Below are 72089 nucleotides of genomic sequence, written 5' to 3'. Positions count from 1 at the left end.
CCTATTGAGCGGGCGAGCATAGGGCAGAGATACATTCAAGAAAAGACGACAATCAATAAACCACATGTGCACTACTGACAATATAAAAGTCTTTAATTATAAATAATATGAACAACCATGGTGAAACATGTGGTACAGATATGTTGGTTATGGATCCACAGATATCATGCACTCCCCGTGCATGATATCTACTGTACATCGATGCAGTCGGGTTGATACCACAACACAGGGCCAGAATTAACACCTCTGAGGGTCCCTGGCCCCTGGGCACTGAATCTGGAAGGGCCCCCCTACACATGCACGTGCACATCTTTGTGTGTGTACGCAAACTTTGGGCCATTCTGGGGCAGTTTTATGCTGTTTATTGGCCTATTCCCGGCCGCATATTCCGCCCCAGAGTGACAGGCAGTAACAAGCACATTATTTTCATTTGACCCACATAGTAAGCAAATGGGCATCCGCAGCAAATGGTGTTTTTAGCTTGTTGTGTCGAGCTACTGATGCTAGTATGCATGCAGAATGAAAACACCTCTCCACCTGACCTCACACAGCCCAATGGGCCCACCCACCTTGAACAGCCAATCTAGTGCATTGTTGCTTCTTTACACACAATTGCACAATTTTCAGCTGCATTCTCAGCAACAATAAAACAAAATTTTTGTATTCGTGGGTGGTTGTTTAAGACACCATTTATTTCATTCTGAGTAGTGATGGGGACAATTTTTGTGGAGCTAAACAATAATAATAATATTATTTTTAGGGCCCCCTGGTGCCCAAGGACCCCTGGGCACGTGCCCAAAGTGCCCATATGGTAGATCTGGCCCTGCCACAACTGTTACTGTTCAGAATTCAAGTAATAAGTATCAAGTATAAAAATATCTACAAGCTCAAAGCATGCCGCAATGGACGGGTTTTGAGCTTAGATCAGCTATTTTTGCTACTTTTGTGACATTGTAACATGACAAAGTATAGGGCAAGATAAGAGGTTGATACCTGACAGTGACAGAGAGAGAGAGACAGAGACAGAGAGAGAGAGAGAGAGAGAGAGAGAGAGAGAATATAAAAAGGTGAAACATGGTAATATAAAAAGTAATCACAATCACAACATCATACGTAGTTGGTGGGAGCAATCATGTACAACAATCAACAGCATAAAAAAAGACATATCTTCAGTGTGTACCATTACATTATGAACCCTCGTCTGCTTTCTCTCTTTCCAGTGAGTAGAAGTAGCTACAGGTTGTGGCCTCCTGGTGGCGCTATAATAAGCCAATGTGAAATGGGTGCCATTTCTTCTTACGCCTTGGATGGCTATTGGATGATTTGAGGCATTTTGTTCCAAAAATGGGTTTAGCAAAAATCCACCCGTTCGTGGCGCTATAACAGGCCAATTTGAAAAGGGTGGGATATATTCCTCAGCCTAGTAGGAAAGTCTGTGAAAGATTTCATGTAAATTGCATGCTGCGTTCATGATTTGAGGCTTTTTGTTCAAAACGGGCCAATCCTGCACATTTTGAAAGCCAATGTTAGCCAATTAGGATGGAATATGAAATATCGGAACGATCCGGTTTGAACTATAGAGCTAGGCTGTAATGATTTGCGGGATTTTTGGACAATATGGAGGAGTATCAAAAAAATTGTTTTACAAAGGTCGGGCTCCTGGTGGTGCTGTAACAGGCCGTTCTGGGAAATTTGGAGCAGAGGTTCATCGTTGGCATATAGGGGAGTGCAAAGTTTGGCATCGACTGGGTTAACGGTGCCAGAGATTAGCTGTACACAGATGGACAAACACACGGACACACGGACGGAGTGCAAAACATACTCTCTCCCCATCCCTTCGGCCTGGTGGAGACAATAAAGGAAATAAAACTACTCTCAATCACTTCAACCCTCAATCATTCCTAGCCAAGAATGCTCAACTGTAGAGGGCAGGGGCCTTCAGCGTTTCCCAGGTCAAGGACCCCTTATTAGCTGAGAGAGAGATGAAGTAGACCCATATACTGTACATAATGGATTCATGTTAAATATATTTTTCAGACATTTAACGACCGAAACCCCCAGTACTTTGTAAACTTGACCTTTAGCTCTGTACTTGGTCCTTTAGCTCGGTACTTTTTTCCCTGTACAACCTCTTCCCCCGGAAATAGCCGATCAAGTTCAAATTGTACATTGTACACATTAGATCTGCTATTTGTTGGTGAATGTTCTCAGAATAGGGATGCTATAGAGTTCAAATGGTTAATGTAAGAATTTAAAAAAATTAGGACCCCCTTGGGTCCCCGACCCCCTGTTGAAGACCTCTGCTCTGGGGCTTATATTATGTCCAGTTCTTAACACAAATCTGATTTGTGGCCTGTCCAGATTGGAATGAGAAAGGATTCATCTCATTCTCAAGTCTGAACAGCAGAAACAAGAAAACCAATGGAAAGTGAATTGGATTTTGTGAATTGGATTGAACCACCTCAAATGTGATTTCTAAAGACACGCCTCGGTCTAGACACTCGGACGCTGCTGAAACCAATTTTATACAAGCTCACAAGATCACACAAGCCTAGACAGACTACTACAAGCTCCTACACAGTGAGACGTGTAGTCGAGCGCTTGTAAATTGTCGATTTTCGACAAGGGGAAACTGAGATTGGTATACTGCTCACAGTCACAGTCACACGTTTGACTCTGAGCATGACTCATCGCGCCTAAAGCAGTATACAGTAGGTTGACGACATCTGAATAGTGAATACATATCCTCTCTGTCGGGTGGAAACCTCATATGTCCTTTCAGGTCACTTCACGCCGCATTTCGAGCTTGTAGATCTGCTACTTGTGATGCTTTTGTGTGACACTGTAGTATGATAAAGCAAAAAAACACAAAAGTAAAAATATGAGGGACATGGTGGTGCAGTTGGTAGCGCTGTCCGCTCACAGCTAGAAGGTCCCGGGTTTGATTCCCGCAGGTGACGCTGTGGGCGATGGGGCGTGTTCTCTCCTCATACCCTATAGGTGGGGTTGGCGAAAGGGCCTTTCTGTGTGGAGTTTGCATGTTCTCCCCGTGTCCCCTAGGGTAGGTACGCTCACAAAAAAACATGCAGTAATCCTGGCCTCTATACTGCCTCCCCCTGGTCACCTGGGGCTCGTGATGGAGAAGAAAGGAACTGGTTGCAATTCCACACGTGCCGCTACACCTGTCAGATGATAAGGAAGGAAGCATGAGCTCAGTATATGTCAATGCTATTGAACACCCTTTACGTCTGTGTAACTCCATTGGATCCTCAAACTACGATATCTGACAAACCAGCTAACTCCACCCATTTTCTTTCTTTTTTTTATGAATCGGTGCTATTGAACACCCTTAACGTCTGTCACAAACAGACGTCAAAATATGAAACCAAAAAGGGTTAGCTGGTAACGGACGGATGGACGGACACACGCACGCACACACACGGACGGAATGACGGACGGACGGACGGACGGATGGACGGACGGACGGACGGACGGACGGACGGACGGATGGAGTGCAAAACATACTCTCTCCCCATGCCTTGGGCCTGGTGGAGACAATGACCTGCATATTGTGAGCTAATGGCACACAGCTGCATATTGTGAGCTAATGGCACACAGCGGAATAAAAACGTCTGGGTTTCCGAGGCTACTGTGAAGCTGACTGAAGAGCATCCAGTGAATCTCAAGTGAGTTGGCCGACTTCCACCGTCCTCTGGGACTCTGCCCAGGGAGGGCAGTGGGATGGCCTACTTCCACCGTCCTCTGGGACTCTGCCCAGGGAGGGCAGTGGGATGGCCTACTTCCACCGTCCTCTGGGATTCTGCCCAGGGAGGGCAGTGGGATGGCCTACTTCCACCGTCCTCTGGGACTCTGCCCAGGGAGGGCAGTGGGATGGCCTACTTCCACCGTCCTCTGGGACTCTGCCCAGGGAGGGCAGTGGGATGGCCTACTTCCACCGTCCTCTGGGATTCTGCCCAGGGAGGGCAGTGGGATGGCCTACTTCCACCGTCCTCTGGGACTCTGGCCAGGGAGGGCAGTGGGATGGCCTACTTCCACCGTCCTCTGGGATTCTGCCCAGGGAGGGCAGTGGGATGGCCTACTTCCACCGTCCTCTGGGATTCTGGCCAGGGAGGGCAGTGGGATGCTGTATACATTCATTAGAGAGAGAGCTGTCAAGTGCCCTGGCTGACGAATGACCTTGGCCTCTAATGCACCCCCCCCCCCCCCCCCCTTCTTGCAATAAACCACATTAAAAGCACTGGTTCTCCAACATCCACGCATGCGTGTGGACACGCCCACACGCATGCACATACATGTGTTTTGTTATTAGTTTTTTTTTTCAAGATTTTGCAAAATAGTACAAATTTAAAATAGGGTAGAAGTAGTTAAACTGGTTGTGATGCTATATTAACTAATTTCGTTGTGGACCCCTTCAAGGAGCCCTTTGGGTCAACCCAGAGCCATCTAATAGAATAGTTGCGATATTGGGGGGGGGGGGGCAGAAAACAGCCCGGCCACGTGGTTCATGTGCTCGCGCGAGCCCATAGACTGCAATGCATTCCGCAAACTTCCGGTTGTCCCTATTTGAAGCCTTCAAATAGGGACAAACCAATAGAAGTCTCTGAGCTGTATTTTGCGTGTCTTAAGTACCAGGTCTTATTCCCTAACTTGAGTAAACTAAAGACCTGGAGGCGTGGTCAGAATAGCCAAATGGCATTGATCACGCCTCCCGGTCTTTAGTTTACTCAAGTTAGGGAATAAGACCTGGTACTTAAGACACGCAAAATACAGCCCTATATGTAGAAGAGCCGCCATGGGACTGGCCCCATGAAGTGAACGGAGCTCTGGGTCAACCCAACCCCCCGCCCCCCACTGTCCGTCCGTCCGTCCATCCTGTCCTGTAGGAATCAATGGGTTTTTGGTGTGCAAGAGGTCATTTTGCTTATAACATACCTGTGACTGTACTCACTGATTACAGAATATAGAGTCAGACCATAGCAGCTCTCATGATGCGTGACATTAATGACATTAATTAACGCAATAATATTAAACAAGATTAACGGACATCATGATGAAGGGTTCGTAATGATGTTAATTCAGTTCTGGAGTGCAGTGCACAGAGCCATGGCTACAATAATATTTGTTTGTATCTGAGCGTCTTCATGGAAAAAATTAAATAAAATCCCCCACTGAGAGAGAAAGAGACAGACAGACAGACAGACAGACAGACGGAGGTCTTTCAACTCAAGTGTCATGAGTCTTCTGCTGCACGCAGAAGGCATTACGTAACCTTTCTGGGGCACATCTTGACTGACAACACCTTGCTTTGGCTGGTGCGCAGACAGATACAGCAGGGTGTCTAGAGGGGAGAGAGGGAGAGTGGCAGGAGGGGGGGGGGGGGGGGGGTGGGTCAGACTTAAGCAACAACAACAGCTTGCAATGTTCTTTTCTGCTGTTTTCGAAGCACAGAGTCCCTGATTCAAAAGCGCCTGTCAACAATATCTTGGGATTGGAATTGTCTGTCTATTTGGTACGTGTGAATGAGGCCTCAATAAACTGGTGTGACTAATAACAATTGAGCAGTTGAGATGAATAACAGTCTAAGTCCATCATTTATTCTGACCCCTCCCCGAAAAGGCCTACTGTAGGTGTCCTGACCCCTTATCCATAATTTATATACATTATGAATAATAATGTGGACTGAGCCACAAAAAACCCCATAAAAAAATAAAAAAAGATTGTGGACTGTTATTTGTCTCGACAACTGCTCACTTATTGCACTGCAGGGGCTGTTGGTTTGGATGCCATGTCCCAAACAGCCTTCCCGTGTCTCCTCCACCTGAGAGAGAAAAAGAGAAGAAATCTCTGGCGCTTCTTCGACCCAACAACTCTGATGGCCGTCGTCACAACTCCCACAGTCACCACTGTAGTCCCACGGTGCAGGGTGAGAGAGTGTACACTCTGATATATACCCTTCTTTGCAATGTGAATAGTGATGATGGATTCATGTATACTCCCTGCTTCGTGCCACTATATTTCATCCCACCAGGCTGCTTGCGAAATGTGTGGCTGTGCCACCCACGTCACCCCGAGCCCCGGGGCGCAGTCTCCAGAGCCCCAGCTAGCTGTTATGTCCCCCATCCTGTAACTGCACACATCGATGACAGATGGTGGAGAAAAGCCTGAGACCTTTAATATCCTGTGTGGCTGTGGATCGCGGTGAGCACATCCCCTCTGATCTGAGTAAGCGTGGCTCGAGATGAGTGAAGATGCCGGAATTCTGCCAAGAAAAAGACAGTGAGACATGTCATGCAGTGTTAATTTCGTCTGCTAAAAATATGGCGAAATCTTTTGATGATATGATATGATATAATTATGATGATGATAAAAACTATGACTGACATTTTTGTCAACAACTAAAAACCTAGACGGAAATGTTAGGGAGGGACTAGTGCAGAAAAGATCAAGACAAGTCATTTTATGCTAGTGTCACGCTCACGCTACAAAATGTACAAGCTCACAATGCTCCGTATACTCTTTGTATGCTCCTGCAGGAGCATACAAAGAGTTGAACACCACCAGTAGTCATGGTATTTCTTACTACGAAGAAATGTTAACAAGTTAAGGTTATAAAACACATTTCGGTTCAGTCTGTGTCACCAGACTTAGCTCTTGTTCAGCAGCCAACCCATTTATACCTGGTGTAACCTATACGTTGTTTTACCTTTACCCCAACATTTTTACTAGTAGCAGTAGTTTTGAAGATTATATTGTTTTGAAGAAAACGCAAAATGGTCGAAAATCGTGTCCAGCCAGGCAGAGACAATTTAGATAAATCTGTATTGATTGTAAATTCAGGGACACTTACCCATTGTTAATTTTTGCCTTTCCATGTCTGCTAATCTGCAAAAGGAGGAAAAAGGAATGTGGTTGCAGTTACAGAATATTTAGTTAATTATTTGTTGTGATCTCAGCATTATAATGTATTTTGTTCTCAACTGCGAACTGCCATGAAATGTCTCCAGTGGTATACATAACGGCAGTTAGTTCCACACGTGCAGTGCCCGGTGTTGAGTCGGTCGGACCCACGGTTGTCCAGAACCGCCCAAAAAGGTCTCTGCCAAGGCTCTGGACAGGGCCCCTGCCCAGGGTCCATATATGGAGCTATAGCCTGTTTTGACCTCACAACACTCCATATTTGGGCATGGCTGACAGAGAACTCCATATATAGGAATAAAGGGACACATACAGAAATCTGACATCATTCTGACATAAAAGGGACACAGACATAATATCTGGGTGGTGCATGCATTTCCAACTTGCATCATTCCAAGTAGGCCAGTGCCCAACGGGCACCGCCGTAGAGGACCCACGGGCACCTCTCTAGTAATAGCTAATATGAGTAAATGAAAAAGTTCAGTCAGATAACTCACAAATAGATTTAACAAATATGTATTATAGAATGAGAATACAAGTGTGCATATATTTTATGTTGGCGTTCGGCTCTGGTGGATTTTTGTCCCTGCTCGGCACAATTAAACACCACCATTAAACATTAAGAGCACAATTACACCCCCCATGGGGAACAATTACAAACAATTAGCCGATCCCACTGGTGGTGCTGGGGAGGCGGTGGGAGCAAACAAACAGTCCAGGGACAAAATAATGACAGCAGGAGGAGGATAGCAGGAAGAACAGAGACTGATGTGTCTGTGAGCTTAAATAACCCGGGTTAGCTGACTGCCTGGTCAGCGTATGGTGTATGAATCATGAGTAGTACCATGAAATACGCTTCCTAATGCGTCCATGAGCATTGTGTGAACCTGAAGCCCCTCGAGTATACCTGACTGAACTAACTCTGCAAACTCAGAATAGTGCTGTCATTATTACAATTACACGAACAGACTAGAACGTCGGAGCACAGATCTCTGCCAGGCAATGCCTACAGTACATCATGACATGACATGACATCAATGTTGAATAGCTATACGATGAATTACAGACCTTTAAGTGTGGATTTGGACTGACTAGTAGCCACTGTGGACATGTCTACTGGGAGACCCACATACACCCCGCCATAGTTCCTGAGAAGAGATTAGAATAGAATATTATAAGTTTCCCTAAAAACAACAAAAGTGTCCCTTAAGCCAGTTGATACTTACCATTTGTATCTGGAACCCCAATCTACACTATAACATATTCTGCGCATTATTTCCCTGAATATTAACTACAAATAAAGGTAAGAAAGCCTTCTATCATGGAATTCTCCTTTAACTCTGAGGGCCATATATCCTGCACTCAGTGCAAGTTGGCGCAAAAACACAGCATCATTGCTTTGGTGGTTTCTAACCGCTGCAGTGGTCATTTTCACACTCAGCATGTAGTACTTTCACCCATCTATGGGCCCATTTGTCTTAAAATCAGTTGTGGTTTGGCGTGTAGCCATCTTGGATTCTTAAATTTTTCCTTTTAAGGACCCCCAAATTGATAGGTATTTAGACAATCTGAAAATGTTTTGTGCCAGGGACCAGTAGACAAGTAGAGAAATATATTTCCTTATTTATTTTTTCATATTTTGTACAAGCTTGCAGTGAGGCACAAATTTGTGACATGCAGTGAGCTTTAAGTGTACATGTAGCAAAGCCCTCCACCTGCAGTTCCTGACATCATTAATATCACATTATTACTCATGTAGGTGGTCACATGCTTTTCAATTCGACAATAAAGCCTCTCCGACCAAAACACAGCCATCATTTGGAGATGAAAGATAACCCCTAACATTTTATCCGCCGTCTATCCAAATCGCAGTTGGACACGCTACCCGAGGTGCAGCTTTAAAACTGCAAGGTACTACCATGCGCCATAGATCCTCCAGATAGGGCCCTGTGAGAGTGTACAAAACAACACAATGTTTTCCACTGTGGGTCCATTTGTTTCCGTTTTGTACTCTACAACAACTAAATAAAACCAAACCATTTAGTTCCCAACTACAGTGTCAATCGTTCAGCTGTGAATGCCTTAGTTGGAACCCCCCCTCTCCTGGGCCATCACATTGAGTATAGTATACCAGTGAACTCCAAGTTCAGCCAGACAGATTTTGACGAGATAGATTAAATAGATTACAATTATTTATTAAAATAAATATTTTATATGAACTTAATTAGTTATTTATTACTGTAGTCTACTTAATTAGTCTATTAAGTCTGAAGTTGTACTGGCATCGGTCTAGGGACCAATTTCCTCCTGCTAATGTCCTCTGCAGCATCTCATCATTCCATTAGGTAGCTGCTGAACATTGGTGAACATTGGTGCCTTGAGACAAGTATGCCACCACAACAGCGTTAACAATAATAGATGGATAACTGATCTCATAATATAAGGCAGTGGTTCTCAAAGAGGGGTCTTCGGTGGGTTCCAGGGGGTCCAACATTAGTTAATACAGCATCACACAATAACACAATACATTTTCAGATGGGGTGTGCATGGCCAAATATTATATTAATTTGGGCGTCCTTGGCACAACAAGTTTGAGAACTACTGACGTAAGGCTGCCAAGTCGGATAAGGCAAAAATCAAGCAGCGCAGCAGGTGCCCTGAGCCTTTGATTAGACAGCGGTCTGTTATTGAGCTCAGCTGTCTTTATTCAGAAATAAACACACGGTCACTGAATTCAGTGATTGACCAATCATAATCATGTAGCCAAAGAGCCAATAGCTAGTATAGCATCAGTGATCTCACTTATTCCAGTAAGCAGTGTATTACGATCCAAAAAACATATTATTTAGTTTAGTTTTTTTTAGTTTAGTTTTGTTTTTGAGTGGTGCCTAACCGCTCCAATAAACAGCTATCGTATGTCTACTTGAGTACAGAAAGCTGCAATACCACTGGGTGACCTAAAGTGGCACCGTCGCACCGCACTCAGTTCACACATTGGTGTGATTTTGTTTAGGAGCCCTACAAGATTTATTGTAGCCTATAATGAGAATTTTATACAAATTCTTATGAGAATTGTACACAAAACACCTAGATGGTGCAGTGCGAGTGAAGTGTTTGGGGCGGCAAGAGTTACTTTTAAAGCTGTCCTTGGGATCTAATGCATTGATTCATGTGTTGTTTGAATTAATCTGTGAATAGCATTATTGTAATGTAAATTACTAGAGCTGCACTATAGATAGTCCTCTAGCCTCAGTCAGGACACAAAGCCTGGATTTATAACTATCCCAAATGACCTGTCTAAGACGTTCCATTGGACTTGATGTTTCTTGTAATTGATTTTAGATTTTTATATTGATCAGAATAAAGACATTCATTCATTCATTCTTTCATTCATTCATTCGTTAAACTCCCTGTCGGTGAATTATCTCCCGGCAATGACCACCTAGCCATTATCCCGCTTATTACATGGCTCAAATTAATAAATTGACCCAAAACACAACAAACAAAGTATTCCTTAAAGGACCTATAACATCAAATTCAACTTTTTGTGGCTCCCATGTGTGTTTTCTATCCCCACAAATAACCAATTTTGAACAATCAGGCCTTCATGTCATATGGGTGTTTTAATGGAAATTGCTCTCAGGAACAGCTCGGCTGATTTTGGCCTCATCGTGATGTCATCAATGTCACCCTACTTTGTATAATTCCTCCTTCTTCAGTCTTCAGTTCCAAATTTGCATTTCCACTTTGTTTACAATGTCCACCATTGTTGATTTTCCAGGCTAGCATGGAATGGAAACAAGCCTATGGTTTTATCTAGCATCAGTATTATAATGACTCAAATATTAAATAATCTGCATATCAGCACCCCCACCACCTCAGGACATTGTGTACTGCAGCTAAAACTGCTTTCAAAGTCCAGAAAGAAATGACAAGGCCTGGTTATATCAGAGTGGTGATTGAGGCTCAAACCATTAGAAATAACTTTGAGGGACATAGACCATATGATTATTAAATATTAAAAGCCGTTTTAAAATGCATGTTATTTGCGCTTTAAGTGTCGCACACTCTCGCTGCATGCGTCTGCCCAGCTGCAGGGCTGGAGCACTGTCGTAAAACAAGGAAGTGAGTTGATCAAATAGAATCCATTTTCGGGTACTGCGGTACTTGCTCTAATCTTTTCAAAAACGATTTTGAGAGCAATGTTTAGCTGTAAATGACATTGTGTGTGTGTTTACATGGCTGTCATGTTGGAAACAGCAGTAAATCAAGCGTCTGCAGCCAGGTGCTCCGAGGGTTTGATTAGGAGTCTGTTATAGAGCAGAGTGGTCATTATCCAGAAATAACAGACCGATGAATTCAGCGATTGACCAATCAGAATCAAGCATTTAACCAAGCCATGTAATAAAGTGTTATATACCTTCTTTTTTCATCGTCTGGCGAGGGCTCTTCTGTCCTGATGGAGACAAAATCACAGGTCAGATTAGCCTTTAATGACCACAAACCATGCTGTAGGCTACACACATTTAGAACAACTCAAAATATCTCAATTTCAAGCCAAGCTATCTTGAGAATCTGTTCTTGTCTGCAAGCAGTAGAATCAATAAACCTATTGTGTTGTTTCATCATCAAATGCTTTTTCTGAATGAAAGTGGAGCAAATTATGAAAGAAGTATTACTGCTGTGACTGGTAATTGCATTGCAACATTTGTGAATAGGTTACAAGGTTACAAGGTTTTTCTTTTCAAAGATTATTATTTGTTTCTAGTTGCAGTGAGAAAGAGACATGGCAAGCCGTAATCAAGGAGGCTAAGCACGCTCGTGAGTCCTCCTACTGACTGCTGGATGTCTGTTAAACACACACACACACGGGTGTTTTCAGCCCTCAGCTGTAAGAAATACAAGGGGTTGGGCCATGCAGCAGCAAGCCCAACCCAGTAGTCACTTTGAGTAACACCACACAAAGCCACGGGGGAAATGTACTGTACTGTATGTTGGACATTACTATTACTAACCCTACCCCAAACCTAACCCTAACCACAAGCACGACGCCATGTATGTCGGAAACCTTTTTTTTTTTTTTTTTTTAAGTTTGCGGTGGACAAAAAATTATGGCATGAGCAGGATGAAAGTCTATTGCCTAACGAGCCATGCTACGAGCTGGCTACTGGAATGCATTTCCAGAGTCTACTATGCTAACACACCCAACTCATGTAAAAGAAAAGAAAAAAACCCGCCCAGTAGGGGAGGGGTAACAAAAGCCATGCCCAGTATTTCTTGAAGGAATAGCTGAGGGCTGATTTCACCCAACACCTTATGAAGGTTGAAGGATAATATATATAGAACCGTCCAGTTCTTCTGACAAGAACATTTATCGTCTCTGTCGGGTGGAAACCTCATAATGTCCAAAACCGTTGCTTTTCCAGGATTCAAATTCAAAAGCATCAGACATCAGTAGCAGATCTACAAGCTTGAAACATTTTCATCGTGCCGCGTTACAAGCGTGCGGATCTGGTACTTATGATGCGTTTGTGTGACACTGTAGTATGAAAAAATAACAAACAGCGTCACCATCAAATCATGGACAATTTGGGCTTTTTTTCTGACCACTCTGAGAGTACATTACAAGAGCTGCAGACTGACATGTAACACTTACACTTCTTTGGAGGCCTCCGCTGGTCCTGCAGATGCAATAAAAAATAAAATGGAGAAAAAGGATCAATATTTAACCCAAACTTATTTATTTATTTGTGTATTTATAGTATTGGCGAGATTCTAAACATAAAGTTAGGTAATGCATTCTGGGGAGACATTTCAAGGATCTTTCTTGTTAAAAAGCATTTTGTTGTGTAATTACGTTGAGTATTATGTTACAGTGAAATCGAGAAACCAGTCAAATCCCATAATGTCCGTCCTCTCGCACATGGACAACAAGCAGCTGAAGGACAAATATACATGTATGCTGTTTGTGGACTACAGCTCAGACTTCAACACCATTGTCCCAGCGAAACTTGACACAAAGCTTGACACAAAACTTGTGCAAATAAATACAAAACCTCCACGACACTATAGGTCGTGAGAATGGGCAGGCTGGGCAGCATCACATCTGACCCCCTGACCCTCAACACTGGAACACCCCAGGGATGCGTGCTGAGCCCTCTCCTCTACTCCCTGTACACGTATGACTGCACAGCCAAACATGACTCCAACACCATCATAATGTACACGGACGACACGGCAGTGATAGGCCGAATCGTCGACAACGACGAATCTGACTACGTAGACGAGATCAACATACAGTACTGGCACTCTGGTATCAGGAGAACAACCTCTCCCTCAATGTCGTCAAGACCAAGGAGCATGGCATGAGTCTGCCATCAGGACACTGAGCAAGGCATGAGTCAGTGTCTCTGATGTCATCGACAATGGGCTCACTTCCTTCCTGGACTATAATTCCCGTAATGCTTTGGTGCACTGCTCCTCCTTGTGGATAGGGGGGGGGGCTGTCTTACTGAGACCACATCAGAGATACTGCATGGGCTCACTGCTAAAATCTAAAATATCTAAAACCACATATTACACACATATAAAGACCAGGAAAGTGTTGTAAATCTTCTAAACGTCATTAACATATATTTGTTTTGCAAAAAGGGTGAAGTTTCCCTTTAAGAGTATTGATCGGGGACTTTCCCTCATTAACAAAAGTGGTGTAGTCTTAGCAGGTTTATCAAGACAACTTTTATTGGGTTCACTGAAATATGCACCTCGCACTTTTACACAGTGCACTTTATATATGAATGTGTTCTCAAGAGTTGGTCAGCAAATGATAACAGTTTCTATGTGATTCATTCGGCCACTGGTCACAATAGCATGTACTGTAATGCACACTGTCAAAAAACGGCGTGAGACGCATTGCACCTTTGACCCATTTAGGCCTGACGTCAACATTAAAAAAAGTCTTCTAAATCCTGACAGTTTTCAGAAATACCTATGTTTCGGTATCAGTGGTGCTCAATATTTCATGCCAAGGACCCCAAAAATGATATGTAATTGGCCCCCAACCCCCATCTGAAAATATGTTATTCCAGGAACTCCCTCAGAAGCAAAAATTTGAGTAAAAATGGGTTAACCCAACCTCTTATCTAACAGCTCCCTGTCTGCTCTTTCAGAACCCGCCACGGACAGAAATCAATGAAGCAAACCATAATGGCTGCCATTAAAGCACCACTGTAAGTGCTCCTTTAATTGCGGTGAGGCGACTGCAAAGAAGCAGAATAAGTCTGCTGGCTTTGCGCCTGCCAGTGAGTTGGATGAGGTGTGTGCGTGTGTGCGTGCGGGGAGGGTCTTATAGAGAGCACTCTGTCGATCCATGTCTGCGATATTTCAATGGGTTTCTTCCTTCTAGTGATCTGGTCCCTAATATCACTGAGTCTGCAGTGTAAGGCTGGGTTTAAATCAATAACCCCATTATTTCAAACGTTTGCCTCGATTGCGACTTTGAAGAAAAAAACATATTGTTGCCTTTTTGTCTTTTTTCATAAATGAATGCCCTAGACTTGAGTATACGACAGAGGCACACAAAACCATCAAAAGTAGCAGATCTTCAAGCTCGAAACCCGTCGATACTTGAACGTACAATAGTCATTGAATTTGAATCCTGAAAAATACCAGTTTTGGACATATGAGGTTTCCACCATGAGAAAGATAATTACAGTAGGCCTATGCAGTGATATTGTGACAGGCCTAGCCTAGGACTAGTGATGTGAATCTTCACTGGCCTCACAATTCGATTATGATTCATCTGTTGATTACAATTGATTCTGTCTCAATTTGTCTAAGCAGTTAGTTACATGAATTCCTGTTTTATGTAGAAAGCAGTTTAATGTGCATACGTATATTCATCCTTCAAACATCAATGTCGTAACGTTAAATTGTAACCAAAATGAATAAAATAGTGTAGGCTTAACAGTGTTAATCTACCTGAGCAGTGTTCATTATTTATGACTGGCGCTGCTAGGGTTGCCAATCGGCAACCATCCCTTGAAATATGGAATCATCCCTTATTTGTAAACTAAAAGACTACATTATCTTATTGAACAGATAATAATAACATTCCTGGGGGTCTGGATGTTCCAGGGACCCCCTGGGGACCCCCACACAGTAACTCTGTAATTTCTCGACCGTTTCGGATGCGGGGCGGCTTGGCGGAACCAGGCTAGCACCCTGGGCGCGTTCCTGTGGGTATGGAAGCTCCGGGGACCCCCCCACACGGAGTTGCACACTCACTTCTTGTACGGGTGTGATTTTTCTGGGCATCCCTTAAATTGTAGGTAGTTGGCAAGTTTTTGTATAGTTTCGTAAAATGGCCCAATTGGACCATTATACTGTAGGTCCATTTCAACCCATTTACAACCATTACAAGCCACTTTTGGACCGTACCACTAGTAGTATACTCTGTTTCTCATAATATTTGTATGTCCATGGCAAAAATTGAATTTTGACAAAAAGGTCCACCACAAGCTGGCATGGCAATGAACCCTGTCCTACATACTCTGCCCAGTAGTGCTATAGCGTAGTACAGTTTATGCATAGAGAAGAACTGGATTGAATAATATGTGATTGTCTCTGGAAGATGATACGGTGAAAGAATGATTACACACAAGAATGAACTTTGCACAAGAAATAGTTGTGTGTCTGCTGACATGACACGGGGCCTATTCAGGAAGCCTCAGCACACTGGGGCCTGATATTCAGAAAGCCTTAGAAAAGCCTCACAAAAGCTTACATTCATATCCAAGGGTGCACATGTGGGGGCACAACAGTATCGATATGGAATGTCCATTAGTCTATAAAATGCAAGGACACAGCCAGTTGAATTAACATGACATACACTTTGGTAGAGGTGGTGGAATATAGAGATATTTGACTTAAGAAAAATTAACAATACCACAATATATAAATTCTCCTGTTACAAGTAAAAGACCTGTGTTCAATTTAATGTTACTTGAGTAAATAAAGTACAAAAGTATTGGCATCAAAATATATAGTACCAAAAGTAAAAGTACTAAATTGGTTGAAAATAACAGCTGTGAGCTTGTAGACTATAGGCATAAATAGGGCTAAAGTGGTTAATGTATGCTATAGTATACTTTACACCACTGGGTAGAGGTATATAAATGTAGTTGCTCCATTAATTGGTAATTGAAAAGTATCCCACTAACATGGTGAAACAATACAACTAAAACTAAAGCCATATCAGGTTTTTGTTTTGTTCGATTGTGTTCTGAAAGAATGAGCTTAAAGTTCAAGGCAAGGTAACAATATGCCACCTAGAGAAAAGTATTCGCACACCTAGAGTATATAGAGGCTTAGGAGCAGGTGCGTAGGCAAATCAATGATAAAATAGAAAAATACGTCCGCACACTGTGGATCTGCTTGCAGACAATACCGTAAAGTTGCCTTCAAAATAAATGTATTCTCTTGTACTGAGCAGATCCACAGTGTGTGGACGTATTTTTCTATCTATATATATTTTTCTATTTCTATCTACTTTTCTTTAATTGTAACTCTATTATTAACTCTTACGGTATTTTTTTACTCATATTATTGCGACCGAAGGTCGCAGTTTATTCTGAAAACCTGCATATCCTGTCAGTCGGTCGGTCGAATGGTCGGTCACGTCTCCATATATGGTCACGCCTCGTGACATTATGCCTCCATATATGGTCACGTCTCGTGATACGTCACGCCACCATATATGGCAGTCTCCATATATGAAGATCACAACACTGACCTCATCAAACCCTGGATAGCCATACATGGATAACTTAAGACTGCAGGATCATAACCTATCCTGTATCTATACTGTATGGAGCCGGCAAGCGACTCTACATCTGACCTCAAACCTCAAACCCTTAGATCTCCATATATGGAGCTGACCTGTTCTGACATTCCATAATGTTGATCTGACCCCCCATGCCAAAGCGCCAGCTCTCTACCAGCATTCTTCAAAGCTTCCTTGACTAGGCTGAGGAATATATCCCACCCTTTTTCACATTGGCCTGTTATAGCGCCACTAACAGGTGTTTTTTATGTCAGTAGTACGGGCATGTCGCTGCAGTTTGTAGGGGAAGTAGGAGGTGTGGGAGATGTGGGGTGGAAAGCTGCAAGGAGGAATGCAGAGAGAAACGGGAACCAGCAAAGTGTCTACATTGTAGAGGTGAACATTATGTAGGGTCGTAACAGTGTCCCAGGAAAGTGAAGGAGATCCAAGTGAGTAAGATCAGAGCAGGAAAGAAGCTGTCATACGCTGAAGCGGTAAAGCGAGTGGAGGGGAGCAATGCAAGGATGGCCTCACAACAGGCTGAACAGGAACCTCTGAGGGGGAAAGTGAATGGAGCTGAGAGGGGTATATCTGTATGGACAAGAAAAGGTTTCTGGCATTTATTGCCATGGTGATTAATTTTGTGGCGGAGATAAACGGCAATGATGTTGGATGCAGGGAGAAGGTTTCTGGATGTGATGGATGTTTAGTGAGAGAGGGATTCACACCTGCTCCGACTCCGGAGTCTAGGAGGCCCATAACAGAGCGGACAAATGTTGTGCAGACACTAAAGTGCTAGGCAGCTGGGACATACTGTAATGCTGTTTATGGATCATGCATTCACAGTGACATACGTATAGGAAAATGTGTAAAGAGCAGCCGGTGTCCTTTCCTGTCGAGCCTCAGGTGACACCACTGATGATATACGAGAGTCGTGACTCATCGACTGACAGACAATCATGAGAATATGTTGATTTCTCTGAAATCCATTGGAAAATGTGAGTGTGTATGGGGGTCTCAAATAGAAACAATAGAGCACGCACATGCACTAACTAAACGCCAGGTGCTGGGCTGAGGTAAATATAATAGAAAATAAAGTAAGGTCCGCACACTGGACTGGACTGAGCTCGTCTGATGAAGAGCCGTGAGGAGTCCAAACGTCATGTCCCTTGTGGTGAGAGAATACAACCTTAAGCTTTTGGAGCTCAGTCCAGTGTGCGGTCCTTATACCTTCTTTTCTTTTGTGTATGGGGGTCTGTCACCCAGAAATGAGGACAGCTCCCATCCCTCTCTTAGAAAGAAAACCACACCTGTGTGAACTGAGTGGCTGTTCTAAACAGACATAGCGGTTCGTACTCTAAACAGACATTTCGTACATACATACATACCCATGCGGCCGTCATTGGGGCGGTTAGGGCCATAGAGCTATAATAGAACGGATTGAGGAGCGATTCACTTCAATGGAAGTTGCTCAGTGGCGTTTTGAAGGACCTGGAAGAACGACAAAGTCTTCCGGGTAGTACCCCTCGAGCGTTGATATGATTGGTTGGCTCCTATCATAGTACCCCTCGCACTGTTCTTGTGGTACCTCTGCGTCACGTCCTACGTCACAAATTCATTCATAAATTTAACCTGGGCCCAACCCGCCTGCAGTACCAGGTTTTGACCAGTAGGGAGACAACTTCAATGCTGCCCAGCCATGCTCAACGCTATGGATGCAAAATGGGTTGGATGTCATTTGCAGGACGATGAAACCAGTGGACAGTGGAGGAAACACGGGGTCGCTTACGTGTCCCACTGGCTGTCCGTGATTATGTTAAACGAGCGAGTACCTGGCTGGCACTTGTAAATCTTTCCCCCTAAGACGGTATGTCACAGAGGAAAACTATCATTTTGCATTTTAGGACAGACTGAAAATGACTTTATACTTGAATACATTTGAACCCCAGGATATCTGAAGGGAACATTCGCCAAACCTAACCGACCTACAAGCTCACAATTCGTGTCACAATGCGTCTAGTTCTGTTTTTGGTGAAGACAGTTGGTGTAGAGGGAAAAGAACTATACAGTGTCCGTCTAGCGGGTCTAAGTGATTAAACTGAAGTGATGTTGCTCAATTCCAAATATGATCAAAATATTCAAAGGGCTTGCGTCACTGCACCCTAGGGTGACACACACGGCACACACTTTAAGAAACACTGTCTAGTCTGTATAGTGATGGAGACACAACAATTTCATCTTGCTTTGTTTTTTTACACACTGATTCAATCTGATCTGTCGTGAAATTAAAGATCAGATTGAATCAGTGTGAAAGAAAACAAAGCAAAGAATCTATTTCCTTCGCCGTGTAAGATCCTTTGGTGCTAGACGGATTCTTCTTTTGTTTTTCACTTCTGTTATTATGAGTGTTCTTCAGTACTGTAGTAGTAGTACCACCTGGTATGGATGTTTGTCTGTAGCCTTAAAGTCACAACTGCTACAACAACTAAACATTTGTTCAAAGATTGTTGGACAACCACTTCAGAGGCTCTATACATCCACGTATGATAACAGCATCCGAAGGTTAGCAAGGAATATCACCTCTAATACTAGCCATGTTTTGCATGGAGAGTATAGGTTGCTGCCTTCAGGAAGGAGATGTGTTCCAGCATACAATAAGGTCAGACTGAAGAGGTCTTTTGTCCATCAGTCGACTCTGAGGCTTGATCAGGATTTTGGCCAGGACTAGACTGAGCTGTGGACATTGCTCTCTGCACTTATGTTTCTATATATGTAACTGTATTTTCTGGTTTTGTCCTGTGTTATGTCAAATGTGTGTGTATACTGTATGTGTTGCATACAATACAAGGCTGCTGGGTCGCAAAACAAATTCCAGTGCAAACTGACAATAAAGTACTATATCTTCTTTTTGCTTTTAGCAATTACTCACATGGCATTGGCTTCTGCCGCAAAACCAATTTATACAAGCTACGAAATCCACAAGTTATATAGAGGTCAGGCTATAGTACACACTGTTGCTTTAATGTACAGTGTAGTGACGGAGACGTTCTTCACAGTAGCACTAACTAACCTATATAGGTCATAGCTGCTGCCGTACCAGCCTTTTACTTGTAACAGAGTATTACATTGCAGTATTAATACTTAAAAAAGAGTACTTTTTCCACCACTGTAACTCTGTGTGAACAGCTGTTGTTGATTACATAAGGAAAAGCAAGGTGATCTTGACTGAGAGAGAGAGAGAGATGAAGCAGGGACCCCCTGTGCACATATTGGATAAAAGAGATAAATGTTTTTCATAGATTTCATAGAGAGATCCATACACTTGATGTTTTCATAGATTTCATAGAGAGATCCATACACTTGATGGACAGCACTGTCATCAGTGTACAGTATGGGTGTATTCATGTTGATGTGTATTTCCAGACATTTAACCACTCTTTTTGCCGAAAATAGCAGATCTAAAAGCACTTTGCGGGCTTGTCGATCTGCTATAGTTCTCTTCAGAATAGGGTTGCTAGGGTTTAAGTGGATTTGATGGACTCCCTGTAGTAACTCTGAGGTCCCCTATGAGTCCCGGAGGCCCTGTTGAAGACCCCCTGCTCTAGGCTTTATGGATGAAAACACCACCTGGAGCACCACTTACAGTATAATACTATAGAACTACAGCCACTTACTGTATACTACTAACACTACAGCCAGCAAAGACCAAGACAGACCAACATCAATGAAAGTCCTGTTTGACTGTTTGAACCCACAGGGTGTATATATGTGTGTGTGTGTGTGTGTGTGTGTGTGTGTGTGTGTGTGTGTGTGTGTGTGTGTGTGTGTGTGTGTGTGTGTGTGTGTGTGTGTGTGTGTGTGTGTGTGTGTGTGTGTGTGTGTGTGTGTGTGTGTGTGTGTGTGTGTGTGTGTGTGTGTGTGTGTGTGTGTGTGTGTGTAAAATATAGCTCACGGCATGAATCACATGCTGCAGTAGTAAGTTGTCCCTCTCTAGACTGTTCTCTGTATAGTCCCTTCCTTATGGTTGTCCCTCTCTAAACTGTTCTCTGTATAGTCCCTTCCTTATGGTTGTCCCTCTCTAGACTGTTCTCTGTATAGTCCCTTCCTTATGGTTGTCCCTCTCTAGACTGTTCTCTGTATAGTCCCTTCCTTATGGAAGATCCATCCTTTTTACAGTATATTTGATTATATTCAAAGATCAGAAGATTGTTGAAGAACATTTTGAAAATGGTGAAAGGATCGGTTATTTTCGCTATTTCCGCAATAAATTCAAGGCTATGGCTATTTAGAGGGGGCCCCGTGGAAACCATGGAAACCGCAACAGGTCCACTTAAAGTATACTTAGTTGCACACTACCACCGTAGCTGTGCGGATACGGCACAACGGACAAAGCAGGCCAATAAATGTTCCCCGTTTGGATTTTTTTTGTTGAGAAAACCAGTCATTCCTGCGGTCCACCATGTTGTCTCCTATAGCTACTAGAGCAGTTCTAAGGACCCTTAGCTGAGAGAGATGAAGCAGGGACATGGATTCATGTTAATGTGTATTTTCAGACATTTAACTTAAAACTCTCAATACTTTGTAAACTTGAACCTTTAGCTCAGTATTTGGTCTGCCTTTTTCCCTGTACACCAAACCTCCGAAAATAGCCAATCATGCAAGCTGCTAAACTTGTAGGTCATAGCAGAGCTCTCTTGTAGAACTGCTACCTTTGGCTCTGTACTTGGTCTGCTGTTTTTACCCTGTACACAAACATGTTCGGCGGAAATAGCCGATCTACAGGTCACAACGGGTCACAGGCGCGTTGTGAGCCTGTAGATCTGCAATTTTCTGCAAATTTTCCCTGAATAGGGTTCAAGTGGCTAGAGTCAAACTGTGGTCCACCATGTTTTCTCCTATAGACGAATCCACACAGGGGTGCCCTGGGCGCAGCCATTACTGTAGCTAATCAGCACTGCATGATTAGCCAACATGTGCGTAGCCAGGTGTAGCTAATGAGTGCTAATTACACCTCAGTAATGGCTGGGTCCCATCTGCCTTCAAGTCAGCCAGGGTAACACCACTCCTCAAGAAACCAACTCTTGACCCCTCAGATGTCAAGAACTACAGACCGGTATCATTACCTTCCTTTCTCTAACCAACTCTCTCTCCATCTCTCACAGAACAACCTGCTGGATCCCAACCAAGTCAGGATTAAAAAAGGCCCACTCCACGGAAACTGCACTCCTCGCAGTCACAGAAGCACTACATGCTGCCCAGGCTGCTTCCCACTCCTCGCAGTCACAGAAGCACTGCATGCTGCCCAGGCTGCTTCCCACTCTGCAGTCCTGATTCAGTCACAGAAGCACTACATGCTGCCCAGGCTGCTTCCCACTCTGCAGTCACAGAAGCACTACATGCTGCCCAGGCTGCTTCCCACTCTGCAGTCCTGATTCACTACATGCTGCCCAGGCTGCTTCCCACTCTGCAGTCCTGATTCTTCTAATCTAGACCTATCGGAGGCATTTGACTCCTAGCTCCTAGCTGATCTAGGCATCGGCGGGATGGTGCTGAAGTGGTTCTCCTCCTACCTCACTGACTGGACCTACCAGGTTTCTTGGAAAGGTTTGCTATCACCCTCCCATAACCTCCAAACTGGGTTCCCACAGGGATCTGTACTTGGTACCCTCCTTTTCTCACTGTACACTAAGTACCTTGGCACTATCATCTCTGCTCACAATATATCCTATCACTGCTATATCACTGACACACAACTGTTTCTATCCTTCCCTCCCTCTGCCACCCAGTTGGAAGAGCGCATCACTGCATGGCTGGCTGACATCTCACAGTGGACGTCTTCCAACCACCTCAAGCTGAACCCAGACAAGACTGAGCTTCTCTTCTTCCCAGCTAAGTCCTGCCCTATGCGGGAGCTAACTATTTACGTAGACATCGCCCTGGTAACGTCTGTCCCAACAGCCAGGAACCTTGGTGTTGTCCTGGACAGTCAGGCCCCCCCCATATCTTGCAAGTATGATCGAACCCTACAAACACTCAGATCAGCCAACGCAGGGAAGCTGGAAGTACCTTCACTAAAAACGCCGGGACAATGCTCCCCACATCCCAAACTCTTCTCCCTTCTGGCTCCAAAACGATATGGTATGCACTTCCCATTACAATCAGAACTGCAGCCTCACTCCCAATCTCCCGCCGTAGTCTGAAAAACCCCCTTTTCAGACTCCATCGTGGCCCGTAGTACTTGCCCTAGCCCCTTAGATAGCACTTACGTAGACTTAGATAGCATTTTATACAGACTAGCATGTTACGTAGACAGCACTAGAATTGCATTTTATGTAGTCATAGCACTTTAGTAGGCCTATATATGAATAGTAATAGTATAGTGTGTATAGTTTAGTTTCATTATATAGATATTAACTGTTATGTTCTTAGCTTACGCATGTTTCATGATAGTCTGCTAAATGCCTAAATTGTTTATTGTCCTGCCAGGGAAAGATGGCCGCGTGAGAACAGCCGTGGTGGTGCAGATAGACAACCGCACCTATACGCCATCCGTAGCACGACTAAATAAACTCCCAGCTTTGCCTGCCGATGCCGCCGTCGGCCTGCTGAGGCCGCCGTCGAGAGAGAAGAGATCAAGAAGACTGGGGAGGATAAACCACGCCGCAAAACTCGTTGCCGTGAGTAGCACAGTTAGTGAACTCAAGCGTTTACTGGGGGGGAGTGTTGCCACGACAACGGGGGAGTGACATCGCCACGACTATAAAGCCTGAGTTGGAGAGGGCAGAAATCAGATCAGAAGATAGTAAGTAGGTCATTTATAACGGATATAACTACTAACCCTACTACCTCCATCCAACTTTCAAGATACCTCAACCCACAGTATTTCGGCTTCGTAATCAAGACTCCTAGATGTCTTTATTACAGTACACATGCATTAGTACACACACACACACACACACACACACACACGCACACACACACACGCGCACGCGCACACACACACACACACACACACACACACACACACACACACACACACACACACGTGCGCACACACGTGCACAAACAGTATGGAGAACAAGCCACAGGCCAGGGAACTGCTGCGTGCAGAAAATAAATTTGCACTGATCTTCTTCGAGCTACACACACCCGATCACATACTGTACATGAGACAGATGAAATATACATAACATAACTGATACACACACACGCGCGCACACACACACGCACACACACACACACACACACACACACACACACACACACACACACACACACACACACACACACACACACACACACACACACACACACACACACACAGACAGATGTTGGGCAGCACTCACCCCCTCCTGAGGTGCTGGTGGCTGAGGAATTCCCACAACCCATGTTGCAGGACACAGTTGGCCAAGCCAACGTCGGTCCAGGCACAACGCCCACGCTTAGCGGGAAGAGCAAGAAGACAGCAGGAAGGAGAAGGAATGCCTAAACATTAATCACATAAAGAGGGACAGAGGGAGAGTACAGGGGGGAGCTGATAACACGATAAAAGAGAGGGAGAAATGGAAAGGAGGGAGGAGGGTGGGAAAGAAGAAAGGAAGGAAGAGATGAGAAGAGAAGAGGAATGTCTTTTTTCTTTTACACTGAGATCTCCCTGGTCTGCGTCCTCCTCAGCTGTCTGTCTGTCCCCTCTGCAGTGGAGAGTTGAGAGAGAAGTGAAAGCATGGAGAGAGAGAGAGAGAGAGAGAGAGGTATACACACACTGCAAGAGAGAGTGAGAGAGGGAGCTGGGCAAGCGAGAGAGAGAGAGGAAGAGATGCTCTGCCCTCACATGATTTGCTCTTTTCCTCCACCCTGACATGGTTGCCTAGGAAACCGGGGGAAAGGAGGAGGGTGGGGTGGAACATAGCCAATGGGGCGCCTCCACTTTGTTTTTACATGGGTGGAGGGGGGTAGACAGGAAAAAATGATATGAATTTAGGCATATAATTTTTTTTCATAATGCATTATTCATCAATGTGTGTGTGTGCCTGTGCGTGTGTCTGTGTGACACGCTGCGGGGAAAGGAGATCACGGAATGGGCTTTACATGCTAATCATCCCCTGTTACGATATGCATGCACATGGGGAGGGAGACACAGCCGGGCTCATGTGAGCTCGGTTCGGAAGCTCTCTCTCTCTTGACAGCCCTTACAGGGAGAAGCCACCGAATGTTGAACAAACAGTCTTTTCATTAGACCTTGCAGGGTCAGGCTTAGGTCAGCTTTCAGACCTCCCAATATTATCGAGTCCCCTTTCCAATACATGTCATGTGAGTTCCGTTTGGAGCTGTGTTACACTAAACACTCTGATAAAGTGAAACAAACGCTTGTTTTCCCACTTTGAAGGGTATAGCAGCATGGCAACAACATTGATTGTAGGAATACAGTTCAGTCAGACAACTCAAGAAGGATGTATATATATTTATTGAATATAGATGAGCAATGCAGTATATTTATTATGGTTTGGCGATGTATTGGATCTGCTTTTTAGGTACTCAGATCAAGCGCATCAGTCCCGGCCATGGGACTCCGAAATCCCCCGTACCTAAACAGTAGATCCAAATACTTATAGAGCCTATACTTTGTCGTAAGCCTAATGAGTACATTAATTAGGCATTTCACACACACACACACACACACACACACACACACACACACACACACACACAGCCCTGAAACATGACTGTCGCTCGCCTCGTGAAGTAGTGAAAGTTTAAGTTGTGATTTATTTAGCCTATTTGTATTCATTTCAACATGAGAGGAGATAAACATACAAATTATCAGTACAGGACAGGTGGAACGATGTTATAACTTAAAGCCTGACACATGGCGCTCTGCCAACCTCATCCTTCTCTCTCTCTAGCAATTGTTATCTATTTGACCATGCATTTAATATACCCTGTTGTATTTGTTGACTTTGGCTCGTGCATTTTACTCTGATATTGCACTTTGTAAGTCACCCTTGCCTCTGCCCCCCTGACAGAGCCAAGCCAGGAGGCTTGGCACGCACGCACGCACACACGCACACACACACACACACACACACACACACACACACACACACACACACACACACACACACACACACACACACACACACACACACACACACACACAGTCATCCCACGGCACGTAGTACTCACACACACACATCGGTGTCCTGTGTGCATTTCTACATTAATTCCAGTAACGTTGATTATTCTAATGACCTTGTGAATGTGGTTTATTTCACTTTAATGGCTGTTATTATTCCCTAAGTGTTACGATAAACACGAGAGCAGTGATCAAAATCAAAGGGCTCTAATTGAGGACATCAGTGAAATGGAGGGATTTAGATGTTAGGTAACACATCACCACCTGACCACTCAAGTTATCTGTCTGAACTACAGTGGCAGTCTTTATTAGATTACATTCCAGGGGCTGAATAACTCAATTCTTGCTCTCATTACATTTATGCTTTATTTAAAAAAATTCAGTGTGCTTTTATTTAAAACTAGTAAAAATAGTTAAGTTAAAGTTAAGCTAGGTACATTTACTCAAGAATTGTATTTTGAGGTATTTTTACTTTACTAGAGTATTTCCAATTTTCTGTATTTTACTCCATTACATTTCAGAGGCATACAGCTTGTAGATTTTCTTTTTTCTTTTACTTGTGACAGAGTATATCTATATTGCAGTATTGATACTTGTAGACCTACTTAAGTAAAAAAGCGAGAGTACTTTTTCCACCACTGAAAAGAACCTTCTTTCATCTTCTTTTCATTCTTTTCAGTGAGCATTCTGTGTAACACTGAGTATGTGACATTGAAAACCATACACGGCACCATACAAAAATAACACCATTCCATTCACCCTCAGTTCAAACATTTGCTCCTCCGTCAAAAACCTTGGCTTCACCTTCGACAGTACCTTCACACTCAATAAACACATTAGTTCCGTATTTTCATGAAAAGCAGCTTTTTTCAATTACGACTGTTGGTCAAGGTCAAACCATATCAAACCGTCAGAGGAGTCTACAGGGCTCGTATTCGGGGAAGCCTTATAGCCTAAGGATCTGTATTTCTTCTTAGGAGCTGGGGAGGGAGCAGAGCTGCGGCCATGTTTGAGTCTAAAGCCTGTCTCTAGATACCTCCTTTCTTATGCTTTCTTATATTCTTAATGATGTACTAACATGACGTGTGGGCCTTGCACACACTTATACGCCCACATAGTAATGCAGCAAGTTAACCCCTTGAGTATAGTATGCGCCTTTGAGCACGGCATGAACCCCCTCGAGCATATCTGACTGAACTAACTCCGCAAGCTATACGTCTCATTTACGGGAGTTGGGGACCTGCTAGTCTGGTCTGAGGGGCCACTTGTTGTAGGGAATTGCAGAGGCACCACATTAAGCTGACGGCCCACTGCCTAAGCATGGCAGCATGAGTCCATTGGTGTATCAATTCAATGCGCACGAGGCCCTGATTCGGACCGTCACGCCGAGGCTCTAATACTTTATCTCTGATTCGGTTGGAGAGCTCAACATCTCGAGGTGACAATTCGTCTGGCCAGGGAGAGGTGGCTGCGTTAGGGGTCCCCCCGTTTGGTCGTGCCTTGTACTGTAAGTTGTAGACTTACGGATGTTGGCCGATGTGAATTAATTCCTCTTTTCTTTGGAGGGGGGCTCTTTGGGCTTTCCATGTTTGATGGATTCTTTGGCACCGAGCGCAAGTCTGAGACTGGCCATGGCAATTGGACTGTCGTTTTGTTTGGAGTTTAGTAAGGGAGGTCCTGTCACTGCACCTTGCATCCCCCCCTGCATGGCTAATGCAGTTCGTGATGGAGGCGATTTAGGCCTTCCCATTGTACGGAACGTTGATGTCTTCAACTCCTGCACGTCAGCTTCTTCGGCTGAGCTTATGTGAGCTATAACAGAGTGCCCCATAGTGTCTATTGAGGGCTGTTGAAGTGGGGACAGGCTCTGCATGGCTATCATGCTTTAATCATGTATACAATGCACAAATGGTTTGCTTATCTGCCCCACTATTTTGAGCACCAACTAGGTCATTCAGGGTCACACCGTCTTCGACACATCTTTATCTTTTCATGTCTAAAACTACTCCAACTCTGTGCACTTTCCTGACAAAAAAGTCTATTCACATTTTACCCATTGTTAGTTACCGTACAATGGCTGCCAATTCCCTTTAGAATAGATTTTAAAAGGTTCATCTCTAAACTACCGGTACTCCAACTCTGTGCACTTGCCTGACAAAAAATTCTATTCACATTTTACCCATTGTTAGTTACCGTACATTTACAATGGCTGCCAATTCCCTTTAGAATAAAAATACCAGTGTTTCTCATTACATAGACTACAAAGGCTATAGGTTGTGTCTTCATCATCATTTCTGATTTGCTCTCCCACAATGTGCAAACGTATATTCACCTTGATCTACAGCAGCAATGTCTAAAAGCTTTTCTCCCATTGTAGGTATTGAGTTGACAATCTATAGGGCGCAGCTGCACTAATAACTTTGGGGCAGGCCCGTCTAGAGTTTAAATGGACATGTATCGGTCAAAAGGGAGACATCGAAGAGGAAGGATGGATGGGGAAGGATCAACATGTGGAATAATAATAATATTAATAATAATAAACTTTATTTGTATAGCACCTTTCATACATAAATGTAGCGCAAAGTGCTTCACAGGGCAAAAATAGAATACAATAAAACATAAGTAGTTAAAATGATAAAACAATGGCAAAGAACAAAATTGAATATAAGAACATAAAATAAATAAAAACAAATAAAAACAAATAAAATAATAATAAAAACACCACATGCAGCAAATCAGTCAGGGCAGGGTGGGAACGTGCAAATTAAAACTCAATTAAAAGCAATGTTGTAGAAGTGGGAATGTCAGAACAGGTCAGCTCCATGCGCCAGCAGGTGGCACTCATTATGTTAACAAGTACACTTTTCACAGTCAGTTTGCACACTTCAGACACAGGCAGACAGACAGATACATATTAGTTACCAATTGTGACCGGGGCTTATTGGATTTTTTTCCGTTTTCATGTCATATGAAAGCAGGGCCTATTGTTTGTTCAGTTTGACCTACCAGTTTTGGAGATATGGCGTATAGAGTAATGTCTGGCACAGTTGGCACGGTGGCACAGTTGGTAGTGCTGTCGCCTCACAGCTAGAAGGTCCTGGGTTCGATTCCCGCTCGGGATGCTGTGGGTGCTGGCGGTGTGTTTCCTCCTCTGCATCATCAGTGCCCATACCCGAGGCGGGGTTGGCGAAAGGGCCTTTCTTTGTGGAGTTTGCATGTTCTCCTGTGTCCCCTAGGGTAGGTACCCTCACAAAAAACATGCAGTAATGCTGGTCTCTAAACTGCCTCCCCCTGGACAGCAACATGGATAAACATGCCTGATGGAGGGGAAAGGAACTGGTTGGAATAACGTGTTCCTTCCACGGGCTACGTCCAACCAGGGAAACCAGGGACTTGAACAACCAGTTCAAGTCCGTTGCTCTCCCCATGTCCCCATATGGGACTACGTTGGCGGAGGTTGTGTAGAGCCCAGGATCACATTAGATAATTTACACAGGGGTGAAAAATGGGTTACAAAATCGTGGGATAAAAATAAATAGAAGAAAACAGCGAGTTGAGAAAACAGGCTTGAAAGTTCTGTACGTGACTCTAACATTCCACCTTCAGTCAGATATACTCGAGGGGCTCATTCAGTGTTATGCAAGACCCACATGTCATTCGCTGACGTGGCAATCAGCTGACCAATCGGGCGGGGTTTAAGCTCACCTAGGTCTGGAGTCTTCCTGTGTTCCATCCTCTGCATATGCATTCCTGGTGTTTCTCTCTTTACAGAAAAACATCCAAATTGTGTTAAGAGCAATAGTTTTTTAAATGCACATACCGGTACTGTACATTTGTGTACGTGTGTATGTGTTATATACCTCCAAATAGTGACTATATAGGTTTTAGAATAAACTATCTGCTCTGCGTGTGTGTGTGTGTGTGTGTGTGTGTGTGTGTGTGTGTGTGTGTGTGTAAAAATAAAAACTATAATGATGATGCATGATGACGTCAATCAGCTGGTTCCAGTATATTGGGTTATTTATTGCTGGCTCCCCCCCTATCCCCCCCTATCCCCGCCTTTCCCCCCCTATCCCCGCCTTTCCCCCCCTATCCCCGCCTTTCCCCCCCTATCCCCCCTATCCCCCCCTATCCCCGCCTTTCCCCCCCTATCCCCCCTATCCCCGCCTTTCCCCCCCTATCCCCCCTACCCCCCCCTATCCCCGCCTTTCCCCACCTCTCCCTGCTGTTACTCCCCATTTCCTGTCAGTATTATTATACTGTATTAAGCATGGAACAAGGATTTCAGGAGACACTTTCTCTACAACCAAAGAAAGGACATACATGTTTTGAGAAATGGACTGGAGAGATTGGTTTTATTTGTAGTCCAAAGTGCAGCAGTAGGAAAGAACTCAGTTGACTTGTAACATGGTAAATTGTGTGGCGTCACAACCATTCCTGTGTGATCCCAAATAATGCTCCACTGTACCACACACTGTAACACTACATGCTTGATAAAACACACGGACGCACGCACGCACACACACGCACACACATGAATAATAATAATGATCACCAGACTCCTATTACTCCAATATGGGTCGTTGTGTCAACACAGATGGTATGGGGATGATGGGGATCATACAGTGATGAAAAGGAGAGAACATGAGATTGCAAACAGTGAAATGGTGATAAGCTTACTTGACATTTTGGAGAGGCCACGAAACCACGGTGGCCATGGTGACTTTTAAGGCTGCGGTTCCCAAACTGGGGGTAGGGACCCACAGGAGGGTCCCCACATGATTTTGGGCGGTCCCCACATGACAGTGAAGTGTCATTTTTTAATACAAAACAATATATACCATTTAATTAAGACTCTTCAGCTCAGTATTGCATTTAGTATGGCGGTGTGGCTCTGCTCATGTGATATCCCAGATTATCTGTGCACCAAGACACACCTCTGATAGCATATCACATTTGATATCTCAGATTATCTGCGCACTGAGACACAGCTCTGATATCAACAACAAACCTTTCAATGCATAATGATTCCATATACCACATAGATATATCACATATCACATGATCATAACACAATCCATAAAACACATTATAGTCACAGATACCCATAACAGAACTAGATACCAAATAGTACAATCCATTAAATCACATTTATAATCACAGAATCACTCATTACAGAACTAATGCTACAGGGATGAGGCCGGGAATGTGGAGGGAATTTGAACGCTGACATCTGAACAACCACAGAGTCAGCTTGGCATGTATTATGCACAGAGTAGTGACTGCTTAAAAGGACCGCTTAAGGACCACTTGATTGAATGTGGGCTATGAATGAGTTAGCTGGCAGCGTATGAGAGTGAAAGGGAGTTGACATGAAATTGCACACTGCGTTCATGATTTGAGGCTTTTTGTTTCAAAAGGGTCAATCCTGCAAACTTTGAAAGCCAATGTTAGCCAATCAGGATGGAATATGAAATAGATCCATCTTGAACATATGACTGTAGAGATAGTGTGTAACGATTTGCGGGATTTTTGAACAGAATCTGGAGGAGTAATGTCAAAAAATGTGTTTTTCAAAAGTTGGCCTCCTTTCCCTGGTGGCTTTGTTTTGCATGAAATCCTGCCTTTAACTGCATATTTTTCCCAGAGGGTGGGTGTAAAAATGACTCAATAATCATGGCATTACAATGTATATGCTACAATTATGACAAAGGAAATCACCAGGGGGGAGAGTTGACAAGAAGTGTTTCGGTGGGCTATATAGATCTGCTCTAACAAGTGTGTCCCTTAGGTTCTTGGCCCTCTTGTGGGCGAACACATACATGACCTATACTGGGATCACTAGACAGGATGTACCAATGTTTCTCTATACATTGCCCTATATCTTGCGCCACCCCTTACCCCTTATCCCTAAACTTATTTGTCATTTTTTTAAATAATAATAGCCGATCTACAAGCTAACAATATGCCGATGTAAGATGGAGCCCTGTGTCTAATATCTCTTGAGAGTGGCGAGAAAGTAGTTGCATGCACAAACAATCCTGTCGGACACTTTAGAAACCGGTGGTTTAGGAGTTCACAACTTTTTCCTATCTATCTTGCTCTCTGTAGAGCCTCTTTGAGCATGCTTGCACTGTACCCTTTAGCAGCAAACCTGGAGCACAACTCAGCCGCCTGTTCTTCAAATGCACTATTAGAACTACATATCCTTTTGATTCTCACTAATTGGTTATACGGCAAGCCCTTTTTGATGATTGCTGGAAAAGTCCAGAAAACTGTTACGCTCTGTTTCTTTCCTATAAACTCTAGTCTCTAAATAATCAGACTTATTTACAACAACATCTAAACATTAAATTCTAGTAACTGTTCTTGAGAGCCACTGAAAATACAGTTCACATGGTTGATAAACCTGAACCAACATCTTAACAGAGTATAGAAAAAGGATTATTATTGTAAACAAAATCTTCTTCAAACTTCCCCATAAACAGATTTGCATAATTTGCATGACTTCCCATGCCGTTGGGCCGGTGGGGCCAGAAAAGGGCTCCTTTGGGGACCTTCATTGGCCAGTGATTTCGTTAAATTTAGGTAAAAAAGATGATAAAAACACGAAATAACACAAAATGTTCGTGCGCACCGGCCCAAGGCTCTTGTGGTGGTTAATCCGTCCCTGCCCTTGACACTGAAGATAATACGAAGATGTGAAACTAACTCTTTAATATGTATATCAATAAACTGTGAAATAGTATCTTTACAAAGATCAGACGATGCATTTTCCTCTTGCACCTCTATATTAGAGTGTAATCTTTTTTTATTCATCACGGACAGTTTACTAGTCTTTATATAATCCTGTTGAATCAGGATTATATAAAGACCTCTGACTTCCGTGTCTCAATGAACTATCGCTGCGCTGGATTACTGTATCAAAAGTAATCAACAAACTACATACAAATTGGTCAAACATTGGCCAAATTGTCAAATAATATTTCCTATAGGCAACATTTTTGAAAATAGCTGATATTTAAGCTCACAACGCCTGGCAACGCAATGTGTTGTGAGCTTGTAGATCTGTTTTTTCTTCACAATATTTATCTAAAGAACCGACTCCGAGTCGAACTATAAATGTAATGCCTCAACAATTCCAAGTACTTGTCAGGATGGCGGGGTCCCCAGTTAAAATATGATTATTTTGGGGGTCTCCAGTTAAAATATTGTTATTTTGGGGGGTTCCCAGTTCAAATATGATTGTTTTGGTGGGGTTCCCAGTTCAAATGTGATTATTTTGGGGGGTTCCCAGTTCAAATATGATTATTTTTCGGCCTGAAAATGTTCAGAACCACTGATCTAAGGTAGTGATTATTTTTAATTTTTAATTTTTAAGGAACTAGAGTTTGATATGCACATTAGCCCCATGAACCCCCTTTGCTATATGTATTTTTAAATCTCTGGCACCCCAATGGCACCTACTGTAATCTGGAGTGTTGTGGGTGTTCTGCTTTGTTGCTTTCTCAAACTAAAGAAAAAATTAGAAAAGAGCAAAGGATCACCAGAAGGCTATTACTAATAAACTAATATGTCAGTGTATCTACATCTAATAAGTATATCTATATATTCACAGCATATTATATACTACTACACACCAGCAGCATATCAGAAGGTGCCAGTCTAGTGTTTTAAGGTGCAACAAAAAAAAGATGATTAAATACAATATTATCATGTCAGCATATTGTGCAGTGAGTGAATTGACCGGGGACCCTGAGGATTCCTCGACAGGGTCAAATGCATGCTTACAGGTGGTGGGTAACTCGCAGTGTCAATGGGGGTCCTTGGAATTAAATGTTCTCATAGAACCACTGATCTACTATAGGGTACTTCGTTTGTTCTGCACAATCTGCAGTCTCTGCGAGAAGTCAGTAGTAATTAGCAGGGTGGGTTTATATGTGTGATTTTCAGAAAGTCAGGAGTAAAGCAAGTGCATTTCAAATGTACTGCAGTGGTGCAAAGTAAATAAGTACGTGTACTCAAGTAGGCTGGTTTCAGTATTTATTTATGATGTATTTTCTCTATTATTAAGGTGGGCGTGGGTCGCGAGACATGGCCAGAGCATTTTCAGGGGTCCCCTACAGCAGGGGCTTCCAACCTTTTTATACCAAGTACCACCACAGAAAATATCTGGCACTACAAGTACCATCATAATAACTGATGTTAAAATACAGGAGCGTAGAGACCTGCCCCATCTACGCAATCTATCTGTTATTAACCCAGGAAGAAAATGTAATTATTTGATTAATCAATTGATTATCTGACTACTGATAATAGTTGTAATGGGATTAATCGGTTCTCAAATCTTCTATAATTGGCTAGGTATGCTGTCATGCTCATTTCAGAAGAAAATGCAATTTATTCTTTGAATTGTTTTGTTTTTGTTCCATTCCTAAGCCAATTTGACTGCTGCTCTGACGCACAACTGTTTTTTTTCAACATTCTGTTTATTAGATTTTAAAGTTTTCTTTTTTTTTAAACAAATGCAGAACCAACAACTACAAAAAAACAACAACACACATAAGGTACTCACAAGAAGAAGAAAAAATACAATCAGTAGGCCTATACAGAGATAACAGAGATCCAACGTGAATGTGAGGGAGGGTATGTTTCTTTTCCAGTGGATCAGAATAAGCCGTCTTGCCAGAAAAGAGTCACAAAAGCGACAAGGTCTGATTGATATTTAGGCAGTGAGATGGTTTCAGGAAGAACACCAAGGAAATAATAAGGGATGGACCTATGGGCAACTGTAATACAAACTGATAATGTGATTAATATGTTCTCAAATCTTCTATTAATATAAATAAATATTTCATTCCACTTTTGTCTTTTTTCTCCTTTTTTGGGCGTCTCGTCTGAGTACCACCAGAGAGGGGCTCAAGTACCACTAGTGGTACTAGTAGCCTACCAGTGGCTGGGAACCTCTGCCCTACAGAACTTGACTGTGGATCATAAAAATATGTGGATTGGCCCTGGCATTGTGGTGTAGTATCACCTGCAATTCGTCCTAGACCCGGATGAGGGCACTGTTGTCCCTGAAATAACTCTGTGACATGTCATGTACACATTCATAATGATACGCCAGGCAGGCTACGTAACGCACGTTTTTAATGATTTCCAAATAATAATAATAATAATAATAATAATAATAATAATAGCTGATTAGGTGGCTTCAGTGTTAGTGTTCCATCCATAACTCTAAGTCTATTGTTCAATTACAACAACTGACCTGATTGATCAGCTATGGATCAGACTGACTGACCAGTGACCACTACTAGCTGCGGTCGCTGGAACTGCAGTGGGAGGAAGGGAAGCACGAAGCACCGCCTACGTGTCCCCTACGGATCTCTGGGAAACAGAGTCCACACAGTGTCTGAATAATTCAAGCCCCCGGCCGGGTTTCCTTTCCCTTCTTCTCTCTCTCTCTCCTCTCCGCTGCTGACACAAGATGCCGGCTGTTCATCACAAATTGCTTTTAGAGGACGCTTTACAGGACAGTCCTCAGGTAGGACGTTATGTGCTTAACAACACGGGGAAGAAGACATGATTTTGTGTGAAAAGCAGTAAGCTAGCACTGCAATCAACTCCTGCTGCTCCGTAAGCGCTAGTCGATGACAGCAGCTTTCATTGTTATTATTATTATGCGTGCCGACGTTTGGTGACGAGTCGCGGCCTGTTTTAGTGACAAACATTGTTATTGTTGGTGTTATTTGCGTGTCGCTGGAGAATGGAAAGGGCTTCCCTCTTCTTCCCTGCACCGATGATTAAACAGGGCGGAGGGCGCATCCATCCCAATGATCCCATTGCCATGTCTGTCTGATCATCCATCCGCATTTATATACTCCCTGGTAGGACGGTGTCGCTCGCCAAAAAGAACTGATCAGAGCTAATTTGTTCCCTGTTTTTGGCAAGTAGCCTGGTAGCAATGAGTGAATCGACTGTAAAACACGACTGTGTCGGTTCGTAATCGCAGCCATTCTGACTGTCGTAAACCTATTGATCTGTCTGAGGCGTCTTTGATGACTTTCCCTGGCCCAGACCTTTCTGGACCCAAAGTGGGCCTGCTGCATTGGCTTCACAAGTTCGCGGCTGTGTGTGTGTGGGACTGGGAGGGCGTTTCAGTGCTATTGCTGCTGTCATCCATTCCATTGAAACATAGCCAGCAGGCAGCAGCAGCAGCAACAGAGTATACTGAATTCTGCTACAGATTGTGAATTGAGAGCATAGAGGCCCACTAAATTGTGATATTATTGCTAATTTGCCATTATGATGTTTTTGTTTAATTTATTTGTATTTCATTGAATGTGCTGTTGTTGCATCAGATACTTGCTGGATAAAGGGCCATGCTGATACTAATGCATCAGGAATGCATCTTCTATGATGATGACTAGAATTTCGGACCTTCTGCCCGCTCATCCTAGCGCCACGCGTTGCAAATGGGAAGAAGGCAATAGTGGGGGGGCGATACTAAGGCAACCAATGATGTTTGCATAAACCCAGTTGCTTGGAAAGTGTAAACTTGGCAACCTGGCTGAGTGGCCCTATTTTTTGTTTTGCTTCTTTTTATTTCCGTATAAAAGCAAGCATGGCAAGTGGCAATGTTTCTATATACAGTACAAAGTTTCTTGGATGTCGCAAATGTGGCAACCTAGCAGGAATAGTGTACTGTACTATACTGTAGTCCTGTACTGTACTCCGCTGTACTGTACTGTACTCCTCTGTACTGTACTGTACTGTACTGTACTGTACTGTACTGTACTGTACTGTGCTCCACTGTACCGTACTGTACCGGACCGGACTGTACTCCACTGTACTGTACTTTAGTGGACTGTACTCAGTCTGACAAAAGTAATATTGGAGGAGGGGGTGGAAGTCGAAGCGGTCAAGTCATACAAGTTCCTGGGTGTGGAGCTTGACTATAAGCTGGACTGGTCAGTCAACACAAAATGTATAAGAAGGGTCAGAGTAGGATGTATTTTCTGGGGACACTGGCCTCTTTTAACATCTGCGGGAAGCTCCTGCAGATGTTTTATCAGTCAGTGGTCTCCAGCGTTCTTTTCTAAGCTGTGGTGTGTTGGGGAGGGAACGCCAGACAGAGGGACACAGCCAGACTAGACAGACTGATTAAGCGAGCAGACAAGGTGACAGGGACCACGCCTGACTCTGTGGCGGTGATGGCAGAGAAGAGGTCTCTGGCCAAGAAACTAGCCATCCTGGACGATGTTATTCACCCACTGCACACAGCACTTTATTCTCAGAAGAGCAAATTCAGTAACAGGTTTTTATCCCAGACATGCAGCACAGATAAATATATTACTATATTTGTACAGTAAATATGGCAGTTGTGGGGAAGCGATAGTGCATATGGATTCGGGCGGCGTGCAGGAGTTTTTGTGCATGGAGAGATGTGTGCTAACGGAGTGGTTTGGTAGGAGAAGGCGAGCGGATAGACGGCCGTGTGCTTGTGTACCCCCTTTCCATTAGGGTAGAAGGATGTCACTCACCTAGACGACAGGGTTCCATTAGGGTAGAAGGATGTCACTGACCTAGACGACAATAGACAAGTTGAACTTGCAACAACGAAGAAAGAGACCTCCTGACTTCACTTGCAGGCAACTAAAATAGGCCAGACTGTTCTGACTGGTTGTAGCCACAAGCAACTCTTAGGACCTATTTTAGCTTTGTGTGTCTCTGTGTCCGAGCATGAAAACCTGGCATCCCTATTTTGGGCATGCCATTACAGTCTAACATAAAATTAAATTAAAAAGTCAATTAAAGAAGAATCAAGATCAACAAGCTTCACATTGTCTGAGTTTGTAGATCGGCCATTGTCTGTATTAGTGTACTACAAAGTAGTAGCTCAGTGATTCTCAAACCTTTTCAAGTCAAGGACTCCTTGAGTATGTTCTGGTGGCCAGAAATACCTGGTGGTTTCGACAATTCCGAGGTCGCTGGATTTGTGAGTCTGACCGTTCTCAGGTTGCCGGATTTGTGTGTTTGTTGTTATGATTTGTCACAACTCGAGTTGGCTTTGTACGACGCTTATAAGGTCCCTTAAATAAATACGTTTTGAAATGTCTATGGAAAAAATGCATTGGGAATTATTTCCAGGGCCATCATCATGCGGGACTGCGACGCTCTATAGGTCTTTACTCTTTAAGTATTTCACTGTAAAGTACAACACACACACACACACACACACACACACACACACACAGCTGATCTTTACATAAGTGGAACAAACACTGGAGGCATGTTTTGTGCATTCTCTCCTTCACAGTAGAGGCTCTCTTGGACACAACAGTATACACTAGGTTGTTTGTTACTAGATACAAGTGGACTATGTTCTGCTTAGTTTGTGCCATTTGTTGCATAACCCAAATCTGAACAGAACCTATATTCCAGTAATCCCTCTGGTCATTCTTCTAAATCGAGCCTCAGATTTACAGCTTTTCAACAAGTCTGCATGTCTTACTTATTTGGTTTGAAAATGACTTTACTTTCTGTCTGCAAATACATGCAAAGTGTTTATGGAATAAGGCCACTGGGTGTGTCTTCATTGTTATCTGCCTACCTACATACCTATTTGCCACACCTGTCAACTCAAGAGAAAGCTTTTGTGTTTTTGTTTGTGTATCTGGCACTCCTGATCACATCATTCTTTCCTCCCAAAACATTGTGTTAATAATGTCTTTAAATGTCCAGCAGTCTCTTTTACCAATTACTCTTTTGATTAATTGAATAATTGAGAAGCCCATTTTATGATCTAGTAGTTTGATTAACCACATAAAGCCCTACCTGTATTATGTAAATGTTCATACAGTTGTCTTGCAAAATAGCAGATGTGACACGTATGAGTTTGTAGATAACTTGGTAATCGATTAATCAATTATTAGTTTGATTAACCTGTTGCACCGAACCCCCAGTCTCTGCGGTGATGGGCAGGTACCACTAGCGCCTGAGGGCCCACCACCTTTATACTTCATTTAATGTCATTGATTAACAAGGTGTTTGTATTGTTCCACAGACTCGCTCTCTGCTTAGCGTGTTTGAGGAGGATGCCGGGACCCTTACAGACTACACTAACCAGCTGCTGCAGTCCATGCAGAGGGTGTTTGGTGCTCAGGTACCACACGCACACGCACACACACACACACACACACACACACACACACACACACACACACACACACCGTATCTGCCGAGTCTCACATTTGAATTATTTTATTTGGTCCACACTTTAAAAGGAAAATGCATAAGGACACAAACAGTATGGGTGCAGTAATGTTACAATCACAAGCCTATGACACGTGTTTGGAATCATGATACAGCATGCAAGAATGTCACTCAGCAGCGTCTCTGATAGCCATATTCGTTCACACGGCGGTGCTCAGGACTAGGCTTAGTCTCATATGGTGGTAAGACAGTACAACAGGGACAGTACAACACCTCGCAAGTCCATCTTATGGATACTCCAAGCTGTCGAGTGTTCGATACGCTCCCACAAACGCTCCCACGCTGTGGACATGTCCCAGGCTGGTCCATCAGAGAGAAAGCAGTCTCACACCGCCGCCCGGTGACAACAAGCGGCGTCCGCTTGCCGTAGGGAAGTTGCCGACTCACCGGGTCTCTCCCGGTGACGCTGCACCCTCCACACTCCACAGCCGCTCTCATGGGCCTGGAAGTTCACACACCGCTGCCCCGATGGCGGACCGACACACCGCGGGGAAGTCACCGGGTCCACTGCCTCTCCTCCCGGCACCTGTTGTTCACGGGAGGGACCAACAGGCAGCGTGGTCGCCGGTAGTAGACTACGTGGCTGGGTACATCTTGACGCGGTATCCTGACACACAGCCACCGCCACAGGAGTTGCAAAAAGTTCCAAAAGCTGTACCCACTACATTAACGATCGTAGTTAGAACGGGTGCGGTTGTTAGATGTTAAAGAACAACTTGCAGAGTTGGCGTCCACCGGCGTTTCCACCGTGCCGCCATTGCTGCGCGTGCACACACACACACACACACACACACACACACCGTATCTGCCGAGTCACCGTTTTGGCAGAAATTGAGTAATTAGCATAATGAATCACTAAAAACTGGAAATTGGCTATAATTATGATACATAATTGTGCTTAATGTGTTGTTTCGACATATTTTTTACGTGCTGAATCTATTTCTGCTGTTTGCTGTCACCGTTTTGTCAGAAATTGAGTAATTAGCATAATTAATCACTCAAAACTCGCTGGCTGGCTGGCTAATTGGCTATAATTCTGATAAATTATTTTACTTAATAGGGGTTTATCACATATTATGTGACCATACCATTAATATCCTATATAAGACAAGATTTCCACATTTTCATTATGCTTTATGTAGCATGTGACATGTCAAACTGAGATGTTTTCATGATTCTGAATCCATTTCAAGCATTAGTTTTGCACAAAAAACATTATTTGGGCTAAAAACGGCCATAGCCACTTGCCCAACTGTTCCCAAATTCCACAAAATGTGCTGACCTCATCACACTTGCGGCAATGGCCGTTTGTAGCCCAAGGAGTGTTTTTTGTGCAAAACTAATACTTGGAATGGATTTTGCCTTATATAGGATGTCAATGGTATGGTCACAAATAAACCCCTATACAGAAATGGCTCAATACTGACAGCCGGTCAGCAAGTGAATTCATGAATGAATGTATATAGACCATATTTTAGGCCAATAAAAAACTATCTATCTATATCTATCTATCTATCTATCTATCTATCTATCTATCTATCTATCTATCTATCTATCTATCTATCTATCTATCTATCTATCTATCTATCTATCTATCTATCTATCTATCTATCTATCTATCTAAAAAAGATCATGTTTACTTGCTTCATCTCTCTCTCTGTCCCCCCTCAGAGTGAGATGGGATTGGCCACAGAGCAGCTCTCCCAGCAGTTGTTGGACTATGAGAAGAAGGTAATTGATCTACCTATGAGAACACCCTGCAACAATATTGTTTGTTTTATAGTCTGACATCGATCGATCGTCTACAGATCACGTTATTGGAATACACATATTTATGTGCAGCAGGCTCCTCCAGACTTCGTGTCCCAGAGCAACACACTTATTAACCAATGTCAAGCTATCTATTCCCTATTTTCAGTGTGTCAGTCCGTCTCAGTGTGAATCCCCTGTTACTCTTTATGGGGGTCCTTGAAATTAAAAAGTTTGAGAACCACCATCTTAGAGACTTGACATCTTTTAATTTAGAACGTCTTTCCCTGCTCTTGATTTGTCTGTTTAGAATTTTGCCCTTGGAAAGGGCGATGAGGAGGTCATCACAACACTGCAGCACTTCGCCAGAACTGTGGGGGAGGTGAGAGTTGTGTTAGCAATTCAATAATACATGTGTGTGAGCATAGAGTGTAATAATGTGTATTATGCTCTCTCTCTCTCTCTCTCTCTCTCTCTCTCTCTCTCTCTTGAATTGTTTTTTAAAGCGGGTTTGCTGGTTTATTGTTTATTTTTTCAAAATGCTTAGTTTTAGTCCAGTTTACTGTATATTCAATAAGGTCAGACAAATTGCAAAACATAGCAGATTTGTACAAAAATCTAATCTAACAGAAATATTCTCTCATTGTCTTATCAGTTTGGGGGTCCTTGATATGAACAGTTTTGATTACCTCAAAATATGACAATACTTCACACTTTTAGACCATATCCGGAGTCATCATATGGGCATACCTACACGTAACAATGGATGCCAAATAAATGGGAAAACTTCATATTTTTGTGAATTTTTATATCAAAAGTCCATACAATTTACTTCCTTTAAAGAAAACTTGATGCGTGATGACGTGTCAAGGCTCACGTGAATCGAAGCCAATACAAATGTTGATTCTTTCACCTGAATTATCCCCATCTCTGCGCATCCGTCCAAACACAGCCGCTTCTAGAACTCAGTTTTTTAATCCCATTCATGATGACATCCAGACAGTGTATTACTCGTTTTAAACTTCAGCAGCACGCTAAAATATGTATCTGAAAACATTATAGGTTAGAAATAAGCCACAAGCTTTGCTGCCCTTGTCTCTGTCACTTTGAACAAACTGCACGTGCGTCACGCACATAACGAAGCTATGTCCCATAGCCAAGATTTGAGACCTTGAATACAGTACGCAGTAACAAATCAGAGTATTTTTTCCCCCCACCACTGCATCACACTGCAGGAAAAAAGCTTTTCTACTGCACCAAATCCCATGACCTTTTGAACCTTGCTAAATCATTCAGCTGAAGTGAATGTGTCCCGTGTTGGATGAGTTGCAATCTGTCTCATTGAAAGGCATTAGTGGCATTACTGGCATAATTCCTGACAGTTTGTTTATGCGTTTGGTTCAGAGTTTTAATATTAGGCAGTTGTTAATGCTCTCCAGCTAAGAGCACTGTTGTACAACAATTGTGAGTGTGTGACGTTTGCATCCTGTTGTACTAAGCCCACTCCAGCAAAATATGATATGATTTATGGTTTATGCAGCTTTTTGTAGTTGTAATTGGCAGCAAGAGCAGCATATTAAACTAAATTGAAATCCCTGGGGGTGTTTGTGGGTATTTGTATTCACTTGCCTGTGCCCTTCCCTTGTATGGTGCTTAATAGTTAATACCTTGTGGAATCATCAGATTCATACAGTCTCTATTTTCCAGCTGAATGCGCTCCACTCCGGTCTGGCCACCCAGATGGCCGACAGCATGGTTTTCCCCTTGATCCAGTTCAGAGAGAAGGACCTCACAGGTAGGCGCACACACACACACACACACACACACACACACACACACACACACACACACACACACACACACACACACACACACACACACACACACACACACACACACACACACACTCACACTCACACTCACTTACTTACTTACCGTAGGTCACCACCATGTGCATTTGGCCCCTCCCAGATGCACTGAGAGGGCTTTCAGACTGAATAATGGAGTGAATAGTGAATCGAAATGAAAATACAGGCCGGGTCAAGCTAAGAATATTGAGCAATTCTTCAGCATTTCCGAAAAGCTGTTCTGTGACTTCATAGTGTGAAGTGAACTTTTGTAATACAATCTACCACAATGTTTTCCATCCCCCCCCCCCCCACTATTGCAACACAACTAATGCCAGACAAACCTGTTCTAGACCTTCTGTTTAATTATTATTTTGAATATTCTATATTTCAGAGATAAGCACCCTGAGGGAGATATTTGGCATTGCCAGTGATGGTAAGTGTTGACTCACAAAAGAAAAGTAGTTTGGGTATAGTACAATAGAGCGTTGCAGTTGCAGAAATTATTCCTAATGCATTTTCCCCATAGACATTGTTTTGTTGTCATGATTTGTCACGACTCCAGTTGGCTTTGTACGACGCTTTAAAGGTCTTTAAATAAATAATTTTAGAAATGTCTATATGGGAAAAATGCATTAAGAATTATTTCCTGGGCCTGGCGTCGTCATGAAAGGGGGCGAGACCGCGACACTCTATTAGTATATAGTATACTGCAACTAAGTATAAATCATCCTTATGTGTCACATCCGGCAGTGGAAGTGACAGATAAGGATGATCTGACCTACGTCCTCTCTCCCCTCTCTTCACTGTCCTTTGGATTGGTTCCTCCTAATCCTCACCTCTTCCAGAACATGAGGCCGCCATGGTCAAGTACAGCCGACTGCCCAAGAAGAAGGAGAGTGAGAAGGTAAAATACTGTTCATTTTTCACTGAAATATATTGAAACCAGCACGTTGTATAAACTCTATCCGACTTAATATTGCTCGTCTAGGTTAATCGAATCGAGAAGAATATTTATATATTTTCTTTCTTCATCTTTAATGTTTTTTTCTTATATGGTACTCAAATCAATGAATCGAAAATGGCCCATGCCATGAATGATGCTCATGCCTCATTCAACGGCGTGAATGAGGCATGAGGTTGAATGTGTCCGTATTGTCCTGCAAAACGCCATGGACTGGCATCACTGTTTTGGGCATGCCATTTAGCTATTATAGTGAAAAATTCACACAAAAAAGTACAAAAATTGATCGAGATCAACAAGCTTCACATTATAGATCGTCCATTTTCTGTATTAGTGTACTACAAAGTAGCTCAGTGATTCTCAAGGACGTGTCTGTGGTGGCATATGATTAGTGCAATATGTTTTGTGAATCATAAGTGCGGTGCAATCGATGGTGCTATGGAGTCCATTGAGTTAAATTAACTGTTGCTCCACCCCTATGTCCTGAGTGTATGTGGGTCGTGGGATGGGGTACATGATGGGGTACATGATGGCTCACAGTCCGTGGGGGTACGGTACAGTACTAGCCTGGCTCCAGCCCCTGAATCGCTAGCCACATTAAAAATTTATGTTCAGGCGATTAGGGTCTGGTGACGCTCCCGTAGGAGATCTCAGACTCGGTTGGAAATCCAACCGACGAATCAGCGTCGTTTCAACTGGATGACGTCAAACAACAGTGCCGTCCAGACACAAACAAACATGGCTGCCCCCACTGCGGTAACTCACGGCCGTATCAATCTGGCTATTAAATCGACGTATGATAAATAATTTCTTTACAGACACGAGCGATTTTATAAACATCATCATCCGACATATTTTACCGCTTTTGTTTACATACTAGTAGCGCTCGTTGGCTGCGTTTGTTTGGTTAGCATAACTTAGCAAACAGGTTAGCCATAGCCACATGATTGACACAATGCCATCTGCTTTCCTACTATTCTGATTGGTTGGTATGAACCAATCACCGAAGACTGCCTCTTTGGCAACGCCCATCCCAGAAACGGTTGTAGATGGGAGGGTGTTCAGACTGAATAATGAAGTGAAACTAAATGAAAATTCAGGCTGAGTGTCAGGCTAGTACAGTACTGCACTGGTTCCCAAACTTTTTCATGTGAAGGACCCCTACATTGACATGTATTAGCCCACGGACCCCCATTTGAAAAGATATGCCAGAGACCCCCATAACCATAAGAGAAGAATTGTATGGCTCTAGCAGTGATTCTCAACCATTTTAAAGGACCCCAAGTTTGACATGCATTAGGCTATGGATTCCAATTGAATGGCATATCTATCTCAGGGACGCCAATTTATATTGTAAAATCAATGTTGATTTCACTCCGAGAGTGGATTTGGTTCACCCTGTACACTGAGTTACAGGGTCCATTTGGTTCACCCTGTACACTGAGTTACAGGGTCCATTTGGTTCACCCTGTACACTGAGTTACAGGGTCCATTTGGTTCACCCTGTACACTGAGTTACAGGGTCCATTTGGTTCCTAGCAGTGGAGGTACAGTATGTGTAGGGGGAGGGGGAGTTGATTCCTCTCCTTGCACTCCACTTTTGGTGGACTGACTACTGTATATACTCCATACAGCTTGACTCCACTAACACTAAGTGAGTTTGTCCTCATTGATTGGAAGGTGCCGGGCAGTGTGGAGCAGTGCAGCGCTGTGGGTCCTTTTGTAAGCACATCAAATGGGACATGGCTGCACAGTGTGCCATGCCACACAGACATACTGTACATCACTCTGCAGGCTCTGTTCTGAAGAGCACCTTCCTGTGTTGTTTGCGTCTACTGCGTATTCATGTATGCAATACTATGCATGGTTGCACGCTTAACACCCCCTATTCCGTGGGGGAGGGGAGACGACGACGACGACATACAAGCTCACAACGCAGTGCTTTGTGACACGTTGTGAGCTTGTAGATCTGCTACTTCTGGCAAGGAGACAAGGAAAAGGAAACAAGAGCTGGCTAGTTGCAACTCAGGTCAGTTTTACTGAGTGTATATAGGGTTTAAGTGGTGCATTTGTAAGTACACGTGGGAGCAGTAGCGTATGCAGGAATTACAAGTTGGCCAGGGGGTCGGAGGAAGGTGGGGGGGGGAGCAACAAGAACACATCGAAACGTTATTAAAGACTCCTTCTCCTTTCTCCCTGTTTTTGTCTTGGTTAACTAGCTACTTAGATTATAGGATACTTTATTATACTATTATTATATAATAGCGATTATTATTCAGACCTTCAGTTACATCTCTCTCAAACGCTAGGAGACACAGACTATTTAGGAGAGGAGGTTTGTCATTGTAGTTCTGCTTTTTACTCTTTGTACACAAAAAAACAGGCGTTCAACAGTACATGTGGTCATTGGCAGTGTAATTAGTGCCCTTAAGAAGTAATGTACACTGGCATCAAATACCTTCACCTTCTCCCACTGAACCCCACCCCCTGGCTCTCCTTGAATACAACAGCGTTGTATTTGGTAGGGTCTATGGTAGAGTCGCATCACGTAATGGACACGCCCGTAAATGGGCGAGGGGCGAATGGACAAGCAAGTTGAAGCAATATGCTGTCCCATTGTTCTAAGTTTGGCGATTTTGTCTCTTTCTTTTTTATCACTGTTTTCAAGGACAGGTGAGATTGAGACTTGGACAGACATCGGCCTGGCCTGGCCTTATTGTGAATACGCCTCTGCGTGGGAGTGTGTGGTTGGAGTGGGTGTCTGTGTGAGTGTTCACCTTGGTATGCAGGGTAGAGAACCATCATTTATAATGATGTTCTATTCTGTCTAGTCTGTCTGCTATTTCCATTTGGCAGGCTAACAAAGTGGCACACGTCGCTAGTCACTGTTATTGGTTGAGTCATGAAACGGTTGCAAAACTATTGTAATGTGCGTTTGAGAATTGGTGCAGCAGGGGCGGTATTGCAGTCGCTCTCCTCTGTCTACCGAAAGAAGGGGGGGGGGGGTCCCTTGAGGTTTTTTAATTTCTTTTTGCATAAATCACCCTTTACGTCTGTGTGTTGTTTCGAACATATTGAACCAATGGAAAGTAGTAAAAAGTGATTTGGGCAAAACCTCTTAACTCCATTGGACTCTCAAACTGTCTGCTAAAGCAGCTAACTCCACCACCTCTCCCCCTAAAATGGAAGTAATTGACAATAAATAAAGTCACAACACCAACTTTGATGAGGCAGTATTGCTTTGTTTTAAAAATATTTTATTTCTTAATCCTTGACATGAAATTGTTTGAGAACGACTGACATAGAAACATAGGTTTTTCAGAAAAAGGATTTAGAAGACCTTTTTAGAATCTGTCCTCAAGTCTAAATGGGTTAAACGGTGAAAACAGTTTTCTGCAGGTAAACACAACAACCACACTACTCGTCCAGTGGCTGATGACCGCTGCTGTAGAGGGACAATATTGTTTTGTTTTGTAAACAGGGCAAAGTTCCATGCTGTGCCTCTAACTCTTGTGTTGAGCAGATGAAGGCAGATCATGTGAAAGAGGTGGCTTACACCAGGAGGAAGCAGCACCAGGCCTCCATGCAGTATTACTGTGCCCTCAATGCCTTACAGTACCGCAAGAGAGTGGCCATGCTGGAGCCCATGCTGGGATACACGCAGTCACAGGTACCTAGTTACCTATTGCTGCACAACTTTACATACACGCAGTCACAGGTACCTAGCTACCTATTGCTCCACAACTTTACATACACGCAGTCACAGGTACCTAGCTACCTATTGCTCCACAACTTTACATACACGCAGTCACAGGTACCTAGCTACCTATTGCTCCACAACTTTACATACACGCAGTCACAGGTACCTAGCTACCTATTGCTCCACAACTTTACATACACGCAGTCACAGGTACCTATTTACCTATTGCTCCACAACTTTACATACACGCAGTCACAGGTACCTAGCTACCTATTGCTCCACAACTTTACATACACGCAGTCACAGGTACCTAGCTACCTATTGCTCCACAACTTTACATACACGCAGTCACAGGTACCTAGTTATCTATTACTGCACAACTTTACATACACGCAGTCACAGGTACCTAGCTACCTATTGCTCCACAACTTTACATACACGCAGTCACAGGTACCTAGCTACCTATTGGTACACAACTTTCACCTGACTTAGGGCTGGGCAATTAACCCAAAATATATCCAAACCAATGTTGTTAATAATCGAGAAGCTGGTTTGTTTGTGATAATTTGAGTTTCTCATAATTAATTAAACTAAACAATATCGATAACGGTACAATGGTGGTTTACGGAAATAGTGAAAATTGCAGATCTACAAGCTCGTTCTTTAATTGTACTCGAGGCAAAAGTTTGAAATAACCTTGATTGATTGATTGATTGATAGATAGTCATGTCGCCCACCTCTAACCTGACTGTTGTAACAGTCTGACTTCAACAGTTTTATTATCACATCACATATTTGCAGCAGGTATAAAATAGTGGAAGATGTCAGTGATTTAGTTATTATGCAAATAAGAAACATCAGCAGCAGCAGATATCAAATATGAATAACATAAATGGAAATGTAGTCTCTTTCTGAAAAGCCTTTGCCTAACACAAAATATATGAGAATTAAAAAAGTATGACATACGCACACAAACACCTACACACACACTTGCATGTCCTCTCCATTTGGGTAAATAACTCCTACTGGAAAGAGAATTAGTCAAAGCATAATGTAGCTAGCTAGCTGCTTGAGAAATGGTGAGATTAAAACTTTAGGTTTTTGTATGTCGAGCTCAACACAAGGTTTGTTATGGTTTAACCATTGCCACATCTCTTAGGTTAACTTCTTCAAGAAAGGCATGGAGCTGGTCTCAAAGAAGATGGACACCTTTCTGAGCTCCGTATCCACCATGACACAAAAGTAAAGACCTGCGTCTGTCTCTACTGTATTTGATGCCTGTGATTAACTGTAGCATGTGATAGAATGTGGATTCAGACCAATGCCCGATTTGTTTGGGCTTGATTTCTATCACAGCTTTCTGACATTTTGTCAAAAAGTGCTGCATTTTCAATCAATTAGAGAAACTTTTTATTCAAGTTTCTATATTATGATAATTTAATGTGTTAAATAAATATAAAGATAATTACAATAATCTACATAATTGCCAATATAGCTGGTATACAAATGCATAAAGTGAGTGGCAAAGCGAGTTTAATGTTGTTTAATTGGCCTCAGGTCTTATGGGTTAAAAAGTGAAACAATGTCTGATAATCGGTTTGTCCATTATTCTTTTTCTCGCTACAGTATGTAAACTAGGGCTGGCCAAATGGAGACATTTTATTAACCGGTTACCGTCAGGCCTTGTCGGCTAATTAACCGTTAGCCGTTAAGGAAGAAATGCTGGCAGTTGACCTACCAGCCAGGTTGTCTGCATACTCTCTGTCTATAGAGGCTATGCGCGTGACATCATCATACCAAAGTTATGCGGGAATGCCTACTGAGTGCCAAAAAACTACTTTCTCAACGGCTAGTTGTCTCAGTGGAGTTGCGCTGTAATGAAGCCCTTCTCTCTCCTGTGTGACTCTGTCTGCAGCATCCAGGCCCAGCTGGACGCGGAGGCGGAGGCCATGCGCGCGTCCCAGAGGGAGCTGCTGTCAGTGGAGGATACGGTCTACATGCCGGACAGAGACACCGAGCCCGTCAACCGCGCCCTCATCCAAAAGGCCGGCTACCTCAACATCAGGAAGTGAGACTAATTGCAGTCGTTACAGTTCCCCACTGTCTCAAAACCCCCCGGAGGAAAATGTCACATTTAACTGTGTGGCATTTCCAGGTTGGGTGGATGGTGGGGTGGGTGAGGGGTTTCGTAAGTGTGCTGCTGCTGTTGATTCCTGCAGTCCATTTATTTGCTATCTGAAAATAGGGAGGGACATTGCAAGAACACAATAATTGGACCATCATTTATCATTGGACCCGTGTTTATCTTTGACGGCACACACATCATAGTGCACCTTCACATTTCAGCGTCGGGTTAGTTCGACCCAACAGACATGATTGATATAGGAATGTTGAGCGCTTTCTGAAGTGGTAAACAAAAACAAAACAATATCACACTTGTGTGAAGTGAGGGGTGCTCTTATCATCATACACATACATCATCACATTCCGTGTGATGTCAAAATAGTCAAAATAAGGAGAATGCTAAAAGAAATTCCAATATTTGTGTCACCAGCCAGACGAGGTGGCGGATCAGGTTCTAGTCAGGCACGTGCAGAGAGTGTTGGAGAGGCAGGGGCCGAAATCCCATAAGAGGGCACTTTTGGCCCTAGCAGATCTAGCAGATCTACAAGCTCACAACGCGTCGCGCGCTACTGGAGATGCGGTGTACGACATGGATTTCAAAAAACAAATTAGTTCAATGCAAAATGCTGCGTTCAAGATCAGGAGACGACGGCATTTGCATTTCTTTCACCACAGTAAATGCTGCATTCGTGGTGTGGAGAGGTCAGTTGTTTTACAGATGGGTAAAAGGGCAGGGGCTGAAGCCCCCTTTGATGTCTAGGTGTGCACGTCCCTGGTTCTAGTGACAGTAATGTGCTGTCGGCTTGTTCTGCTGATATGTGATGGAGGCTCCAGGGGGCTGAGCTGCAGCTCTTGGGTCCACACAGTGTGACTCAGTGAAATGCCAGAGCTGTCAAACTCTGTCTCTCACTCATATGCATCCGCTCTCTGTGACAAAATGTCAATGAGACCAGACAAATGGTTTCTGTAGAATTCTGTTTGAACCACATACCTACAGTATATACTTTTGTTGTGCTTTTTACCCCTTTTTCTCCCAAATGTAGTTACTGTATGCCAATTGATTTATCCCCTCACACATTTGTGTTGTCACTGCTCTTGTATCCTACTGTCTACTGACCAGTGAGTACATAGAGCCTTGGTCTAACTCCTGCCTCTCAACGTTTCCTTGCTGTACCGCCCCTCAGCCCGTATACATGTACCGCCCCTCAGCCTCATGTACCGCCCCTCAGCCTCATGTACCGCCCCTCAGCCTCATGTACCGCCCCTCAGCCCGTATACATGTACCGCCCCTCAGCCCGTATACATGTACCGCCCCTCAGCCTGTATACATGTACCGCCCCTCAGCCCGTATACATGTACCGCCCCTCAGCCTCATGTACCGCCCCTCAGCCCGTATACATGTACCGCCCCTCAGCCTCATGTACCGCCCCTCAGCCCGTATACATGTACCGCCCCTCAGCCCGTATACATGTACCGCCCCTCAGCCCGTATACATGTACCGCCCCTCAGCCCGTATACATGTACCGCCCCTCAGCCCGTATACATGTACCGCCCCTCAGCCTCATGTACCGCCCCTCAGCCCGTATACATGTACCGCCCCTCAGCCTCATGTACCGCCCCTCAGCCTCATGTACCGCCCCTCAGCCCGTATACATGTACCGCCCCTCAGCCCGTATACCATTATGTACCGCCCCTCAGCCCGTATACCATTATGTGCATTGACTATTATCATCCTCCCTCCCACGGCCTATTGTGTTCGTATACTGTAGACGCAACAACACCGGATGCCTCGGTGGATTCAAACCCGCAACCTCCACAGTGGTGGGCAAGGTCGCTGAGAGGTTGTTGGGAGGGAAGGATGGGAGGGAAGGATGGAGAGAAATGAGGTTGGACAATGTTTGACTATAATGACACCAAACAATATGAACGGCAGGGTTAAAGTAGAGAAGAAAGAAAATAAGGGGAAGTGTACTTTAGATTAGTCATACAGTAGAAAATACTGTATGGTGCCCGAGTGAAGGTTTGTGAGGCTTTTTAAAAGGTTTTCCTCATAACCAATAATATCATGAAATATTTTTTATTTATATAGTTATATTGCTTTTTGCAGCAGAACCCAATATTCTGTATCACAAAGTCCCATCCATGACTAACATCTTCTCTGTCCCCCTCTCTCCCTTTCTGTTTCTAACTAATTTAATTTTCTGTCTCTTGTTTCTCTCTCTCTCTCTCTCTCTCTCTCTCTCTCTCTCTCTCTCTCTCTCTCTCTCTCTCTCTCTCTCTCTCTCTCTCTCTCTCTCTCTCTCTCTCTCTCTCACTCTCTCTCTCTAGTAAGGTAGGCCTGGTGACCACAGCCTGGGACCGTCTGTACTTCTTCACCCAGGGAGGGAACCTGATGTGCCAGCCAAGGGGGGCGGTGGCAGGGGGGATGGTGCTGGACCTGGATAACAGTTCTGTCATGGCCGTGGAGTGTGAGGACAGACGCTACTGCTTTCAGATCGCCTCGCCCACGGGCAAAACGTACGGACGGACGGGCATATGTGTGCATTAAAGGGACACTTCACCCTTTTTGCAAAAAAATATATGTTAATGACGTTTAGAAGCTTTAGATCACTTTCCTGGGGGTATTTATGTGTGTAATATGTGGTTTTAGATATTTTAGATTGTAGCAGTGAGCCTGTTGTCTCTGATGTCATGGACACTGGTCTCACTACCTTCCTGGACTACAATTCCCATAATTCTTTGGTGCACTGCTCCTCCTTGTGGATAGGGGGGAGAGCTGTCTTACTGAGACAACATGTAGTCCAGGAAAGAAGTGAGCCCAGTGTCCATGACATCAGAGACAACAGGCTCACTGCTACAATCTAAAATATCTAAAACCACATATTACACACATAAAGACCCCCAGGAAAGTGTTCTAAAGCTTCTAAACGTCATTAACATATATTTTTTGTCCCTTTAAATTGAGGTTTTCCCACCTCACACTAGTATGCAGCTGTGTTACGTTCCAGCACTGAGGTCACGTCCTTCAGCTCTTGTTCCCTATAATTCCAGGTCCATGATTCTACAAGCGGAGAGCAAAAAGGAATATGAGGAGGTGAGCATCATAGAGGCCACTTCTTTACATGTCTGATGCTCCTTGTTGTCTAACATCTGCCTAATGTAAGTCATTGTCTTACACGTGCCTCATGTTCCTTGTGTCATACTGTTCTCAGTAATTATTATGCCCATTACCTTTTCTATAACTGAATAATTGAGAAGCGTGTTTTCATTGATCGTTTAATTAGTTTTAATTTTTTATGTCAATACATTGATGTGGGGAAAAATGATCTTTGACACATTCTCACAATGCGGCGTGATGTGAGACATTTGCGAGCTCAGCTTATAGATCGGCTATTTTCACTTTAAAGAAAATGTAACATACACCTGCTGCCTGTGGTACTTGGCGTACTGCCACAACATAATATTTTGTACTAGTGTTTTTCCATGGTGGTACTAGTAACAACTAGTAACAACAATAGTATTTTGGGCGAGGTGTCATGTGTTGGAACAGGAGAGCCTGAACACGATGTCTGTCTTTGTGCCTCCTCCTTTCAGTGGATCTGCACTGTCAACAACATCTCCAGACAGATCTACCTTACGGACAACCCAGAGGTAGGCTTGTGATCACACAACAATAACAGATCTATAAGCAGACAACGCATCTCACTGAGGCCTGGTTGTTGGCTTGCAGATATGTTATTTTACTAGGCCTACAGAATATAACTTAATCTTCTTCTGGGCTCGCAGAAGAAGATGCACGCGCACACACACACACACACACACACACACACACACACACACACACACACACACACACGATGACATCAGTGGCATGACATTGTTCTCAGTTGTCAGATGTTCACACTCTGATTATAATAGCTAGCCTCACTCACAGTCTTTGTTATTGCACCAAATGGATTGTTCTAATTTCTGAAACAAACAAAAGGTAGGCAGCTGCTTGGGAACCCCTGTGTTGATGTGTCCTTCTCCTTAAGCAGGGCAGTGAACCCTGTGCGGGTTGGTGCCTTACATGGTATCTGCTGTCGGTGTGTGAATGTAATGCACAATGCACCTTTGTAAATGCTTTGGATAAATGCGCTATATAAATGCACCATTTATTTCACACTAGTTTTTTGACAACTTCTCTAAACACAATCTTTTGTTGACCCTCATGCCACAAGCTTGTGAGCTTGTAAATTGGGGAAAATCAAAACATATTAGTTTTGTTAAATAATAGAGCTTCACAATAAATGCATGCAGTACAGTACGTGTCCAGTATTTCCTTCTGCAATCTCTCAGAAAGGTGTATGTTTGCACAAGGTTTGACTCTGATACGGGGCGTTATTGTCCACAGATAAGGCCCTCACTATCTGATCTCACACGCACACACAGCTGAAGGATGACTCATCTTTTGCCTTGATTGTGCGCGTGTGCTTATGCGTGTGCACGTGTGCGTGCCTAACAGATAGCCTGTTAGTAAGCTGCATTCTGGAACCATTTACTCATTCCTGCTCTCTGTGCCTGGCGTGGTTTGATTATTTTAAGTAGAAGGATGCCTTCCAATGCCTGTTGAGAGACTGGACACTGTGCCATGCATAATAATGAATGCACAGTGAATCACTCAGTACAGTTGATTCTTAATGCAGTCTACCATCAGAATTCTCAACCTGGAGCGGGGGGTTAGATTTAGCAAATAATTGGCAATTTGTCACATTATATGTACTAGGGCCTTACCCATTCTAATATATGAACAGGAAATTATATACAGTGTGGGTAATGCGATATAATAGATCACATTGATTGGGACGGAATTGTTAACGGATGGATGGGAAGTTGAGCACAAAACGATGGATAGATTGTCATAGACAGATAGATAGATAGATATGTCATTAACTGTCATTGCATCTCTGTATGTATTCATCATTTTGTTGTACCGACGTTGGCGGTCATATTGCTGTCACAGTAATGTCGAAACACTGCATGACAGTGCATGTGTTGGCGCTAACACACGTAACGTTGTGGCTGCTAATTCCCCCCCGTCCGGGGCCGAATGGGACTCGAAAAACCCTTTTGTATTTGTCTGGCACGGCGAAAGGAGGTGGTGAAGGTGAGGAGTGTGTCACCCGCGTAGTTAAAGGTTATATAGAGTGCTGTGCGAGCAGTGTAAACGTTGCAAATATATATACCGTATTATTTAAAACGCTTGCAGTGAAAGTGTGCCCTCTTGTGGTTTAAAATTACTTGCATGTTGATAAGTACATGGTGGTTCTGTGTGTTGTTGTTGTTGTGGTCAGGCTGTGGCCATCCGGCTGAACCAGACGGCCATCCAGGCGGTCACTCCCATCACCAGCTTTGAGAAGAGACAGGAGGGCTCACCAAACCCTGACAGGTGAGGCACGTTGCTCGTCTCAGTGTTCTAATATAGTGTCAAATGTTGTGCATTTTCTCCAGTGTTCGGAATATACAGTTTCACCAAATAATATATCACCAAATGTATCCAAGATAGTCCGATATCTGGTTTCACTAAAACATATTTTTTCCCCTAAAACCTTTTTTTACAGTACAAAGTACAGAGTTACCTACACACAATATGGAGAGAGAGGCATGAGGATAGGACAGCTCTCGTACAGTAGATACAGAATAAATGGTCGTGCATTTAGTTTTTTGTTTGTTCTCCAAAACATCCCGTGGGCCGGTTTGGAGTGGACCCCCTGGCCAGATGCAGCCTGTAGGCGGCGCCAGTTGACAACACCAGAAATAGCCGATACACAATGCATCGCACAGTGGGGACGCAAGGGTTCATAGTATGGTTAAACCATTCGACAAATTTAGGCCACAGCTAGAGGCTGTAGCCATTTATGGTTTCTTGGTACAGAGCGTTTTGCATCCCTGCTATAATTTCCACGTAACTTTCTGCCTTGAACTACTTGCTTCTATTCTGTTTTTCTTCCAATGTATTTCGGATCGCACAAAAGCTGTTATGTCATCCTGACTCGACTTACTGTGTTAATACAGTCTGTTCAGTGGGAAAAATGTGAATGCTTTTATTTTGAGAGAAAATTGGCGAGTACACTCAGTTCAGTACAGTACAGTGGCAACAACAAATAGCTTGTGAGTGAGAGTGAGAAAGGGAGAGAGACTGAAATTTGCTTTGAAGTGAATCTTGTAAATGTAGACTGAACTGAACAACTGAGTGGGTTATATAACTTGGCAGCCTTTATGTCACTCGGTGAAGGAAAATGCATGCTTCAATAGTAGAGGTCTTTATAGTTGGAAATATATTCACATATTGAAACTTCTGTGATAAGCGAACCGTGCTAAGGTAGACAAAGAGCAGTGATGTAAATAGGTTTTCAATGTAATGAGTACAGGGATGGTCTTTTCGACGAGTCCCACTTCAGCGACGTTAATATTTTGTCATTTTTACAAATTGCAGCATTTAACTACCATTTAATCTCTGAAAGAGCGATATCCTAATTGTCCTCTGCGCACATCATTATTTCCAACTTTACTGCAGTCTTCAAGTAGTAACTTGTGAGTGCGGTCAGCTCTGTTGTCAGTACTTTTTGTGTTGGTATTTTGTGAAATACATGCATAGTAGGCTATATTTTATTTTGATGTTCATTTTCACTCACAAAGTAATTACCGTAACCGGGCTGACGTCACCGGTAGACTGCCGGCCTACTGGCACCATCTTGGATGTGTCTCGCCTACAGTACATACGTAATTAGAAAGCCTACTTTCCTTGGCCAGAAAGTGATTGTTTTTACCAGACGGAAAAAAATCTTTCCTATGAGGTTTTTCTCTTGGCAATAATGGTAGAGTAGAGAGAGTGGAGTAACTAAAAGTATTTATTTTCCGTTGGAAAAACAATCCCTTTCTGTTATGTGTGGTGGGGGGGCTCAGAGTGCGTCCACTAAGGAAAGTAGGCTTTCTAATACACAACCCATCTTTGTATTAGGTAAAACGTTCTTTATTTTCCCGCTACAGAAGAGAGGCTGGTCTGCATTTCACGCCATCGGTTCCATAGCCTTAATGCAGGGTAGAATTAGCATTAGGGCTATGGACCAGAGCTAGTGGCCAGGAGGTGAGCTCTGCAGAGCTGCCTCTCGCTGGCCGTGTGGTCAGTGCTGCAGTGTTGTTAGACCTGTTGCTCTCCTCTCCTCCTCTCACACCTCAACTTCTCAACAATAAAACAAATACTGTCTAAAATAATTTCAAACCTATAGGCTACACAAATAAACAACACGTTCACATGAGAATAAACTGTTCTAGACCGCATTCTTTTAACGAGACGCGTTTCACACACACACACACACACACACACACACACAGTCGCTCGTCTCATGAAGTAGTGAAAGTTTAAGTTGTGATTTATTTAGCCTTTTTGTATTAATTTCAAAATGGCGGATAAACGTACAAATTATCAGTACAGGGCAGGTGGAACGATGTTATAACTTAAGGCCTGACACCTCATCCTTCTCTCTCTAGCAATTGTTTTCTTGGTACTGTTATTTACTACCATTTAATATACCCTGTTGTTTTTGTTGACTTTGGTTCATGGCTTTTACTCTGCAATTGCACTTTGTAAGTCACCCTTGCCTCTGCCCCCCTGACAGAGCCAAGCCAGGAGGCGTGCTACAGGGCAGCAGCGGGGGCTTTTCTCAGAATGCGGGCGCTGCTCCCGAGGCAGACGACCTGATAGCGCCCGGCACCCCCATTCAGTTTGATATCATGCTGCCCGCCTCAGAGTTCCAGGACCAGAACAGGAGCGGGGGGAGGTAGGGTGTGTGTGTGTGTGTGTGTGTGTGTGTGTGTGTAAACAGGAGCTGTGTGTGTATACTTGTGTATATCTTGTATATCTAATGTCTCCACAAGTATGTAGTAGAATTTCAGAAATTGCGAGGACCGTTTTGCTGCTCCTCACAAGACAAATGGTTGTTTTATGGTTAAAGCAAGATTTTTAGGCAATAAGGGCCTTTCTCGGCCCCACCCCTCTGCCACTGTTTATATTGTATTTAGTTTCCAAGAGGGCCGCAGCATCAGGAGGGGGTGGGGCGGAGGTGAGCGGGCGGAGACGACATATGCCCTTACTGGGCTGCATTCAAGACACTTGCCTTGTGTCTGACACCTGACTTGTGTCTGAACATGGTTTGACCAAACAAAATGTTTGGTCAAACCATATGGGCTTCCATTGGAAATGCATTGGAGCGGCCATTAAACACAGACACAAGACAGGTGTCTTGAATGTGTGGGCCAGTAAGGGCATATGTCAACCCCACCCGCTCACCGCCGCCCCACCCCCTCCTGGTGCTGCGGCCATCTTGGAAACTAAACACAATATAAACAATTGGAGAGGGGTGGGGCAGAGAAAGGCCCTTATTAGGAAATGATTCAGGTCGGGGTTTAGTGTTACTAGGATCAGGCATTAGAGGTTAGTTTTAGGCGTTAGGATTAGCTTTTAAGCCTGATTTGATTTAGCTGCGCGCTGCAATCTTGCACTGGAAAATAACTGATGTACAGTAATTCACAATACGTGTGTGTGTGTGTGTGTGTGTGCGCGCACGCAGGGGTTTTAGATTAAACTAATTTCCTGAAAGCTGTCCTTGTAATGGTTATTATATTAATTCCAGGAAGCTGAACACAGGGGTTTAATTATTTCTCCTTTGTGTGTGTGTGTGTGTGTGTGTGTGTGTGTGTGTGTGTGTGTGTGTGTGTGTGTGTGTGTGTGTGTGCGCGCGCGCGCGCAACTGCGTGGTGCTCTTGAAAGGCGCACAAATCCCTTTGGAGAGACGGATGATGAGTGCTCCCCAGAAAGTGACGGTAAAGCTTAATGCATTTTATTGTATACACCATTATACTATTAGCGTGTCTTAGAAGTGTTCGTGTCAGTGTTGTGCTTGACGTGCCAATTTAATGCTAGCTTGTGTGTGTGTGTGTGTGTGCTCCAGGCAGCGCACGCACGCGCCTGCTTGTGCTCTAGTGTGTTTGTGACTATGCATGTTTTAGTGTTTGTTTTCACATTAGGTTAAATTAAAATGATTAAATAGTTTGATAATTATCCTTCTACGCTAATGAAAAGGGGGTACACAAGCATATGGCCGTTTCCCTTCTCCTACCAAACCACTCCGTTAGCACACATCTCTGCAGTAATCCTGGTCTCTAAACTACCTCCCCTGGCCAGCCGGGGCGCCTGATGGAGGGGAAAGGAACTGGTCGGAAAAACGTATTCCTTCCACGCGCTACGTCCGGCCGGGGAAATTCCCCCCTGTCACGTGAAAGGAAGCAGCTTGGAAGCAGCTTGGACTCCTCATGCATATAAGGAAGCATGAGGTCAGTCCGCTGCCCACCCAGGTTGGCAGAGGAGGTGTAGCGCCCAGGATTACATTAGATAATTGACACCGAGTGGAAAAAAATGGGTTGCAAAATCGTGGGATAAAATAAAAATAAAAAAGGACCACAGGTGGCCCCCAGACCACTGGTTGAAAACCACTGCTATATATATATTGTTTCTCCTGCCCCACATGCAGACTCCCTCCTGCAGCAGGTGTTTGCGGTGCAGTTCCTGGGCTCCATGGCGGTGCGCCGCGGAGACAACCGGGAGGTGATCTACGAGGCCATGAGGCAGGTGCTGGCCGCACGGGCCATCCACAACATCTTCAAGACCACCGAGTCACACCTCATGGTCACCAGCAGCTGCCTCAGGTAGGTCTTTGGAATGAAACTTCATTCAGTTTTAGTCACGTTTTCTTTTTGTCACCTGGAATGTTTTAGTGTTAGTATGTTAGTATAATCAACACTACCTGACACAATGATTACATAATCTCCTAATCGCAATCCCCCCCTCCCCCAAACACAATGGGGTAATAGCATCTCCACAACCTCCAAAACGTGACACATTTTGAGTTTGTAGATCAGCGATTTCCAATCCAATCCACTTTATTTATAAAAGCACATTTTACACAACAGTTGAAACAAAGTGCTGTACACAAAGACATACTAAAATATCAAAGGCTTCATGTTTTTACATATAAAGTAATAAATATGTACAGTATGTTATTTGTCATATCTGTGCAATCTTTGTGATGTTCCGAGAAACACAATTAAATTATTTGAGTGACAAATAATGAATTATAATAATGAAAATGGCTAAGCTACAAGCTCACAGGTCGATGCAACACGTTAAAACACAGCTAAAAAATAGGATAGGGTAGGTGGGCAGCTCAATGTAACATTGGCTATTTTGTCCAAAATGTTAACTAATAAAATATTGGAAAAATGTTAGTCTTTTTAGTCTTAAGTAAAGTATACTGTACATGATAAGAACGGGTTTAATTTCTACAATTGCTGCAAAGGCTGTATATCCAGTCATTTTGGAACATAAAGAAGAAGTTGAATGATAAAAGTCTGATAATGATGTAAAGTATGTATGATGTGAACATGGACGGTACATTACTAGAGATTTTCTTAATGCGTTGAGAGGAAACGGACTTAACAATAACATGAATAGACTGATATATCTATATACTGCATGTACTCTATAGTGTGTATACCGCACATTGTTTACAGCATATCTGTAAAGATAAATCTGTTTATTTGTTGTGTAACAGAAGTTTGACGTAAGGCTAAGTGACAGCCTTGGATGTATGGCGGGACACTGAATGGAGGGAGTCATAAAATTTACTGCTGGCCCATTTAGAGCTGAGCTCGATTCTACAAAATGTCTTCTAAATCCTGACAGTTTTCTGAAAAAAACTATATCAGTGGTTCTCATACTATTTCATGTCAAGGACCCCTAGAATCATATGTATTTGGCCTCCGACCCCCATCTCAAAATATGTTGTTTCAGGGACCCCCCAGAAGCAAAGATCTGAGTTAAAAACGTTAGCTCTGAAAGAATATATATTCCAAATTTGCACCACATTTTCACGATCTTTCAAAAAATAGCAGACCTACAAGCTTTTGTGACAGGCCTGTGCAGGGTGTCTCTCAGCATGCTGCCCATAGTTGATCATCTGCTCAGTGGAATTGGATACAGAGGGGGAGCTGGCACCAGACACACCGATGACGTCCTCATCAAGGAGGACGCCCGGGCAACCGGCGATGACTGACGAAACCATGATGACTCTCACACAGAACAGTCATTACCCTGAAAACCCTACACAGCCTATCATTTCCTGTCATTTAGGCCTGACGTCAAAATTCAAAAAATGTCTTCTCAATCCTGACAGTTTTCTGAAAAACCTATGTTTCTATATCAGTGGTGCTCAATATTTCATGTCAACCGCCATCTGAATATATGTTGTTCCAGGAACCTCTCAGAAGCAAAGATTTGAGTTAAAAACGTTCGCTCTGAGAGAATATATATTCAAAGATTTGCGCCACATTTTCACGATTTTTCAAAAATAGCAGACCTACAAGCTTGTATGCTATGAGCTTGTAGATCTGCTATTTTTCAATAGCTAAAGTATAACATAATGCATAAGACACCAAAAGGGGTTCCCGTCCAGAATGGGATAATAGTAATGTGTTAAGTATTATGCTGCATTCACTTTCACATGCTGATACAGGCTACCATTGATTTTCAATGGAAGCCAGCTGATGTTTGTAGCTGCTACAAAAGCTACAACAGCTACAAAGCTACAAATATGTTGATCTAACTTCACATACAAAGATACAGTACAAAGCGACAGATGTGTGTCTTTGTAACTTTGGTATCTGCCAGTGTGAATGCAGCATTACTGGTAGAGGAGGCTGAAAAAACAGCCAAAAAAATCACAAGTCAAGAAATGAAAAGAACCCGCACACCATTTTCTGGGAGAAGAACTTTCTTTTACTTAAAGTGGTAACGTTTCGGGCCGTAGCCCTTCCTCCACCTTTGGTGAAAATTATTTTCAATGCAGCATTAATGAACATCATTAACTTTCCTCAACCGTCTCCATTGTGTCTTCCTCACAATAGGTTGATCGACCCTCAGACTCAAGTTACAAGAATAAGCGTAAGTTTTGCAGTTTTTGTAAGTAAGTAGCCTTGGGAACCAACTGTTCCCGAGAATAAAATGGTGGAAATAGCAGATCTGGTGTTATGTTGCAAATTATGTTCTGAAAAAATGTTCTGTATAAATGTCCAAATGTTCCAAGAGATATATCAGATTTTCCTAGGTGTTTTACTGACCTTAGACTTATTGAAAAGGGGTGAAAAAAAATTGTTCCAAGGGCCTCCTGGTGTCTTATTTGCCCCTATTTCCAATACTGCTATTTACACTACAGCACTTAGTACATGCACCAGACGTTTAAGAGGTTTAAGGTTATTACAGAGCGCTCATTCCTTACTAATGGCCTGATTTACCATACATTTGAAATTAAGAGATTATCTGAAATATGGATTCATACAAAAACTCTGTGTGTTATCTAAATTGTAAGAATGGTTTAATCAAAATATCTATATTTATGACTTTTAGGGCTGTATTTTGCGTGTCTTAAGTACCAGGTCTTATTCCCTAACTTGAGTAAACTAAAGACCTGGAGGCGTGATCAATCCCATTTGGCTATTCTGAGTGGCCAAAGAGCATTGATCACGCCTCCAGGTCTTTAGTTTACTCAAGTTAGGGAATAAGACCTGGTACTTAAGACACGCAAAATACAGCCCTTAATGTCTACAATTAATAGTTACCATTGCCAAATGGCAGGAGCGATAGTTCAGCTACCGCCACCATTCTATTTTCTATTTAGAGTTGTAAGATTTGCGGTAATTCATAATTATGTTATCAATTAATGGCCCTTTAAAAATAAGTTAAATAAGTCCTTGGCAGTGGATGAGTTTTAATTGTATAAGATCTAAAAAGTAACTTCTCAGGAGACTTGCTTTACAATGAACCATTGTAATAATCTTACAATGGGGCTGACGGACAGATCGGTGAGGTCCAATAAGGTGGTGTGCAAATCTCTGCCCCTCTAGACCAGAAACCTAACACGTTGGCTTTAGTGATTAGTTAAAGGTTTAAGGTACTGTATCTTTTAGTTAGATGTATTTTTTTATGTTTTATCTCTTTCTTTTTTTGTTCTGTCTGTGTTCTGTCCAATGCATGGATTTGCATGTAAGCAACCCCTCCAGGTTAAATTGTACCTCTATGTGCACTTAAAGTGATTCTGGTTCCACAGTTATTGTGGGCTATATGCACACAATAACTGTTCCTACTTCCGGGCCCCTTCTCTACTTCCTTCACAGGTGCTACAGATGATACTAACTTACGAGTCCATTTGGTTCCATTTGTACACTCTCAGAGGTACACACCTGTACAGGGCCTTTTAGAACCCACTCAAGGACACTTTGAGACCCACTGGTGTAGCAGAGTGTTTCCAGTGAGCCAACATGCTCTGTTTGGCCAGAAAGGAACAGAGTCTTCATTAGTAACACCTGTGAAGGAAGTATGGAAGTGGCCCAAGTTCTTTCCAAAATGGCATGCATGCAATTATAGCCCATTCCGTCTCCGTGTCGCCCCTCTCTCAGTTCCAGCTGGGGGAGGTGTGCCAGTTCGCGGCCCACCAGGAGAACGGGAGGCTGATGGGTTTCGTGGTGGAGAGTAGAGACTGGAGCGATGGTGGCGAGGAGGAGGGCGAGCCCTCCTACAGCGCCTTCATCTTCGAGAGCAACACGGAGGGCGAGAAGGTGTTTCCATGTCTGCTTATTATAAGCCACGTTGGGCTTGTTTTTCCCTGTATAGTCGCTTATAAATTGGTGGTTGCGGATTTTGGGTCTTGTTTCTAAAATGTAGTTGATTATTTGGTCATCTTACTTTCTAAATGTTGTTTAAAAGAGTGCTTCTCAGTGCTCTAAGCCCCCCACCCCATGAGTTTACACTTCACTTCTGAAAATATTTTGTGCCAGAGACCACGCCATACAAGATTTGTGTTGATTAGAAAATATTCCAAAATGTTTCCTTTTTCTCTGAAAATAGCAGCTCTACAGGCTCTCAATGTGCCGCAATGTGACACGTGAGTTTGTAGATCTGCTATTTTCAAAAGTGCTCATGATGTGGCCTATAGTCACTTCTTTTGGGGCTTTTTTTCATAGACCTGGTTGCTTGTTTCTCTCACCAGACAGGCTGCCTGAAGTGATCACAGAGTGAGAGCCAGTGCATTCAATTATCTTGACTTTCAGTGGCTTTTGAGGCCTGTTTGACGTGTCTTTTTTTCTTCCACAGATATGTTATACAATAAGCCTGGGGAAGGACATTATAGAAGCCAAGAAGGTAAACTACTCGTAACGTTCTTTTCAGTTTAAAAAAGTCTCCAAAATCACAATTCATGAAATTATGTTAAAATTTTACATACTGATTTAGTGCATATTTAAGATCTAAGACCTCATTTGCATATAAAACATAACTTCTCAGGAAACTTATTTTATTTAAACCCTAAGTATAAATGAGAATTTAATGTACACAAGTACGGTAACTATTTGTGAATTACATCAAAGATATCGAGTAGTTCTCCAAACATAATCGGTGATGTTCAATAGTGGGTCTTGTAACAGTGGTTGTCTAAAGTGCCTCTCTCGAAGAGAGTCATATGGGTCCGAGACACTTGGTGGCGCTGGAGCACAGAACAAAACATAAACTCACGAGCTAATTTATTGGTTCGTGGAGCTGTCACTCAAGGCGGCGCCTCCGGTCCTGACCCGCAGGTATAAAACCGGTGGGCGTGAACGCCGAGTCATTCCTACATTTTTCTGCGCTTGGATGCACACAGCACAACGAGTACACCAAAGTTCACACCGGCTGTTGAAGTTATATTTTCCCGAAAGACGGACGAGTCTAAAACCGACCTGTACCACGGGGATTCGCAGCCACAAGAAGGTGTTTTCTCTCTACGAGCTACTTCTGCAGATAAGTCAAATAAGACTCATAACACAAGTGAGCCTGCCCGGCGGCTTGTTGTTCTGTCTTCCCTCTCGTTACCCTCTAGCTAGCGTTGTTAGCTGTTAGCTAGCTCCGTTAGCCTGTCTGTGGTTTATCTTCAGCGTTGCTGCCGCTTCTTTTCTACGACATCACCAATCTACCGCAGGCGAGACGGGCCGCGGTCTCAAGTCCTATGACTTATGATGACATAGAAACATGTCATTGGTTGGCTTAGCTTCAGCGTATACGTTTTTTTATTGATTTCTGTAGTTCAACTATATACGCGCCCGGACAACTCATAATGTAACACCGATCGGCTCTACAAAGAGTTAAAACCCCCCCCTCCTGAAAAGAGGTGTTGGTCTGAGAAGCGTCTGGCACCGCCTATTGGTTGGTCTATGCGAGGAGGCAGCCCTCCATTACGACGTAATGGAGACGGCCGTCCGGCATAGACCAACGCAGATGTCAGGGGATCTAAAATGGATGTGTCCATCCTCTAGTGTGTCCCCTCCTGTTTCTACATGGTTTCTCCCGAGGGAGAATTGTCTTGGATCGCATTGGCAGTCCCCCCCCCACTCCCAGTCCCCACTGCTTTCAACTGCATAGGCTTGCCTTGCACTTCTCTCATTCTCGGAAAAAGATATCACGCGATTTGCTCTCTGCCCGTATATAAACCTGCAACGATCGGCATTTGATTTCATAACGTTTGCAACACACATGGAGTCAGTCATGGACAGATTGCACAAGCGATCATCCACCATCATTGTTCTTTGCCCAAACATGTCCAGACATGATAATCACCGATCCAGTCTCGCGTCTCACCTTATAGAGACGCGAGACTGGATCGGTGAGGTCATGTCTGGACATGTTTGGGAAAAGAAAAAGCACCACCCGATCAACAATGATGATGATTCAATCGCAGTAACAGGGGGGGGGGGGGCAACTATCGTTTCAGAACATCTAGTTGCCCCCCCCCCTGTTACTGCGATTGAGGCGATTGTAGCTCCGAGATGACAGAATGAGCGTAGGGAGAGGGCACATATGGGGCTACGATTGAGGCTGATGTATATTTTCTATCTAACAACTTAGGAGAGAGACTGACGACGATGCAGGCAGAAGAAAGTTTCCAAGTCCGTTTTATGATCAGATATGTGCATCAAGACTCTGCTTTCATAAGAAAAAAACTAATACTGTAATTGCGAACGCAGTGAGCACTTACTATGAGACCTAGCAGATCACGTCTGTCTGTCTGTCTGTCTGTGTGTGTGTGTGTCTGTCTGTCCCGCTTTCTGTCCCGCTTACTGTATATGTGGACCTGGCCCCTTTTGTGCCCATATATGGAGCTGAGGGATTTGTTTGTTGTGGACCTGGCCCCTTTTGTGCCCATATATGGAGCTGAGTGATTTGTTTGTTGTGGACCTGGCCCCTTTTGTGCCCATATATGGAGCTCTGTGATTTGTTTGTTGTGGACCTGGCCCCTTTTGTGCCCATATATGGAGCTGAGTGATTTGTTAGTCATGGTGACATGAGTGTGATGGCGTGGTCCTGCTTTGGGGACTCCTTATATGGTTATGGCTGAGTCATGGTGACATGAGTGTGATGGCGTCTTTTGTGACCATATATGGAGCTGGCGTGGTCCAAGCACTAACTATGACACCCTGCAGATCATGTCTGTAATTTATTCTAATTGTTATTGCAATTTACGATCTGCGTTCGCTTCCCGCGTTCGCGTGTCTTACTCGTAATAATAAAAATCACACCCCTGTGAAGTGAGCAGTGCAATGTTGTGAAGTGAGCAGTGCAACATTGCACTGCTCACTTCACTGGGGTGTGATTTTTATTATTATTACAGTATTAGTATTTTTCTTATGAAAGCAGAGAGTATTCTGTTTCATACGGTATATAGTATGTACATGTCGCTATAGGCCTTATTTTGTGAATATTTAGTTGTTAGGTCCATGCTTTCTCTAAAATTATCTTTTTCAGAGAGAACTTTAGAGATGGCATGGTATGTACATACTATATACCGTATGAAACAGTAGACTCTCTGCTTTCATAAGAAAAATACTAATACTGTAATAATAAAAATCACACCCCTGTGAAGTGAGCAATTGCACTGCTCACTTCACAGGGGTGTGATTTTTATAGCCAGACGACTGGCTCCTATGTGCGGCCTTCCATCCTCCTCCCTTCTCTTCGGTGGAGGATAGGAGACTACATTGTCTCTGTCTTATGAGGGCCCTGAAAGTCTACAGGTCAAGGACTGCCCCCTTCAGGCTGGGTGAGCAGCTCTTTGTAGCCTGGGATTCCCAGTGGAAGGGTAAACCCATTTCGAAAGTAAGACTCTCGCAGTGGATTATGGAGGCTATGAGGTTAGCCTATACCTCGTGTGGTTCTGAACCCCCAGAGGGTCTACGTGCACACTCTACAAGAGGTTTGTCTGCATCCTGGGCCTTGGCCAGGGGAGTCCCGATTCAGGATGTCTGCGCTGCGGCGAGTTGGTCGTCTCCGTCGACCTTCGCCATGTATTATAACCTGGATGTGGCCCCTGCAACCCTGGGACATGCAGTCCTGGGGGTTGCCGCCCATTTGAGTCAGGAAGTCTGACTGTTTTTGTTTTGGTCGAGAGGTCCCTTCTGGCCCCTGGCCGTTAAAAACCTTCTCAGTCTCCCTTGCGGGAGGGACGCACATTCACGTGACGTCTCTCTGGAAAAAGGGGGACCGTGGAGCGGTCCTGTCAGCCGGGGTGATTATACGAGAGTTTTATGATGACCCATATGACTCTCTTCGAGAGAGGCACTTTAGACAACTTCGGGTTACTTCAGTAACCTCAGTTGTATAAGTGACTCGAAGAAGAGAGTCATTGAACTGCCCGTCTGCTTTGGCAGGCGGCAGAAAAATGGTTGATAGGAATGACTCTGCGTTCACGCCCACCGGTTTTATACCTGCGGGTCAGGACCGGAGGCGCCGCCTTGAGTGACAGCTCCACGAACCAATAAATTAGCTTGTGAGTTTATGTTTTGTTCTGTGCTCCAGCGCCACCAAGTGTCTCGGACCCATATGACTCTCTTCTTCGAGTCACTTATACAACTGAGGTTACTGAAGTAACCCGAAGTTCTCAATCCATTTAGCGCAAGACCAAAAAAGGAGACGTTTGGCCCGGGACCCAAACTAGTGAAAACAACCGATCTACAATCTCAAAGCTTTTGCTATTTTCACAAATTCTGAAATTATTTTATTTATTATTTATTTATTTTTTTTTTATTATTTTTTTCATGAAATTCTTTTGAAAAATGTTGGAATTGTTTTTAATTGGTGAAAAGTTGTGATTTGACTTTTATTTGTTTAAACCTTTTTTTTAAATGTAGCGAACGAAAAAAATGGCATATGGCAACCCATATGAAAATTGGTCTGCGACCAAACATGGGTCCTCCTCCTAACCCACTGGCTGAGAAACAGTAACAGAATTCCTGTGGGTTGTACCCTACAGGACCCAGAGGCGCTGGCGCAGCTGATGAAGACGATGCCGCTAACCAACGACGGCAAGTTCCTCCTCTTGGAGTCGGAGACGGGAGAGACAGAAGACGGTTCAGGACCGGAGGACCTGGAATCTGAGGCCTAGTGCCACCTGACCCTGGACAGGACAAGCCACCAAGAAGACCCCCATGGTCTTGACCTCAACTCAGGCGGGAAGAAGAAGCCTTTTCCCTGGGTCAGAGTCTCCCTAAAACTCCTCCATTCCTAACACTATAGTGCTATTGTTCTGGCTCACTTCCATTTTAGATCTGTGTAACGTCGCTGTCGGGTGGAAACCTTGCATGTACAAAAGTGTTCCCTTTTGAGACATCTCTCAAGACGGATTCTGCTACAGACAGAATCTGTTGGCACCACTGCCCTAAACATGTAGTGTTGTTGTTAGTAGGAAGGAGCCAAACTACCGGTAAGCTCCTGTTTCTACACAAAAAAGGATGTGGTGCCCCATAGAGGTAAAGACAAAAATAAATTGCTTTCCCTTTTTTATTTTTTACACAACAGTTTTCTGAAATAATGAAAATAGCAGAACTACAAAAAGACACGTTGTAAGCTTGTAGATCGGCAATTTTCACTACTCTTGATGAAGTGTAGAAAGAAACGTGAAAAAGTGGAAATTGTGGACATACTGTATGGGGTTTGCGCCCCGACAGCGATGTGCATAAGAGATGGCCTGCATGAGCGGTGGTCCTAGGCACGGTCCTGGACCCCCCAAAAAAGCACTTCTAATGGACAATCCATTGTACCGACAAGGTGAGCCTCAGCGTAGGTCTTTCGGGTTGGTAGCGACTCTATTTTTGTTACTTACAATAAAGGGACGCTGTATAGGTGTTATTAATGTCTACTTATTCTGTCCTTCTTTTCCCTGGTGGAGCTAATGTTCATTGCTTCAGCGTTTACAAAGTCTAATTTTAATTTTTTATTTTATTTTATTTTATTTTAGAGATGACCCTGTATTGTACATGTACACAGTCCGGGTTAATACATGAGGTACAGTACATCAACAACTACAACTTGACATGAGATTATTTCTGGTTTGTGTGATTACATTTCTTGGCATTTCTCTTCGGGACAATGCTATTGCACTTCCATTGTTAATAACTATTTAATGAAAGGAAAGGTAAGATTGCAGTAGAATGCATTAACAGGGTTGTATTTATTACTAATACAGTATACAATGAAGGATATTTTAAGAGAACATCAGACTCAAACGTCCATAACCTTATTGTTTGCAAGGCATTGACTGTTGCATATAGCTTGAAATTAATAATTAAGTGTCTTGAAGCGGTGTGCACAGTTGGTGAGGATGGATAAGTGCTGCATTATAGGAATTGTTTTGAGGATCAAGCAGAGATCTTAAAGCAGGGGACGCAACATTTCAAATAATGTAATGCAAAACATACACAGGAGGATGTGTAGTACAATTAATTCATCCACAGGAGGATGTGTAGTACAATTAATTCATACACAGGAGGATGTGTAGTACAATTAATTCATACACAGGAGGATGTGTAGTACAATTAATTCATACACAGGAGGATGTGTAGTACAATTAATTCATCCACAGGAGGATGTGTAGTACAATTAATTCATCCACAGGAGGATGTGTAGTACAATTTATTCATCCACAGGAGGATGTGTAGTACAATTAATTCATCCACAGGAGGATGTGTAGTACAATTAATTCATACACAGGAGGATGTGTAGTACAATTAATTCATCCACAGGAGGATGTGTAGTACAATTAATTCATACACAGGAGGATGTGTAGTACAATTAATTCATCCACAGGAGGATGTGTAGTACAATTTATTCATCCACAGGAGGATGTGTAGTACAATTAATTCATCCACAGGAGGATGTGTAGTACAATTAATTCATACACAGGAGGATGTGTAGTACAATTAATTCATACACAGGAGGATGTGTAGTACAATTAATTCATACACAGGAGGATGTGTAGTACAATTAATTCATACACAGGAGGATGTGTAGTACAATTAATTCATACACAGGAGGATGTGTAGTACAATTAATTCATACACAGGAGGATGTGTAGTACATTAATTCATACACAGGAGGATGTGTAGTACAATTAATTCATCCACAGGAGGATGTGTAGTACAATTAATTCATCCACAGGAGGATGTGTAGTACAATTAATTCATCCACAGGAGGATGTGTAGTACAATTAATTCATACACAGTGAATCAAAAGGCTTCGACTGTCGATGCATGTGAATAGAAAATACACTATTAAAACGTTGGAGAAACTTATTTTAGTAGCTATTTACTGTGTTTATGACTTTCATTTTTCACTCAGAAATGCTAATATACTATCTTGTAACTTTCATGGTTACCGCCCGGTATACAGTATTTGGTATTTAAAGAAGACATTTTTCTAATTAAATGTATAAAATATACTAAACACACTTGAGAATACTACCATTTGAATTTTAAACTCCACGTAAGTTGTAGTAGCCTACACTGCAGTGATACTCAAACTCAGGCCCGCGGGCCACTTCCGGCCCGCGACACAATTTTGACTGGCTCGCCAATCAATGTGCTTAATGTCCTCAAAGTCACGCATCCAACAAGCTTTAAACTGAACAGTTTGGATCTTCAGTTCCAGAGTTACTGGTAGTATACTGTATTTAATATTTTTATTGCGTTTATATATATATATATATATATATATATATATATGACTGACAAAGTAAAAAAGAAAAGAAAGAAAAAAATAACTGCATAATTTCATGGACGAGTCAGATTATTATAAGATTTTTTTACAAAAATATTTAGATTTTCATTATCGTGAGAACGATGGCTTCCATTTTCACATTGCAACTTTTCCTGCTAGTATTGCCATAAAATTTCAAAAAACATGGGCTATAACCCATCGTTTTTGTCATTTCGTCATTTTTTTCAAATCCTCAAAAATGATGAAAAACGGCGCGCTATAGTATGCCGTACGATATGGGCTATAGCCCATGGTCCAAAATGATGAGAAACGAGCATAACTTTTTTTTTCAAAATTTCAAAAAACATGGGCTATAACCCATCGTTTTTGTCATTTCGTCATTTTTTTCAAATCTTCAAAAATGATGAAAAACTGCACGCTATAGTATGCCGTATGATATGGGCTATAGCCCATGGTCCAAAATGATGAGAAACGAGGATAACCTTTTTTTCAAAATTTCAAAAAACATGGGCTATAACCCATCGTTTTTGTCATTTCGTCATTTTTTTCAAATCTTCAAAAATGATGAAAAACTGCGCGCTATAGTATGCCGTATGATATGGGCTATAGCCCACGGTCCAAAATGATGAGAAACGAGGCTAACTTTTTTTTTTCAAAATTTCAAAAAACATGGGCTATAACCCATCGTTTTTGTCATTTTGTCATTTTTTTCAAATCCTCAAAAATGATGAAAAACGGCGCGCTATAGTATGCCGTATGATATGGGCTATAGCCCACGGTCCAAAATGATGAGAAACGAGGTTAACTTTTTTTTCCAAAATTTCAAAAAACATGGGCTATAACCCATCGTTTTTGTCATTTCGTCATTTTTTTCAAATCCTCAAAAATGATGAAAAACGGCGCGCTATAGTATGCCGTACGATATGGGCTATAGCCCATGGTCCAAAATGATGAGAAACGAGGCTAACTTTTTTTTTCAAAATTTCAAAAAACATGGGCTATAACCCATCGTTTTTGTCATTTCGTCATTTTTTTCAAATCTTCAAAAATGATGAAAAACTGCGCGCTATAGTATGCCGTATGATATGGGCTATAGCCCACGGTCCAAAATGATGAGAAACGAGGCTAACTTTCTTTTTCAAAATTTCAAAAAACATGGGCTATAACCCATCGTTTTTGTCATTTCGTCATTTTTTTCAAATCCTCAAAAATGATGGAAAAACGGCGCGCTATAGTATGCCGTACGATATGGGCTATAGCCCATGGTCCAAAATGATGAGAAACGAGCATAACTTTTTTTTTCAAAATTTCAAAAAACATGGGCTATAACCCATCGTTTTTGTCATTTCGTCATTTTTTTCAAATCTTC

General features: G+C 43.2%; 2 protein-coding genes across 2 annotated transcripts; one reads left to right on the top strand and one right to left on the bottom strand.

The window, feature by feature from the left end:
* Positions 1–6151: 6151 nt before the first annotated feature.
* On the bottom strand, positions 6152–24148 carry c25h12orf75 (chromosome 25 C12orf75 homolog; the record flags this gene model as incomplete). Its single annotated transcript, XM_080760947.1, has 6 exons — positions 6152–6280; positions 6869–6903; positions 8005–8084; positions 11357–11392; positions 12593–12617; positions 24106–24148. The coding sequence occupies 5 exons, from the start codon at positions 24146–24148 to the stop codon at positions 6899–6901; spliced, it is 189 nt and encodes a 62-aa protein (XP_080617073.1). The 3' UTR covers positions 6152–6280; positions 6869–6898.
* An 11151-nt stretch (positions 24149–35299) lies between these two features.
* On the top strand, positions 35300–68864 carry appl2 (adaptor protein, phosphotyrosine interaction, PH domain and leucine zipper containing 2). The gene is made up of 21 exons (XM_080760931.1): positions 35300–35439; positions 38962–39060; positions 40842–40901; positions 41230–41301; positions 42627–42714; positions 43161–43202; positions 43615–43673; positions 47254–47400; positions 48590–48672; positions 49346–49498; positions 51883–52071; positions 52606–52648; positions 53149–53205; positions 54888–54982; positions 57213–57374; positions 58364–58416; positions 59124–59298; positions 61555–61591; positions 63103–63261; positions 63797–63844; positions 67980–68864. The coding sequence occupies exons 1-21, from the start codon at positions 35383–35385 to the stop codon at positions 68109–68111; spliced, it is 2010 nt and encodes a 669-aa protein (XP_080617057.1). The 5' UTR covers positions 35300–35382; the 3' UTR covers positions 68112–68864.
* The last annotated feature ends 3225 nt before the right edge of the window (positions 68865–72089 follow it).

This window comes from Protomyctophum bolini (genome assembly GCF_963924005.1).
Source record: "Protomyctophum bolini genome assembly, chromosome: 4".
In the NCBI taxonomy this organism is placed as follows: domain Eukaryota; kingdom Metazoa; phylum Chordata; class Actinopteri; order Myctophiformes; family Myctophidae; genus Protomyctophum; species Protomyctophum bolini.
The sequence above is the reverse complement of the archived record's forward strand: the minus strand, read 5'-3'. Positions and strand labels throughout refer to the sequence as shown.

Coding starts and splice junctions, on each gene's coding strand:
- appl2 (XM_080760931.1), top strand. CDS start 35,383: ATGCCGGCTGTTCATCACAAATTGCTTTTAGAGGACGCTTTACAGGAC. Junction 52,072..52,605: donor GCCTCGCCCACGGGCAAAAC/GTACGGACGGAC, acceptor CTATAATTCCAG/GTCCATGATTCTACAAGCGG. Junction 59,299..61,554: donor GTCACCAGCAGCTGCCTCAG/GTAGGTCTTTGG, acceptor TCCTCACAATAG/GTTGATCGACCCTCAGACTC.